The 67,600-nt window shown below is 45.8% G+C and overlaps 3 protein-coding genes across 7 annotated transcripts; 1 reads left to right on the top strand and 2 right to left on the bottom strand.

Annotated features, from left to right (window-relative positions):
• Nucleotides 1-8,733: 8,733 nt before the first annotated feature.
• GNL3L (G protein nucleolar 3 like) lies at nt 8,734-17,304 on the top strand. Its single transcript, XM_072124331.1, has 15 exons — nt 8,734-8,872; nt 8,955-8,992; nt 11,137-11,247; nt 11,776-11,892; nt 12,812-12,895; nt 13,098-13,233; nt 13,863-13,966; nt 14,510-14,654; nt 14,947-15,034; nt 15,139-15,316; nt 15,496-15,638; nt 15,866-16,002; nt 16,081-16,229; nt 16,454-16,625; nt 16,988-17,304. Exons 1-15 carry the CDS (start codon nt 8,860-8,862, stop codon nt 17,053-17,055), a joined length of 1,683 nt encoding a protein of 560 aa, XP_071980432.1. The 5' UTR covers nt 8,734-8,859; the 3' UTR covers nt 17,056-17,304.
• Nucleotides 17,305-18,671: 1,367 nt separating this feature from the next.
• On the bottom strand, nt 18,672-24,727 carry LOC140076666 (uncharacterized). Of its 4 annotated transcripts, none has more exons than XM_072123294.1 (10): nt 24,620-24,727; nt 23,719-23,977; nt 23,385-23,558; nt 22,007-22,164; nt 21,567-21,765; nt 21,391-21,487; nt 20,864-21,035; nt 20,458-20,607; nt 20,082-20,200; nt 18,672-18,844 (listed from the first exon to the last, which is right to left on the bottom strand). In XM_072123294.1, the coding sequence occupies exons 1-10, from the start codon at nt 24,669-24,671 to the stop codon at nt 18,785-18,787; spliced, it is 1,440 nt and encodes a 479-aa protein (XP_071979395.1). In that variant the 5' UTR covers nt 24,672-24,727; the 3' UTR covers nt 18,672-18,784. The 4 variants fall into 4 exon arrangements, with proteins under 4 accessions (XP_071979395.1, XP_071979396.1, XP_071979397.1 ...); XM_072123295.1 differs by having other exon boundaries at nt 23,719-23,974; nt 24,620-24,705; XM_072123296.1 differs by having other exon boundaries at nt 24,522-24,638.
• A 2,559-nt stretch (nt 24,728-27,286) lies between these two features.
• ITIH6 (inter-alpha-trypsin inhibitor heavy chain family member 6) lies at nt 27,287-54,077 on the bottom strand. 2 transcript variants are annotated; one of them, XM_072124333.1, is made up of 14 exons: nt 53,775-54,077; nt 46,716-46,751; nt 42,224-42,378; nt 36,730-36,840; nt 35,483-35,730; nt 35,235-35,404; nt 35,047-35,163; nt 34,512-34,683; nt 32,430-33,977; nt 31,131-31,220; nt 30,573-30,614; nt 30,281-30,394; nt 29,119-29,499; nt 27,287-28,352 (listed from the first exon to the last, which is right to left on the bottom strand). In XM_072124333.1, the coding sequence occupies exons 1-14, from the start codon at nt 53,874-53,876 to the stop codon at nt 28,111-28,113; spliced, it is 3,528 nt and encodes a 1,175-aa protein (XP_071980434.1). In that variant the 5' UTR covers nt 53,877-54,077; the 3' UTR covers nt 27,287-28,110. The 2 variants fall into 2 exon arrangements, with proteins under 2 accessions (XP_071980434.1, XP_071980433.1); XM_072124332.1 differs by having other exon boundaries at nt 30,573-30,617; nt 53,775-54,065.
• Between the last annotated feature and the right edge of the window lie 13,523 nt (nt 54,078-67,600).

The following is a 67,600-nucleotide window of genomic DNA, read 5'->3' on the forward strand; positions in this document are numbered from 1 at the left end:
TTGTTGTTATGGGGGCACTTCCCATTGTAATGAGGACACCTTGTTGTTATCTGACACTTTCCATTGTAATGAGGGCACCTTGTTGCTATGTGGACACTTTCCATTGTAATGAGGGCACCTTGTTGTTATGGGGCACTTTCCATTGTAATGAGGGCACCTTGTTGTTATCTGGCACTTTCCATTGTAATGAGGGCACCTTGTTGTTATGGTCCACCTTCCATTGTAATGAGGGCACCTTGTTGTTATGGGGGCACTTCCCATTGTAATGAGGGCACCTTGTTGTTATGGGGCACCTTCCATTGTAATGAGGGCACCTTGTTGTTATCTGGCACTTTCCATTGTAAAGAGGGCACCTTGTTGTTATGGTCCACCTTCCATTGTAATTAGGGCACCTTGTTGTTATGTGGACACTTCCCATTGTAATGAGGGCACCTTGTTGTTATGGGGCACTTTGCATTGTAATGAGGGCACCTTGTTGTTATGGGGCACTTTCCATTGTAATGAGGGCACCTTGTTGTTATGGGGCACTTTCCATTGTAATGAGGGCACCTTGTTGTTATAGGGCACTTTCCATTGTAATGAGGGCACCTTGTTGTTATGGGGGCACTTTCCATTGTAATGAGGGCACCTTGTTGTTATGGGGCACTTTCCATTGTAATGAGGGCACCTTGTTGTTATAGGGCACTTTCCATTGTAATGAGGGCACCTTGTTGTTATGGGGGCACTTTCCATTGTAATGAGGGCACCTTGTTGTTATGGGGGCACTTTCCATTGTAATGAGGGCACCTTGTTGTTATAGGGGCACTTCCCAATGTATGAGGGCACCTTGTTGTTATGGGGGCACTTTCCATTGTAATGAGGGCACCTTGTTGTTATAGGGGCACTTCCCAATGTATGAGGGCACCTTGGGCACCTTGTTGTTATGGGGGCACTTCCCAATGTATGAGGGCACCTTGTTGTTATGGGGGCACTTCCCAATGTATGAGGGCACCTTGTTGTTATGGGGGCACTTTCCATTGTAATGAGGGCACCTTGTTGTTATGGGGCACTTTCCATTGTAATTAGGGCACCTTGTTGTTATGGGGCACTTTCCATTGTAATGAGGGCACCTTGTAGTTATGTGGACACTTTCCATTGTAATGAGGGCACCTTGTTGTTATGGGGCACTTTCCATTGTAATGAGGGCACCTTGTTGTTATGGGGGCACTTTCCATTGTAATGAGGGCACCTTGTAGTTATGGGGGCACTTCCCATTGTAATGAGGGCACCTTGTTGTTATAGGGGCACTTTCCATTGTAATGAGGGCACCTTGTTGTTATGGGGCACTTCCCATTGTAATTAGGGCACCTTGTTGTTATGGGGCACTTTCCATTGTAATGAGGGCACCTTGTAGTTATGTGGACACTTTCCATTGTAATGAGGGCACCTTGTTGTTATGGGGCACTTTCCATTGTAATGAGGGCACCTTGTTGTTATGGGGGCACTTTCCATTGTAATGAGGGCACCTTGTAGTTATGGGGGCACTTCCCATTGTAATGAGGGCACCTTGTTGTTATAGGGGCACTTTCCATTGTAATGAGGGCACCTTGTTGTTATGGGGCACTTCCCATTGTAATGAGGGCACCTTGTTGTTATCTGGCACTTTCCATTGTAATGAGGGCACCTTGTTGTTATGGGGGCACTTTCCATTGTAATGAGGGCACCTTGTAGTTATGTGGACACTTCCCATTGTAATGAGGGCACCTTGTAGTTATGTGGACACTTTCCATTGTAATTAGGGCACCTTGTTGTTATGGGGGCACTTCCCATTGTAATGAGGGCACCTTGTTGTTATAGAGCACTTTTCATTGTAATGAGGGCACCTTGTTGTTATAGGGCACTTTCCATTGTAATGAGGGCACTTTGTTGTTATAGGGCACTTTCCATTGTAATGAGGGCACCTTGTTGTTATGGGGCACTTCCCATTGTAATGAGGGCACCTTGTTGTTATGGGGGCATTTTCCATTGTAATGAGGGCACCTTGTTGTTATGGGGGCACTTCCCATTGTAATGAGGACACCTTGTTGTTATGGGGGCACTTCCCATTGTAATGAGGGCACCTTGTTGTTATCTGACACTTTCCATTGTAATGAGGGCACCTTGTTGCTATGTGGACACTTTCCATTGTAATGAGGGCACCTTGTTGTTATGGGGCACTTTCCATTGTAATGAGGGCACCTTGTTGTTATGGGGCACCTTCCATTGTAATGAGGGCACCTTGTAGTTATGGGGGCACTTCCCATTGTAATGAGGGCACCTTGTTGTTATGGGGCACCTTCCATTGTAATGAGGGCACCTTGTTGTTATCTGGCACTTTCCATTGTAATGAGGGCACCTTGTTGTTATGGGGCACTTCCCATTGTAATGAGGGCACCTTGTTGTTATGTGGACACTTCCCATTGTAATGAGGGCACCTTGTTGTTATGGGGGCACTTTCCATTGTAATGAGGGCACCTTGTTGTTATGGGGCACTTCCCATTGTAATGAGGGCACCTTGTTGTTATGGGGGCACCTTCCATTGTAATGAGGGCACCTTGTTGTTATCTGGCACTTTCAATTGTAATGAGGGCACCTTGTTGTTATGGGGGCACTTTCCATTGTTATGGGGGCACCTTGTTGTTATGGGGCACTTCCCATTGTAATGAGGGCACCTTGTTGTTATGGGGGCATTTTCCATTGTAATGAGGGCACCTTGTTGTTATGGGGGCACTTCCCATTGTAATGAGGACACCTTGTTGTTATGGGGGCACTTCCCATTGTAATGAGGGCACCTTGTTGTTATCTGACACTTTCCATTGTAATGAGGGCACCTTGTTGCTATGTGGACACTTTCCATTGTAATGAGGGCACCTTGTTGTTATGGGGCACTTTCCATTGTAATGAGGGCACCTTGTTGTTATGGGGCACCTTCCATTGTAATGAGGGCACCTTGTAGTTATGGGGGCACTTCCCATTGTAATGAGGGCACCTTGTTGTTATGGGGCACCTTCCATTGTAATGAGGGCACCTTGTTGTTATCTGGCACTTTCCATTGTAATGAGGGCACCTTGTTGTTATGGGGCACTTCCCATTGTAATGAGGGCACCTTGTTGTTATGTGGACACTTCCCATTGTAATGAGGGCACCTTGTTGTTATGGGGGCACTTTCCATTGTAATGAGGGCACCTTGTTGTTATGGGGCACTTCCCATTGTAATGAGGGCACCTTGTTGTTATGGGGGCACCTTCCATTGTAATGAGGGCACCTTGTTGTTATCTGGCACTTTCAATTGTAATGAGGGCACCTTGTTGTTATGGGGGCACTTTCCATTGTTATGGGGGCACCTTGTTGTTATGGGGCACCTTCCATTGTAATGAGGGCACCTTGTTGTTATGTGGACACTTTCCATTGTAATGAGGGCACCTTGTTGTTATGGGGCACTTCCCATTGTAATGAGGGCACCTTGTTGTTATCTGGCACTTGCCATTGTAATGAGGGCACCTTGTTGTTATGGGGGCACTTTCCATTGTAATGAGGGCACCTTGTAGTTATGTGGACACTTCCCATTGTAATGATGGCACCTTGTAGTTATGTGGACACTTTCCATTGTAATTAGGGCACCTTGTTGTTATGGGGGCACTTCCCATTGTAATGAGGGCACCTTGTTGTTATGGGGGCACTTTCCATTGTAATGAGGGCACCTTGTTGTTATGGGGGCACTTTCCATTGTAATGAGGGCACCTTGTTGTTATAGAGCACTTTCCATTGTAATGAGGGCACCTTGTTGTTATAGGGCACTTTCCATTGTAATGAGGGCACTTTGTTGTTATGGGGCACTTTCCATTGTAATGAGGGCACCTTGTTGTTATGGGGCACTTCCCATTGTAATGAGGGCACCTTGTTGTTATGGGGGCACTTTCCATTGTAATGAGGGCACCTTGTTGTTATGGGGGCACTTCCCATTGTAATGAGGACACCTTGTTGTTATGGGGGCACTTCCCATTGTAATGAGGGCACCTTGTTGTTATGGGGGCACTTCCCATTGTAATGAGGGCACCTTGTTGTTATCTGACACTTTCCATTGTAATGAGGGCACCTTGTTGCTATGTGGACACTTTCCATTGTAATGAGGGAACCTTGTTGTTATGGGGCACTTTCCATTGTAATGAGGGCACCTTGTTGTTATGGGGCACCTTCCATTGTAATGAGGGCACCTTGTAGTTATGGGGGCACTTCCCATTGTAATGAGGGCACCTTGTTGTTATGGGGGCACTTTCCATTGTAATGAGGACACCTTGTTGTTATAGAGCACTTTCCATTGTAATGAGGGCACCTTGTTGTTATAGGGCACTTTCCATTGTAATGAGGGCACCTTGTTGTTATGGGGCACTTCCCATTGTAATGAGGGCACCTTGTTGTTATGGGGGCATTTTCCATTGTAATGAGGGCACCTTGTTGTTATGGGGGCACTTCCCATTGTAATGAGGACACCTTGTTGTTATGGGGGCACTTCCCATTGTAATGAGGGCACCTTGTTGTTATCTGACACTTTCCATTGTAATGAGGGCACCTTGTTGCTATGTGGACACTTTCCATTGTAATGAGGGCACCTTGTTGTTATGGGGCACTTTCCATTGTAATGAGGGCACCTTGTTGTTATGGGGCACCTTCCATTGTAATGAGGGCACCTTGTAGTTATGGGGGCACTTCCCATTGTAATGAGGGCACCTTGTTGTTATGGGGCACCTTCCATTGTAATGAGGGTACCTTGTTGTTATCTGGCACTTTCCATTGTAATGAGGGCACCTTGTTGTTATGTGGACACTTCCCATTGTAATGAGGGCACCTTGTTGTTATGCGGGCACTTTCCATTGTAATGAGGGCACCTTGTTGTTATGGGGCACTTCCCATTGTAATGAGGGCACCTTGTTGTTATGGGGGCACCTTCCATTGTAATGAGGGCACCTTGTTGTTATCTGGCACTTTCCATTGTAAGGAGGGCACCTTGTTGTTATGGGGGCACTTTCCATTGTTATGAGGGCACCTTGTTGTTATGGGGCACCTTCCATTGTAATGAGGGCACCTTGTTGTTATGTGGACACTTTCCATTGTAATGAGGGCACCTTGTTGTTATGGGGCACTTCCCATTGTAATGAGGGCACCTTGTTGTTATCTGGCACTTTCCATTGTAATGAGGGCACCTTGTTGTTATGGGGGCACTTTCCATTGTAATGAGGGCACCTTGTAGTTATGTGGACACTTTCCATTGTAATTAGGGCACCTTGTTGTTATGGGGGCACTTCCCATTGTAATGAGGGCACCTTGTTGTTATGGGGGCACTTTCCATTGTAATGAGGGCACCTTGTTGTTATGGGGGCACTTTCCATTGTAATGAGGGCACCTTGTTGTTATAGAGCACTTCCCATTGTAATGAGGGCACCTTGTTGTTATGGGGCACTTCCCATTGTAATGAGGGCACCTTGTTGTTATGGGGCACTTTCCATTGTAATGAGGGCACCTTGTTGTTATGGGGCACTTTCCATTGTAATGAGGGCACCTTGTTGTTATGGGGCACTTCCCATTGTAATGAGGGCACCTTGTTGTTATGGGGGCACTTCCCATTGTAATGAGGACACCTTGTTGTTATGGGGGCACTTCCCATTGTAATGAGGGCACCTTGTTGTTATGGGGGCACTTCCCATTGTAATGAGGGCACCTTGTTGTTATGGGGGCACTTCCCATTGTAATGAGGGCACCTTGTTGTTATCTGACACTTTCCATTGTAATGCGGACACCTTGTTGTTATCTGACACTTTCCATTGTAATGAGGGCACCTTGTTGTTATGTGGACACTTTCCATTGTAATGAGGGCACCTTGTTGTTATGGGGCACTTTCCATTGTAATGAGGGCACCTTGTTGTTATCTGACACTTTCCATTGTAATGCGGACACCTTGTTGTTATCTGACACTTTCCATTGTAATGAGGGCACCTTGTTGTTATGTGGACACTTTCCATTGTAATGAGGGCACCTTGTTGTTATGGGGCACTTTCCATTGTAATGAGGGCACCTTGTTGTTATGGGGCACTTCCCATTGTAATGAGGGCACCTTGTTGTTATGTGGACACTTTCCATTGTAATGAGGGCACCTTGTTGTTATGGGGCACTTTCCATTGTAATGAGGGCACCTTGTTGTTATGGGGCACCTTCCATTGTAATGAGGGCACCTTGTAGTTATGGGGGCACTTCCCATTGTAATGAGGGCACCTTGTTGTTATGGGGCACTTTCCATTGTAATGAGGGCACCTTGTTGTTATGGGGGCACTTTCCATTGTAATGAGGGCACCTTGTCGTTATGGGGGCACTTCCCATTGTAATGAGGACACCTTGTTGTTATGGGGGCACTTCCCATTGTAATGAGGGCACCTTGTTGTTATGGGGGCACTTCCCATTGTAATGAGGGCACCTTGTTGTTATCTGACACTTTCCATTGTAATGAGGGCACCTTGTTGCTATGTGGACACTTTCCATTGTAATGAGGGCACCTTGTTGTTATGGGGCACTTTCCATTGTAATGAGGGCACCTTGTTGTTATGGGGCACCTTCCATTGTAATGAGGGCACCTTGTAGTTATGGGGGCACTTCCCATTGTAATGAGGGCACCTTGTTGTTATGGGGGCACTTTCCATTGTAATGAGGGCACCTTGTTGTTATAGAGCACTTTCCATTGTAATGAGGGCACCTTGTTGTTATAGGGCACTTTCCATTGTAATGAGGGCACCTTGTTGTTATGGGGCACTTCCCATTGTAATGAGGGCACCTTGTTGTTATGGGGGCATTTTCCATTGTAATGAGGGCACCTTGTTGTTATGGGGGCACTTCCCATTGTAATGAGGACACCTTGTTGTTATGGGGGCACTTCCCATTGTAATGAGGGCACCTTGTTGTTATCTGACACTTTCCATTGTAATGAGGGCACCTTGTTGCTATGTGGACACTTTCCATTGTAATGAGGGCACCTTGTTGTTATGGGGCACTTTCCATTGTAATGAGGGCACCTTGTTGTTATGGGGGCACTTCCCATTGTAATGAGGGCACCTTGTTGTTATCTGACACTTTCCATTGTAATGAGGGCACCTTGTTGCTATGGGGCACTTTCCATTGTAATGAGGGCACCTTGTTGTTATGGGGCACCTTCCATTGTAATGAGGGCACCTTGTAGTTATGGGGGCACTTCCCATTGTAATGAGGGCACCTTGTTGTTATGGGGCACCTTCCATTGTAATGAGGGCACCTTGTTGTTATCTGGCACTTTCCATTGTAATGAGGGCACCTTGTTGTTATGGGGGCACTTCCCATTGTAATGAGGGCACCTTGTTGTTATGCGGGCACTTTCCATTGTAATGAGGGCACCTTGTTGTTATGGGGCACTTCCCATTGTAATGAGGGCACCTTGTTGTTATGGGGGCACCTTCCATTGTAATGAGGGCACCTTGTTGTTATCTGGCACTTTCCATTGTAAGGAGGGCACCTTGTTGTTATGGGGGCACTTTCCATTGTTATGAGGGCACCTTGTTGTTATGGGGCACCTTCCATTGTAATGAGGGCACCTTGTTGTTATGTGGACACTTTCCATTGTAATGAGGGCACCTTGTTGTTATGGGGCACTTCCCATTGTAATGAGGGCACCTTGTTGTTATCTGGCACTTTCCATTGTAATGAGGGCACCTTGTTGTTATGGGGGCACTTTCCATTGTAATGAGGGCACCTTGTAGTTATGTGGACACTTTCCATTGTAATTAGGGCACCTTGTTGTTATGGGGGCACTTCCCATTGTAATGAGGGCACCTTGTTGTTATGGGGGCACTTTCCATTGTAATGAGGGCACCTTGTTGTTATGGGGGCACTTTCCATTGTAATGAGGGCACCTTGTTGTTATGGGGGCACTTTCCATTGTAATGAGGGCACCTTGTTGTTATAGAGCACTTTCCATTGTAATGAGGGCACCTTGTTGTTATGGGGCACTTTCCATTGTAATGAGGGCACCTTGTTGTTATGGGGCACTTTCCATTGTAATGAGGGCACCTTGTTGTTATGGGGCACTTCCCATTGTAATGAGGGCACCTTGTTGTTATGGGGGCACTTCCCATTGTAATGAGGGCACCTTGTTGTTATGGGGGCACTTCCCATTGTAATGAGGGCACCTTGTTGTTATGGGGGCACTTCGCATTGTAATGAGGGCACCTTGTTGTTATGGGGGCACTTCCCATTGTAATGAGGGCACCTTGTTGTTATCTGACACTTTCCATTGTAATGAGGACACCTTGTTGTTATCTGACACTTTCCATTGTAATGAGGGCACCTTGTTGTTATGTGGACACTTTCCATCGTAATGAGGGCACCTTGTTGTTATGGGGCACTTTCCATTGTAATGAGGGCACCTTGTTGTTATGGGGCACCTTCCATTGTAATGAGGGCACCTTGTAGTTATGGGGGCACTTCCCATTGTAATGAGGGCACCTTGTTGTTATGGGGCACTTCCCATTGTAATGAGGGCACCTTGTAGTTATGGGGCACATATTTGGGGTTGAGGCAGCCATAACTCGGGGTACAGAGCTGCTTCTCCATGTGCTGCTCCTGCTGTCACTTATTGCTTGTACATAGAGATTTCCCTCCCATTACCAGATGCGGCCGCTCCTCCGCCTGTGCTCTCCTCATGTGACTGTACATCCTCTCAGCCAGCACTGAGCACATCCCTGGTGTCTGTCACTAGCCCCGCCTCCTCTCCCCTTCACGACACCTTCCTTTACGGCAGCGGCGGCCCGAGTCTTCCCTCACAGCATGTCCCGGCGCAGTAAGTCACTGTGGGCGGCAGGTTTGGACCTTGTCCCGGCCAGGACCGCCGCTCATTCTCATTACTGTGTTTCTCTCTGCAGAAAATCGAAAACCAGGGAAAGGAGGCGGCAAACAGCAGGTAAAACACAGCCCGGACATGTTAGGAGCTGGGGCGGAGTGAGGCATGCCGGGAGATGTAGTTCCTTCCGGCGCTTACTCCAGTGTTTAGACCTAAGCAGGAACTACAAATCCCAGCATGGTGATGGAAACACGTGCGAGCAGCTGAGTGGAAAAAACGTGGATGTGTGTGGTCGCTGTGGCTCATGTACTGCAGGAGTGGCAGGCAGTGGTGGCACTACATCTCCCAGCATGCCCTAACTTACTGCTGTCTTAAAGGGGAAGTCCTTTAGGTTTCAAGTTTTGGACGTTCATGTGTTAAAAGTGCATTACACAAATGCATTACAGAAAAAAAGTGTCTGCTGTGCAATTTTTTTCGCTAGTAGCTGTGACTCATTATTCATATGGCCTCGTTCACCCCGTTTATATTATGTTTGTATGAGTAGCAGGCAAAACACATGGTGCTTGTTACTTTAACAACAAGTGACACAACTCTACATCATAGTGCTGTCAGGGCATGTTCACACATGTGTTAACAAATGTAAACAGTAATTTAATTAGGCAAATCACCTCTCATCAGCCTTTGTAATGCGTTTCAAACGCAGGCCAAAACGCAACGTGTGAACGCGGCCTCAGGCCGGCGCCACACAGGGCGCTTTGTCTGCGCTTGCAAACGCAGACAAAGTCGCGCCCACCGGGGCGGGCCTCGGCCCGATCGCATCGGCGTTTCTATGGAAACGCCTGCGATCGTGAACGAGCCGCCGGTGTTTCGCGTTAAATTCACGCAAAACACCGGTGGCTCGTTCCCGATCGCAGGCGTTTCCATAGAAACGCCGATGCGATCGAGCCGAGGCCCGCACCGGTGGGCGCGACTTTGTTTGCGTTTGCAAGCACAGACAAAGCGCCCTGTGTGGCGCCGGCCTCAGGCCTTGTTCACGTGCAATGTGTGTGTTTCGTTTTGAAACACAAATGCAGCGAGGTTGGGGCTTGCCTGATGAGTCACGATCACAACCGTTTAGCGTGTAACCAATGCAAAACTTGTGGTGTTTTGGTTTCAAAACACAACGCAAATGCTGCATGTGAATGTGCTCTACAAGATGTGTGAAGAGGACTCGCAAGCCGATCCCTCTTCCTACATACCATCAAAGACTTTCGATCATTTCTGGCACTGATCACAGGTTGATATCTGTATAAATTCTGCTGGGATAGACACCCATGGCATTTATATACTGGCAGCTCGTGCACGTCGCCATATTGGCTCTGATCAACATCCCCTGTGGCGTCAGGCGCATGCGTTTTTAACCAGTTTTAATTAAGATAATTGGTAAAACCTGTCAAAAATGCATGCGTTTTCAAAAAATGCTGCTTAAGGGTGATGCCACACATGGCGTTTTGAACCCGTTTTTGGTCCGTTCTTAAGCAGTTCGTTAAAAACCGCATTCATTTTTTAAAACGCATCGATTTTTGACAGGTTTTACCAATTATCTTAATTAATGCATGCGATTTTTAACGGACTGCCTAAAAACTGACCAACAACGGGTTCAAAACGCCATGTGTGGCATCACCCTTAGTGAAAAAAAAAAAAAAGAAAAAGTTAAAAAGAAAAAACAATGTTTCGAATCACCCCTTTTGCCTGATCAAACAAAATATTAAGAAAATGATTGTTGCCAGAAGACACTAGGAAGTACAAAGTGTTTGCCCTCTGCACATGGTTTACTCCTTTGTAAAAGACAAGTTTTGTGGTCACTCTGGATCCCAGTAGTAGGACCATTGATGGTAAGCTCAGTCACTATTCTGTGTAGCTGCGGGTAGAACTGGGTCAGGCTTAATAAGAAGTTATAGTGAAGGTTTGATGAGAGGTGGAGTCACAGACCTGGGACATGGATTGGATTGTCACTTCTTCCTACACCTTAACTGTGGGGTTCCCCAGTGTTGGACCCCTCATATGCTATGTCGATAACTTATTCTACAATTCAAAATTTAGAAGTTCTACTACTGTGCACTGGATAAGGGATCTGTTCATTGAATATCAGGCCATGCTTGCAGTTCTCTCCTGCACTGTGGTTGGTCTGTAAAATTTGATCTTCGGATATGTAAACTCATATTCACTTGTCTCTTTAACGTTGTGTTATTTTCTCAGTTTTTCACAAATCTCTGGTTTGACAGGGGAACAATCTACTAAATACTGGGAAAAATGTCAAGAAAGATCCAGGAGTCCCCAACCTGTCACACTTCAAGGAGCAGGCCAAGCGTGAGGCTGAGCAGAAGAGAAAGAGGGTGAGTCTGAGGGGTCATTGTGGCTGATAACCTGATTTTTTTGGGCCTTTTCTAGCTAAAGTGGGTGATTCAGGGTGGATATGATTTTAAAGGATTTTATGAAAATTTGGCTCCTTTATTACATGTAATAATATTATGTGTAATATAGACACAAATCACGACCAACTGAGGGTAAGATGATCCACACTATGGCACTGCCAGTCCATTGCATATTAGCCTTATGTGCATCTACCATTAAAGGGGTTGTCCAGGATCAGGGGTTTTTATAATATAGATATACCGGGAGAAGTATAAAAATACTTCCCACGATATATACAGTGAATATTTCCATTCACTGACATTCAGTTCCTCTAAATGGTGAGCAATTAATAAGACTGCACATCTGTATGTACAAGTGTGTTCCATTCACTGACTGTCATAGGAGGTCTTGTCAGTGAGAAAAGATTGAAACACAAATTATGATGTTATATTTCACCCCGTTTCGGAGACCATACAATGTACATGATGGATTATCTTTCTTATCTGCAGGTGGAAGAGATGAGGGCGAAGCAGAAAGACGCCAGGGAGAAAGAGATGGCGAAGCGGAGAAACCTGGACACGTTCCAGAAGGATGTGCTGAGGCGGCAGCGCGAGTTTGAGCAGAAGGTCATTGACTTCAGGCCTTGTGGAGATATTACTTAGCAGCTGCTCCCATATTCATATCCCAAAATACAAATCCAACATACCCGATCCATTTTTGTAATAGTCTTGTAAGAATTAACTGGGTTTTGAGACGTAGGCAATCGCTGCTGATGGCCATATATAAAATGGATCTGCGGTATAGGGTATGAGTTGTAGAATAGTGGGGGATTGACTCCTGGGGTCTTGCTGCTAACAAGACAGGGTGCGTCCCACCTACCCGCTTAACACCGGTCTGCTACTAGGACTGCTGGATATAGTCTTATGCTTTCTATAGTAGCCCCATAGCGCTTAATAGAGCATCAGTGTGACCTGTGCTCCATACAGAACTAGGTACAAAGGACCGCTATTTCTGTGATCGCTTGGGGTCCTTGCAGTGGGATCCCAGCAACCATATACTTTTGCCTTGGTTAATTAAGTTGCTTTACTGATGACAGTGGTTGGTCCATTAAAAATGAATAGAGGGGTGGGGGGACTTCAAAGACTGGCTACAGTGCAGAGGATGTGATAATAATGGCATCATAGTGATATAGTTAATTATACACCGAACTGTAATCATGATCTACAGGGAAGCAGGGACTCCTTGCATCATATTTCACTATGATCCATTGAGTCCTGTGCTCTGCACTGTGGTTCTTTAAATTTTTTTTACGGTCCAACCATGGCTGTGCACATCCAGGTCGAAGGCAAAGTTTTTCTATGGACAAGGTTCATATGTCAGAGCCACCTGTCTCCAATAATATGAATTATTGGTCTCTGGGTTTTCAGATGATACGGTTTATTTTGAAGAGCTAAAAGCCGCGTGACTGATCCACTCTCGTCTTTATAACTTTTGTTGTTGTGAATATGACATGATGATGAATTGCAAACCTTTCCATGTGTGCAGGAGGCAGATCTGCGGAGCCTGGAGAAGCACGAGCAGCTGGAGAACGAGAACTCTAGGAAAGCCTATTACCGAGAATTTAAGAAGGTCAGTGTCTATCTGCTGAGCTGTATACAGGTATTACCCTGCAAATGCTGAGCCTGTTGTACCAGAGAGCTCCATTCACTGCAGTTCTGTTCAGCATTGCTAATACTGTAATGTAACATAGGAGTAAAATAAACTTTCTAAAGAAGCAATGCCGCCCTGTATCAGGTAACCACCTTACATCCTCTTCTATTGTGTCCTGCAGGTGGTGGAAGCGGCTGATGTTATCCTTGAAGTTCTCGATGCCAGGGATCCTCTGGGATGTCGCTGCCCACAGGTGGAGCAGGCAGTGGTACAGAGCGGCACCAGTAAAAAGCTAGTCTTGGTGCTCAACAAAATAGGTAGAGACACATCGTAACATATTCCACTATGTATGTGTTAGCTTGTCTACTGACCTGTTTCCTGTCAGTGAATGGAAACATTCTCATCTATATTCAGAGGCTTAGATACTCATGCTCGTTCAGGTGCAGTTGTATTTGGAATAAATGCTATTAGGAAGATTCACATTTACAAGTAGTATTCACATTTTATATATGATTTTTATGCATTCTATGACTGCAAAACGAAGTGTAGATTCTTAAGAGAAGTGTAACCTAGCTTTTATATTTCCACACCTGATTTTACCTTTTAAAATTGCTTATAAAAACCTGATCCTAACCTGCATGTGTGAATATAGCCATACTTGCACCAGGTTTCCTTATTACCTTAGTACAAAGAGCTCCACCGTGTGACCTTGTCTAGGTCAGGTTAGAACATTGCACTGTTAAGTGATAGAAGTTGCAGTGCAATGAGGTGTAACATTGCAGTCTCAAAAAATCTCCAGAGACTGAAGTTGCAGGCTGCAAAAAAAACACATTTATTCTGTACAATTTTTGGTATTATGTGTACCCATAGCAAGCCGGACATTATTTAAAATGCGCTACAAGATAAAATGCAGGGAAGTAAAATATCTTTTTATATTTCTTGTCAGATCTGGTGTCTAAACCCATAGTGGAGAAGTGGCTGAAGTACCTGCGCAATGAGTTCCCTACAGTGGCGTTCAAGGCTTCTACACAGCAGCAAAACAAGAACTTGGTACTGGCCTTTCTGTAAGGGGGGTTTCTTATTGATTCCCCCAAATATATTGGGGTTGTGCCAAGTATTATCACAAGATGAGGGATATCTTCATTGATGGGGGTCTGATAGATGGGATACCCACCAATCATAAGAACAGCTCTCTTATTAAGAGTTAATGTGAGTGCCAAAATACCCCAGCACTGTGCTCTACTACTGCATGGAGCGGCAGGACACATCAAAACTTGGTGCTTTGTTTGTTTGGTGACCACTGATATCAAGGGTCATTTCTTGTGATTGATGAGGGTCCCAAGCGTTGGTTATCCTTTATCCTGTGGATAGAGGATACTAGAGGACACCTTTAAAGGGTTACTTTGCCTGCCTTGTCTCCTCTGTGGTAAAATGATGGCAGACAATGCAGCGGCTCTGGTCAGTTGCTTTAATAATCGGACCCTCTTACGTGGCCGGTAAAATTGTTGAATAAACACTTTTTAAGATAAAATAATTACATAAATTGTAGTAAGTCGCATTTATAACATGTCATTTCTTTTCTGTACATTACAGCAACAGAGCAGAGTACCGGTGACACAGGCGTCGGAGGACCTGCTTAACTCCGGAGCTTGTATAGGAGCTGATTGTTTAATGAAACTTTTAGGAAACTACTGCAGAAACCAGGACATCAAGACGGCCATAACGGTTGGGGTTGTAGGTGCGTTGTGAGAAATGACATGTTGGACGAGCTAAAATACCGGGCCTTGCCTGCTACGGATCATCGTTGGATCCTGGGTTTTTTAGGATTATCACATACTTGATTTCATAGGTCGCGCTGGATGGGAGATATCATAGGAAGGTCTCAGGATGGGCACATACCTTTCTATGTGGATCAGCACTTACCCGCTTTCATAGGGGGTTCTTTGGATCAGCACTTATCGGCAATTAGGAGTTGTCAATAATTATGTATTATTGGTGTCTTTACGTTGATCTTCTTTGCTTGCCTTGAGGTTTTCCCAATGTGGGGAAGAGCAGTCTCATCAACAGCCTGAAGAGGGCGCGTGCATGCAATGTTGGCGCCACACCCGGAGTCACTAAGTAAGCCTAAAAAAAAATTACCATATGCCACAGAGTTTATAACAATTTGTAATTTTCAGTATTTTGTATTCCTTTTCTAAACCCAAACATGTTTTATAAACCAGATGTCTGCAGGAGGTTCACCTCGATAAACACATCAAACTTCTAGACTGTCCAGGTATCGTTATGGCGACATCTACTTCTGACGCCGCCATGATTTTACGTAACTGCGTGAAGATTGAGCAGTTGGTTGACCCGGTAGGACCGGTGGAGGCCATCCTGAGACGCTGCAATAAAGATCAGGTAAGTGATGTAGGATGTGTCAGATGTGGCCTTCAGGGCTGGAGTTTTTTGTAAAATCTTAACAGAGCAAATTGGCCTTCATTAAACAAGATTTTGGTTTTAACATCTTGACCAAGAACAATGATAGAAAATTTGGTTTGGGAAGTGAATGATAGAGAAATTTTTATATCACCCCTCAGATCTTGCAGCACTACAAGGTGACTGACTACAGAAATACTCTGGAGTTCCTGGCCATGTTGGCCAAGAGGCAGGGGAAGCTGAAGAAGGGAGGCTTGCCCGACCACGAGAAAGCCGCCAAGTCTGTTCTGACAGACTGGGTCAGGTATGCAAGTCTGTTGACTGATCTGTAATTTGACGTTTAATGTTCACTTGGTGATAAGTCTTCTGCAACTTGCCCAATGTGCAGCTCCAGACTGTACCAGTCCAGACTTTAAGTTTAGCAGCAGCTGCAGAGACGCATATTATACGAAGCATTGCCCAATTGGTGTGGACCAGGATCTCTAGTGGTGACTCTGCCATCATGTGTGTCATTGCTTCTCTCCTGTGCAGCGGTAGAATAAGTTACTTCACTCATCCTCCTGAGACGCACACGTTACCGACCCACATCAGCGCAGAGATTGTCACAGAGATGGGGAAGGCCTTTGATTTTGAAGCCTTGGAGATGGACAACAGTGAATCTTTGTCAAGTAAGTTACAAGTATTAGCTGTGTTATCTGTCATAGTACTACTATACGCTTCATCTATGTCCTTGCGTCTGTCTGCAGAAGTCCAGTCTGCTCCACAAGGGATTGCTATGGAGAGCTCAGATTTGACCAGTGGGACAGCACAAGAGGTAGAAGATACAGAATGGTTGCTTTCCAATGAGATTATAGAGGCACCACCTGGCGCAATGGATGTGGATGAAGACGATGAGGTATACAAAGGTTGTTTATATTATTTTTGTATTGCCGATCAGTTACAAGAACATGAATGAAGCCGAACTGTTATAGCAGACGCAGAAGGAGGGCAAGTTTGGTACAAATCTCTTTTTCTATCTTGATGGTAGAGAGTCCTTCAGCTCTGCTTGTCTAAAGATGCATGCACGCATTAGTATCGCATAGTGTATTGATGGCCATGTGGTTCTGATGTATTTTATAGTTTGGGCCTATGACTGTCGAAATCAAAACGGCTAAAAGCAAAGGCCAGGAAGAACCAGAGCGAGTCCCCAAAGCTCCCAGCTTGAAGGAAATTCTATCAGTGGATCCACTGCAACAAGGACATGCGCTCCAGGCGGCCAGAAAGAGGAGGAAAAAGCTGCAGAAGAGAGCGGGTGAGTGTCTAGTCCGTATGGCCCTTCTTATGATAAATGGGTACAGTACTGTTCCAGACCCAGTGCAGCTGAACTGAACACAGCATGTCAGATCAGCTCAGCTGTACCAAGTGTGGGTTGATAAACCTGCCCAACACTTGGACCATACGTGCTTAGAGCCAGCAGCAAATGATGTCCTTGACGCTGTGAGCCCACCATATAATTCACTTAGGATCATGTACTAACTATGCTCATGCCCCCTCTTTATGTGAATACACTTGAACGTTGAAACCCGAATCTAGCAGAATTATAGCCAGCAATAGATATTGGTCAACATGGTAATAAATATGAAGCCAGACACTGAACCTTCACTTCTCTTTCAGATAAAATCGCCACCAAGCTGTCGGACACATTAACACAAGCCATGAATTTTGGATTTGGTGATGACTGAATGTCTCCAGGGACTAATCCAGTGACATGGACACATTAAAGGGATATTCCAATCGTAACATCCTTTGCCTCATGTGGGTGAATTGCAAAAACAGGGAAAATTTTTGCCATTTATCTGGAGAAGTGTTGCACATCCGGACCATTTGGCCGTTATGGGAATTCCCTTTAAAAGATTGAACTTTGACTTCTGACTCTTGGATTATCTGCTGTCAACTATTTATGATGTCATTAAAACCATCTAACTTTGTCATTATGTGTACAATCAATGTATGGAGGGGGGGGGGGGGGGGGGAGGAGACTCCTGACTGGCACCTGGAAAGATGATCAGGTATGTGGCGTTACTTGGGAAATAAGGGCCAACACACAGAATCACCGTTGCAGCAATCATCACTGTATAATGAATGAATTATTCATCCCCCATCTAGTCCGTGTTGCAGCACATGACCCTGTTCACACTTGGATGCTGCTGCCAATGGCATAACTAGATTCCTCAGGGCAAAATTTATTAGAGGACTCCTCTCCCATTATACCCAAAATAACTCAAGTCTCCCTTTTAGCAGCAGATTACTGGGCTTTCCAAGTTTGCTATATCTAATATATATATTCCAGTTGCTCCTGTTTTTGGCAGGAACAACTGGAATATGCCCCTGCAAATGGAGGAAGACATCCTCCGCCAGCAAGGCTATGAAAGTATTGCTCTGCTGCAGGCTAGGATTTACATAACCTCATCTGTATATGACTATTACAGATAAGTCATATGTACAGTATAAAAGACATATGTATTATACACACATGCTTAATGTAGACATTTACACACATATGTATAATATACATCCTTACTGCATTCATTTTTTGCATTACAGCCAACCTCTAGTTTTAGACTTGTGTATATATTGTGCTTGTAGTCAGACACCCTGAAATGGAGGGTAACAGGAAGCTCTGGCACACCGCTCAGGTTGTGTGCAGTGTGACTGAGCAGATGGTTTTACTCCCTATCCTGCTGAGGCTTTTCCTCTGACACGGCACACAGGCTAGGTACAGGACAGGAGTAGTGACTGCCATTGCCTGCACCTGGTTGTGTGCTGCATCTACTGCGCCGTGACACTGTCTACTCTCTGCAGATAGAACAGGTTCTGCCCTGAGGGGTGCACTGATACTATTATACTGTAAGGGCCGCTGGCCCTCTCCCTGTGGGCCTGGACCTGTGACAGTGATAGTGCATAGTTCCATGTGCCATAGTGCAAGTACTTTAACACGCACAAAGGAATTTCTTCTCTAAACAGGTGAACCTGATCATGAGAGCTGCCAAACTGTCCTGGGACACACAAGTACAAGGAAGAATTTATCATGTGCCCCTTCCTTAGGTAGGTTAAGACCACCTGATGTATCCCACTGGCAGCCAGGATCAGTTTTGAGTAAAAACCTGTGAAAGTTAACAGCAAGTGCATCTCCCCCTTCACAGCCACTTGGCGTGGAGATGGCGTGGAGGGGGCATTTGCGATAATATCAGGACTTGTACACCAAAGTAAGTGGTCTAGAAGTACTGATAAATGTCCCCCATGTGTAGAACGTCTTCCTCTGTCGTTTTCTCTTACAATCACTTCAATGAAGGCAAAATACAAGCTAGAAAAATACATTTATTCAATATAAAAATTAAAATGTGCAATTGTCTTATACACTGGATGCAACACACACTTTAAGCAAAGAATGGGAATCGGATGGATCTCCGGTTACAACCCAGACCTCGAATTGTTAATGGACGCCCCACTGCGTAGGTTATAACGTGGAGTCTGAAGGAAAGAAATTAGAGGAAATATAGTAAGTACTCGGTCATCTGATACAGAGCTCCAAATCTCGGCTGCAGACCCAATCTGCCTGTCTAGTTAAGCTCCATTTTGTGATTAATTACATTGAGTTTTGTTGTATTTACTTATTTATAGCATTATGGGTTCGTGTAGCAGGTGTTCATATTCCCAGAATACCCCTTTAAATGATCCCTCTGTGCTTAGAAATGCTGTGTGCTGACAATGTGCTTAGAGTATCAGGGTCCAGGTTGATCTACACTTTTTTTTAGCTTCTGAACATTTTACTAGTATCAGAGAGAAATAGACATGAAACAGATCAGAGATTATGAGATCCAGGGGAAGGATATAAAACACAATGACAATCTCAGCTCTGCAACACAAAGAGTCAGCTCTACTATATTTTTTGTTAACAGTGAATTAGAGTGTGTTATTTTGTTATCCTGAGTATATTTAAACGGGTATTCCCATAAAGACAAGATTCTTAAGTCGGAAACTATATGCCTCCCTCCCAGCTATAGATCTTATCTGTCTGTAGCTGGTCTTGTAATGCAGAGGGGAGGGACAGGAGGCAGAGAGCACTGCAGTGTGCAGATAAGAGAAGCTATTTATGAGAAGAATTCGACCATAGTCAGAAGATTTATATTCAGGGCAACCAAAATTGTAAAACACCAGGACTAATAGAGACAGGTAGGTATTATACCTGTGAAATGCTGCATTTTTGTTAACAGTGAATTAGAGTGTGTTATTTTGTTATCCTGAGTATATTTAAAGGGTTATTCCCATGAAGACAAGATTCTTAAGTCGGAAACTAGACCAACTAATAGCTTAAGTACAACTCTACAGGCACAAACCTCTTCAGATTAATCATTCTGCACTGGTCTATGCAGCAACACTTTCATAAATCTCCTGCAATGAGTGAAGTGATACAATTCTGGCTACCTGCAGCCACCACTTGGGGGGAGCTAAATGTATGTATGTGCATTTATACATTAAACATAGCCTTTACTTAGCTCCCTCTAGTGGCAATTAATTAATAATGGGAAGCAGATTATTTGGTGCTCGGGAAATGAACACATTCTGTCCACTATGAAGAGATATTACAGTATTCTGGCTGGTTGAAGGTACCTCAGCGCTTCCGGATGCAAGTAGCCACATTTTATAGTGCAAATAATGCTGAAAATACAATGATGCTCAATGATAAGATGACACTAGATACACTCACCACTGGCTCGGTGACTGGGATATTATATACCGCTGGCTCCGAGGGTCTGGAGCTCCTTCTGCGGCTTGCACTGCGTGACCGAGAGCGGGCTCTTCTCCTAGGAGTACTTGTAACTTGTGCTTTTGAAGATAGAAGAGACATAATTGGGGGATTTGAGAATTCAATTTTACAGCACAGGACCTTCATAACTCTGCACCAGAGTCTTGTACACAAAACAGTGCAATATTTTATAAAACTATTCCATTTATGACCATTTTATTGCTCCTCCATTAGGCAACTCTGTCAAGTCAACAAGTTCTCATTTGTTCACACTGGACTCATAGGTTGTATCCACCTAAATCTATCAGCTATGACAATATGAACAGTTCAGCCTCACCAAGTTGCACACTGTACACAGAGTCCCTCAGGCTCTCGCTATCCATAACGTCCTGCATGAATGATGGATCAGGAATCCCCGAATCTCCAAATATCAAGTCTTCCTTCAGAAATTTCTCTTGGAAGTTCTCTGGTTTGTTGAGCAGTTTTTCTACAGAGAAGATCAGAGATGAGAAAGTGAACGTTCTTGTAATAAAGTCCTCTATTAGGTCACTATAAAGAGAATAAAATGGGCTCCATTAGCATTTTGGGAGAGCTGTGTACATTGCCTAGTATCCAGTATCAGGGGCGTAACTACAGTGGTATTGGCTTCTATGGGGCCTGCAGTGTCAGGGGGTCCCGGCCTCCAGCCTGATGTGCACCATAATATACAGATGACGACATTTATCAGATAATATGGATTCAACCTGCTTCCCGTATAATGCTCTGCAGCTCGGCTTTAGTCTCCTGAAGGCCATGGAGCACCTCCAAGCTTTGCCTCTGGACATCTCGATGTGTTAGAGAGACATAAAGAAGAACCAGCAATCCTAGGGAAATAGAGATCTTTCTTGCCATCCCGATCCAAAAGGTCACACTCTCCTAAGGAGACAAATCAGATACATTCAGTAAAACTTAGATTTTTTTGGTTTAACAAGACGACCTTCCACCAATATCCTCGAACCTTTGATGATTCCGGCACAGATGGAATTTTCTCTCTAGCCCCAACCGTTCCAGAGTAATCAGGGCTTGGTTGTGGTGTCCGTTTCAGCAAAGGACCACCCACCTGACAGAGTAGACTAATTTGCATATTAGTTGGTAAAAATAATATCCATGATAACTCAGCAATGGAAGGCGCTAGAAAAAAAAATTCCAACTACACGTGGATCATTAGAGCAGAGCCCAATTACAGACATAAGTAACTGGTGTTAAAACTAACAAAAAAACGTTCCATTACCGTCTGATCATAGGTCGGCTGAGAGCCTCCCAGGATATATGCGCAGATCATTCTCTCTGTGTAGATATTTGCAGCCACCAGACCAAACAGAACCAACCTGTGGATAGAGGTCAAATCCAGATTTACCACTCTGCCAGCCCATAGATGGTGGCAGTGCCTCAGGGGCTCCCCATTACCTGGCACCCGCTGTACGTTGAGTGGAGGTCACCAGGAATACAGCACCACAGCCCATCAGGTTGTACAGGAAGGAGTAGAGGGTGTTGGATTCTCCCACCACAAACTGGTGCAGATAGGTGATCCTGTTGAAGATTTCGGAGAAGAGCAGGCGCTGCTCACTGGCCGACTGCTGCATTTCTTCAAAGGCTTGTCTGACACCTAGAATCCAGAAGATTGGTCAGCACTGGAGACATCCTAAACTGCAGTGACCAAATCATTAAACTAGAATCCATAGGACTGATTTTTACACCCAAAGGTGCGACCATAAAAGAACAGCCAGGACCACAAGGTGGCGCTGTCTACAATAGGGCTTACTAAATCTATGATTGCCCCCTCTAGTGGTGACAAAAACAAGTGTCAATTTCACCATTTCCCTAAGTGATGAAGGTAAAGTACAGACCCATTGTGGACTCCTGGAGGGTCTTCTTCAGCAGGTGGCCATTGCGCAGGATCTCCTCCTGTGACTGGAGGGTGGCATTCTGGGCTTGCATCATCTCTTCCGCCATCAGGTTGGTGGCTTCCAGTTGCTTGGCCACGCTGTCAGAATTCACAGTCAGCCTTCAGGGAATGAGAATATCAAAGTGAGGGGATGGATTTAAAGGGGATGACTGGAGGTTGAAAAACATGTCTGCTTTCTTCCAGATCCACTCTTGACCATGACCTGTGCTGGTACTGCAGCTCAGCCATATAGAAATAAATGGGGCTTATTTGCAATACCACATGATTACTCATGGTCAGGAGAGAAGCTGTTTTTTGGAAGGAGGCAGCCATGTTTTTTAATATCTGGACAACCCCCTTAAAAAGCCAAAGACAACCAGATTAGATCATATGGTTTTCCTCCTCCAAGAAAGAGCGCCACTGTTGACCATAGGCCAAGTTGGTATTGTAGGTCTGAAACACAAGCCACAGTCTTTTGGCAAACCCAGTGACACTCCATCAATGTAAAACGAAACATTTTGTAACTTTCCCATATTCCTTGAATTTATCGCCACACATTTATCTCTGCTTGCTGTCGGTGAATATAAGCATTGCTGTTGGGTCTAGACCAGTGGTGGCGAACATTTGGCACAGGTGCCAGAGGTGGCACTCAGAGCCCTCTCTATGGGCACCTGTGCCATCACCCCACCGCAGATTCCGCCAGACAGGACTCAAGGCCTTTTTTTCCTTCTTTCTACTGTATTGGTGTCCTCAGGTGCCTATACAATTTAAACCTGTGACAGAGCAGGGAGTAATAAGTTACTGTTTAAATTGTCTTTGCAAAAAATATGTGGTTTTTGGATGTAGTTTGGGCACTCGGCATCTAAAAAGGTTTGCCATCACTGGTCTAGAATAAGACAGCCCTTCCCAATCATATCCAATTGATAAGCTCATTCCAGGAGATACAGGGATTGTTTCTTTTTCTTGTCAGCTAGCAGATATATATTATAATATCATAGTTTTAGATGCTAGCCATGTTATATTGTGAGCTCTACGGCAAATAGGAGTCGATTTTCTAAACTTTATGATGCAGACCACGCACTTTATTGACAATTTTGGAAAAGGAAAACTTTGAAAAAGTCACAAAACTTGGAGAAGCCCACAAGATGGCGCTGCATATCTGGCCAATATACCGGATGCCCTCCTGAGATAACACACTGTAATGCACCATAGTCGTTGCCAGATGTGTGCAGTGAAATGCCAGGGGCCTTGTATATAACTGAAGATGCGGTACAATCTATACACTGCCATACAGAACCCACAATAGTAGGTCAAACACCACGTCAGCCACCTGGACCCACCTGAGGATGATGTCCTGGGTCTTCTCCTGCCACAGCTCATTCTGCAGGTAATAGCAGATGCTATGTGCATGTGTGAAGAATTCTGTGTATGCATTAAACGCCACCGTGTCCATGCCATGTGTGCACTGCCGCACCGTGCTCCGCTCCGTACACACTGGGAAGTCTCGGCCTGATCTGTACAGGATAGCCCATATAAAAGTTCACATATACTAAAAATATTCTCAAAACAGCGCCACCATTGACATCTGGCTGCGTCTGGTATTGCAGATCAGTCCCATTCTGGTTACCACCAGTCAATACCAGTCTCGTAAATCATTTGGATATGAAAACTGACCTCTCCAGGTGGCAGTGGGTGAAGGCCAGGGCTATCCTGCTCTGCTCCTCCTCATTGAGCTGCTTGCACCCCACATCCACCCTCAGCAGAGCTTTCCTCCAGCAGTCTCCATAGCGAGGATGTTGAGCGAAGTTCTGCAGCAGCTGTAACTGGTTCCTCCCCTTTTCTATCTCACTGGGGTCAGATCTAGCGCGCCACAGACAGACGGCGGATAGTAGCAGGAAGGGGTAATGGATGGCCATGGATTCCCAGGGGGCTACTAAAAAGATGGGAGCAATGGTTACAGACTCTATGCCTATAGTGATGGTAGCCATGGATAACCAGGGTGGAGCTCACTGAACCCCTACCTACTGCCATCAATAGGCAATCCGTTTTTGACAGGTTTTCCCAATTATCTTAATTAAAACCAGTCAAAAACGGATGAGGTTTTCAAAAAACGCATTCTGTTTTTTTTAACGCATGTGTTTAATGGACTGCTTAAAAACAGCCTAAGACGGTGTTCACACATTGCGTTGAGAATGCAATAACAAACACAATGAATGGATGTAGCCTGAGGCTCTGTTCACATGTTGCACTTGAATTGCATTTCGAGACGCACTTCAAACGCAATAGGGAGGGGCTTGACCCGATTACACATACGTTTCCACTGAAATGCACCTGAACAAGCACTTTGGGGGTCATCGGTTGCCTGATTTATCTTAAAAAATCCAAAATATGGATATCCAGATGTGCGCAATCACAGTAAAAAGTCTAAATTCCTGACCATAGGAATGTGCGGTCATGAAGATGTAGCCAGGACCTACCTTAATAGCAGAAACCGGCTTATCAGACGCCCTGTGCCGCTGCCCACAACATAAACCAACAATGGCGATAAATGCCCCCAATAGCAGTATATTATTACCTCCTCTGTACTGATCCACTTGTACCAGAACAAGCACCTGCTCCCAGCACATCAATTAATACATGTGTAGCTCCACCTAGCAAGGAGATGAACCTGATTGGCTCATCCGCGCACATGGAAGCATCACAATGGAAGGCGGATAGTTAAAGAATGAGACAAAGATTAGAAAATGGGTTGTCATTTTTTTTTCTCCTAAGGCTGCGTTCACACGTTCAGTTTTTTCGATGCAGTTTTTAGAAGCTAAAAAACAAGTGTCATCTCATTGAGAGCTGCTGCTGCTCCTCTTTTTTTAACTCCACTCCTGGTTTGATCAACAAAAACTGCACCCGAAAAACGGAACGTTTGCAGAACGTTTGAACGCACCCTAGAAAGCTACTTTACTGCAGTTCTGGATTCCATTCATGAACCAGGGGGATCAGGATGAACAGTGCTATATTGCGGCTATTGGGAAGGTTTTGTAGCCTCTCTTAGCAGTCCTGCCCTTTGTGGCTCTTCTTCCAAGAATGAAACGGTAAAATGTGTCCCCCCCCCCCCCCCCTCCCCCTCATCCATAATGGCCGCCTACCCCAGAGAATACCGCGCTGTGCGGTGCTGCATTTTTCCCATTTTTCGGCATACTGACCCCATTGTAGGGTGTTTATGTATTTTTGGGCCCCAGTGGCCGACACTCACACAGCCATCAATGATTTCTCTGTTCTCTGAAGAGGTTTAAGAGACGCAGAATGGAGCTTAGTGTTTATACGGAGAACGTCTGCTCAGCTCCGGGGATCCTCAGGTTACAATGCAGGAAGCCGACACGTTCCCAGTACTTGGGGGGGTGGGGGTGGGGGGTGTACGGATCACAAGGGGTTACAGTCGGGGTAATAGGGAGCTGCATCACATTCATACATAGCAAAGGTCTAGGGGACGTATTCACACAGCGAGGTCAAAATTACAACCTAGAGCGTCTCTCACGCTGGAGGACTCATTGTGACCATTGTTTTCTGACTATTTAATTGGAAAGGTGTAATTCTTCATTTCACCTGTGGAGGCGCTGCACAGAATGTGAGCATTTTCATCTATGTTTCCTCATAACAACTGATCACTGGATGGGAACTTACTAAGAAGTTTGGTGGAAAAGTAAAATGTCAAAAAGTATGTCTGCAGGGGGGGGGGTCTTGTTCACAGAGAAGACCAAATTAAGCCATTAGTGGACTTCATTATCAGATGCTAGACTCCATAACTACTCATACTGGTACCCATGCTCTGTACACCAAGCAATCAAGTCAACACTCATTATATACCCCTCTATTTACACAGGGATTTGTGAATTGTATTCTTGTGGCTGCCTCCAGTCACCACTAGGGGGAGCTCACTGCAGGAGAACGTATACAACTCCATACATGTATACAACTGTACATGTCTATGTGATCTCCCCCTAGTGGTGTCAAGGACGTAGTTGCCCCTAATATATACAATCATTTTCTATCTTTTACCCATAAACAAATAATTCCATATAATTTGTCAATCAGATTTCTGTTTTAATAACCCTTTGTGAATGGCAGATTCCTTTCTGATAAGGCACATATGTAATGTTTAGAGTGTTATGGATTTTTTGTTTAAATATTTAAAATTATGTAGCATTTTTTGGAAATGATCATTGTAGTACAGACAAGGTGTAATTCCTCTTGGGACCAGCAGGTGTCACTGTTGCTACTCCAGATCCTGTATAATAAGTTGCACAGCACTGACTCGATCATCATACATCACTGTAGTCAGTTTATTGACCTGTATTGGGGGGTCAGGGGGGTGAAGGGGGTCAGGAAATTTTATTGTACAACAAAAACATTCTCAACAAGACAAGAAGAACTCTTATTAACCTGTTCATGACATTTGCTGCTACTGTACAAGGCGTTGGACTAGCGCCCCTTAGTAAATAGCGACTAATCTGCTACAACTCGACCAATGTGGACCTAATGGAACAGTGTATACGATGATCACATATAAGTGTTAAACGAGGAGTATCTAAAACCTTTGTAACAGCGCCACTCGTGTACGCAGGCTGTGTCTAGTACTGCATTGAACTTAAAGGGGACCTACCACCACGATTCTACCTCTAAAGGTAGAACGGGTGGTAGGTGGATGAATGGGACGTAAGGATAGACCTTTTTGGGCTAATCCTTACGTCCCGGCTATCCTTTTGTAAACTTTAATCAGTTGATATGTTAATTTAATTAAGCGGCTACTGGGGCGTGGAGTAGCCGGACATGAGGCTACTAGTCGCGGCTACTCCACGCCCCAGTAGCCTTGTTCCTCCGCCTACCATGTAATCTTCGGCGCGCAGAACCTCGTAGCTGCGCGTCCTCGTCCGAGCACCCGGCGTCTGCGCATGCGCAGTAGCGCCGGCCTCGGAGCTACAGCAGGATATTCGCACGAGGGCGCGCAGCTACGAGGAGCTGCGCGCCGAAGATTACCCGGTAGGCGGAGAAACAAGGCTACTGGGGCGTGGAGTAGCCGCGACTAGTAGCCTCATGTCCGGCTACTGCACGCCCCAGTAGCCGCTTAATTAAATTAACATATCAACTGATTAAAGTTTACAAAAGGATAGCCGGGACGTAAGGATTAGCCCAAAAAGGGCTATCCTTACGTCCCATTCATCCACCTACCACCCGTTCTACCTTTATAGGTAGAATCGTGGTGGTAGGTCCCCTTTAATGAAACTGAGCTGCAATACCAGACACACCCTATGGACAGGGGTGGCGCTATTTCTAGATACAGATTCTTCTTTACTATATACAGGGAAGAAAATTGGACAAAATAGAAACATTTTGCACATATAATATGGCCAGAGTTCCCCTTTAAAGTGTTCCCAATTTCATCCCATGTTACAGGAATACAGCAATGTCAGGGCCTGCTGGGAGTTGTAGTTTCTGCCCCTGTTAAGTGACTGCTAGTGTGTTATACAGACCCTCAATTATTCTCATTTCTTCTTTACATTTTATACATATAAGTGTCGTACAGGTTTGCAAATGCACGGCCGGATGCTTAAGAAACAGCGCCACACTAGTCAACAGGTCGTATCTGGTACTGCACGGAAACTTTATAAAAGGGAATTTAGCTGAGCTGCAATACCACACTCTGCCTATGGACAAGTGTGGCGCTGTTGTGTGTTTCAATACCTGTACAACCACTTTAATAAACATTTCTGTCATATAAATATACAAAGACATAATCTTGTTATTATACAAATCTAATCCCGATGGGTCGACGCCAGTCCTGTCCTGTATGACCATTCCATGGCACTTCTGTTCTTGAGATAAGTGCCGTGTCACCGGAGTTTCTGGATTATCGGACGCTAGATTAGAGCAATGTGACTGTATGTAAAGATGTAGCAGAGCTGAGTTTGTCAGTGCGGCACAGATTAATAGTTTTATAACTAGGTGAGTAGTCTACAGCGCACTGAATGCAGCAATCTCAGCTCTGCTACATCTATACGTCCCCCGCTGGAGGTATCACATCTCCTGGAGGTCTGACACCACATAGGAGAGGTAGTTTCCATCTAGGATCTTCTCCACGTCTGTGTGTTTCACCAGCCAACACTTGGACATGTGCGTCTGCGCCGTCGAGTCCTTCAAGGACTTTACCACTAGAGTTGCTGGCGCTGTGTGGTTTCCTCTTCGCAGGGATCCGGAGAGGGTCACATCATTGCCCTGTTTTTGGTCGGTGACCTCTATGACAGCGTTTTGAAATTGTCCTGAAATAGTAAAAATATATATATATATAGCCATGTAAACTCTGATATAATATAGGGAATGATGTCTTACTGCTGGGATCCCCATTGATCATGGAAATGGGGGTCCCTTGTACCCATGGGGCCTGATGCTGCCCTAATACACTTCACATTTGTAGTTCAGCCCCACACAAATAGATGGAACTGGGCTGCAATACTGAGCACAACCACTATTAAACGTGTGGTGCTGTGCTTGGTAATAAGTGAAGATGTCACAGCACTCGACCAAATGCTGAAGTCTCCAGAGTCGATCAATGGAGGGAGAAGATGGTGATCTTAAAGGGCATCTACCACCAGGATGAAGGATTGTATGCAAATGATCCTGGGGGGCTCCAAGCTCCATAGGTGTTAATGGAGCCCGGAGCCTGTCAGGGTAATTTGCATACCGTCTTTCATCCTCGTGGTAGATGTCCTTTAAGGGCTCATTCACACAGCAAAATTCTGGCCAATCACGACCACAATAGAAGTCTATGGCTACCGGTCACATCGGGCGGCCGTGCCACAAAATATAGGGCATGTCCTATATTTTGGCAGATCTGCCTATGGAGGGAGGAGGGGTTAAGAGCGCTCACCCCTCCTCTCCCTGCCCTGTGCTCACCCGGGATCGGGCGAGTACACAGCCGTCTGAGGCATCACTATGCAGTTTGGGGTTAGCGTTAAACCATCTGCTTCTGTAAGAAACCAGTCCAGGGGGTTCACTTACTTTTTTAGTGAATATGTGTGCTCTTACCTAGCAGACCTCCGGAGCTGGTGGACAAGCCATCACCTCTGACTATGTAAAATCCCAGGTGGTTCATCTGCAGGTAGGTCGGATGCTGGTAGCGATGAAACAGGAGCAGCAGCTCCACGTTGCGGCCGATCCACACGGTGATGTTGGCAGAGGGTGAGATCTTGATGGTCAGCCTGGGCTTCCTCAGGAGGGCCGGCCGGGTCACAGGGAGAACCATCACTTTTTCTCCCTTCAGCGTCACAGTCTCCAGAGAGACGTTCACTACGTAATTGAATCGCGGTTGGTTAATGGTGATGGTAATGACATCTAGGTAAGTCCGCAGACGGTTCTCATGGCCGATTCTCGGTGGGGCCTTCATCAAATGTCCATTTACAGTGATACCTGGAGGAAAGATACTGTAATATATCACTGAGGGTATTTTTTCAATAATAGTCTGGGGCTGCAATTCTGGTGATATGTATGCTGAGAACTACTGTATGTCCCCGGGTTATGTGCAAGATAAGTTCTGTAGTTTTGCTCTTAAAGGAAACCTACCTTTTGATTTGATGCATTATGAAGCAAACAAACCTTGAGAATGCTGCAGCTACACTGATGCAGGATCATATCTTGGTTAATAACATTATGATAATGAAGCTCTGTCACTTCTATGACTGGTTCAAGGCTTGTCCTAGCACCTGAGTTATTCTCTGCAGGAGAGGATGATGTAATCTCCGGGTTGTGCCTGAAGGCAGAATAATCAATTGCTGCACCGTCCCCGAGCTGCTGTGTCTGAGTGATCCAGCTCAAGTTGATTAGTCATGTCTTGACTAACCTCCATGTCTAATGAAAAGCTCTGTGTTTATGTAGGCAGCCAGCCTGACCCAGCTTTCCAAAGGTCCTAAATGTTATATAAATGTTATATTCGATTTTTGATCTCTCTAGTCATGGTTCTCCAATGCTGTATCTTGGTTTATTATCTGATCTGTCTCTTGTACAGTCTGATGAATTTGTGAGGACATCTATGATGGTCATCTCTCACCAGGAGAACGTCTAATCTGTTATTGGTGGCCACTCACAATGTTCTTCACCGTGAATGAGGTCATTACACTGCAGGAACTTGGTCAAACCATAAAGGACACAGTGGACCTGATCCCGATGATGGTGTACCATGTATGTCACATACCTGTCGCCCGATCTGAAAGGAGCTTCAGGATGTCTCCTGGTCGTCCATCCAAAGTGAAGCACAACTTCTCCCGGATCTGAGGCAAGTTGACCACAAAGTGAGGGTCACCATCCACTGCGACAACACAAGGAATTTGTCAGTCAACTGTCAATTTTTGTAGATTATGTCCTATGGACACTGTCACAACTTCATGGATGGGAAGAGGCCACGCATAAAATCTGTGATCTGATATTAGTGACAAAATGCTGGGAATTTGTAATAAAATATATAAGAATTTATTAGAAGTTCTCACCGGAAGACATGAAAGTCTGAAGTCCTGGCACTCCACGGGAGGTAACTCAGACATAGAAGGAAAAAATACAACATAAAGAACTGAGAAAGATAATTTTACACCTTATTATACGGTTGGAACCAAACTGCAATACCAGACATGGCCTATACACAATAGTGGCGCTGTTACTACATTGCAACTTATTTTTCTAGACTAGTACCCTGACTCTAATCTAGGGCTGACCATGGACTATATATGAACTACACATATACCATAGTGCCTCCTATTGTACGGTTTAGGAACTGTACAAAATTATTAAATAGAAATTTTGCATGCTACTTAATGTAGGCATCATATAGCCACCGTATGGCGGCATTACTATGTGTACATACATATATTATATATAGTATGATACCCTATGAAAGCAGCCCCCACTTGTTTGCCTAAGGGTCTTCATAGATTTAGGAGCCTGTAACACCATAGAGCAGTCAACTTGCTATTTTATCCTCATTATTAAGCCTCAAGACCCAACTCCTGAAGAAGTGACGATATTGAAACCCCATGGACTCCAGTACTCACCAACATAGTCCATATCTGGTCCATCTATTAAGTCTTCCAGGTCAAAGTCCAACTCTATTTCCTCTATGTTTGAGCCTTCATACAGACCCCCTGCAAAATTAAGACGCCATATTTAAGTCTCACTCGTGGCGGCTTCTCTGCTGCGAATAAGTTACAACACTATTATGTACATGTATGATATTCATTAGATTCCTTGTGGTCTTGGTGCATGATCTAGATACCTTATCCGAAAAAAGCTTTGAAATCTCAGAAACCCTAGATAAACTGTGCTGCAATACCAGGCACTGCCTGAAGACAAAGGTGGCACTATTCATAGGAGAAAAAAAAACTGGACCCTTTCCTTAGTCTCTGACTGAAGATACGTGTTTACGGGCTCTTGAAGGTGGCAAAACTTTTGGAGGATTTTTGTGCTACAGAATGTATTTAGCTAGGAATAGGCACCACGTGCAAATACGCAGAACCATCTTGTGGTTTGCAAATTAGCGCTTAGGATGTTCATATAATATGCGCTACCTCCATGCTCTGACAGTTGTTTGTTTCTTTTGCAGGTGGGCATGCTCCAATAATCTGCTCCTCTGTGCCAATGATGCCCTGAGATCCTCCTGCGGGCGCCAGTGTTTACCTCTTCTTTCATGACCACTAGGATGGGTTTGGGCAGAGTCCACTCTAAAGGGACATTCATCAGATGTGATCTCCATCAACATCTGCACATAATTTTAAATATTCTTTATTAATCCTCACACTGCTGTGCTCTTAGCTCTGCATAGAAATACTCCACATCCCTTTACTTTTGCTATTGCTGACTGCTGTAGTATTCAACCAGAAGCCTACAACTGCTGTTACTCACACCAGTGGGGAGGACTATGATGAGGCTCAATGCAGAGAGCTAAGAACACAGCAGTGTGAGGACAAGAACATGGTGGAGAAGTTATAATCATGTAATATACAGCCCAGAAGTATGACCAAGCAGCTCATCTTCCATGCATGAGCTGCTTACAGTTCTATGCAAATCAAAGACTCCCCCAAAAGGAAGGCATCCGAAGACAGCTTTGAGGTTCTTGCCCCTCATCAGTGCAGGGCAGGGTCCAGATTGGGGAGATAAGAAGTCTTATATGCAGCTCCGTGTATGTTCCGCTCTCAGTTTTAGGGAAGTCTATGGTTAGTTTGACACAAGATAATTTACATACCTTTTCCCATGATTCCTTGCCCGAAAATAATTCTCTGGATCTGTTGAGTGAGACCCCGTACCCTACAGCAATATATATGTAAGACGAGTCATTACTTTATAGACATAATTACCTAATGTCTCCTCAAAATAGCTGTAAACTGGAGGAGGATTCAGGGATTCCACAAAAGTTGAATAGGAGAAGGTCCCGGGTAGCAGTTCAGTATCTTCAGGAAGTATCAGAAGCCTCAGGGAAGTCGGGTTGATGGGAAAAGATGTCGAAAATGCTGTGTTTAGGGGCTCTTGTCCTCCATCCCCATCCTGTTCTTCAAGAGTGGTCAGACTAGTAGAAGAAGTAGTAACATTACTAGTTGTCTCTGGTGTGGGCTCAGTAGTTGAGATGATGGATCCTCTACTTTGGACTATTGAGATGTTTGGAATTTCAGAATCCAAGGAAGTAGAGGATGGTTTCTCTGTTTTGGAGACAGCAGCTACTGTTGGTATAAAAGTACTGGGGTGTAGTGTGCCGGTTGGGGAATTTAGGGTAGTATGGTGGAAATTTGAGTGAGTAGTTGGAAATAATCCAGTAGAGGAGGCCATAGTTGTTATCTTTCCGAAGACACTAGTCGTGGTAGTTCCAAGAGTTGGACCTTTGGTTCCTGTAACCTGAGAAATTGTCGATGGTCTTGAAGTGGTTGGTCTACTTGTGCTTAACTTGGCTGTTACTGGAACTCTGGAAGTTTTATTGGTTGGTCTTGTAAGTCTAGAAATTGTAGTGGTCTTGACTTTTACTGGAGGAATACTAGTTGTGCTAGATGCTGTGATATGGGAAGTCATGGCATTAGCTTGAGCTGTAGAACTTGGCACTGAAGTAGTAGATGTAGTGGTCACTGGAGTTGTTCTAGGCTCATCTGGATCATCAGGCTTTACCACGATCAGGGAAGTGACTGGGGTCACAAAATTATACTTGAGGGACAAATTGGTGGCTTTTTCAGTGAGTATCTTTCGCGCTACGGTATCATTTGCCTTGAACCTCGCCTGTAGCAAGTCCTGAATGGTGAAATAGGCCCAAAGCCTTTGGACAAACCACTGAATTTCATCCACATTGCCTGAACATCCAAAACTGGTTTGTGTGGCATTGTCCTCCACCGTGATGTCATTTTCTAAGCTGATCTTCTCTTTCTGGTCATGGGCGGTCATCCGTACTTGAAGGTTCTTAGAGCCAGATTTTAGTTTTCCGGTGACGACCAACTCTGAGCCTTCGAAATAATTTGGGAAAAGGGTCTGTGTTACATTTTGAGCTGTTTCTCCAAGATAAGCCAACTCGATATCAAAAAGAAGAGGACTTGCTATCTCGTCGTAAAAGCCCTTGAGCTGCAGCGTGGCATCAGAATACTCGTAGATGCGTCGTGCTATGCCGCGGTTCTCCAGAGATAGTCTACGCATCAGGTTGTAGTCGGCATCCTCGCCAAATGCCAAGCAGAAGAGTGAGGTGGTTCCTTTGAGGGCCTTTTGAGCATTCTGAAGTATTCGGGTGGCCACTGTAACGCCCGACGTGGCCTCTCCATCAGTCAGGAATATGATGAGAGGAATCTTCCGCTTTGTCCCACCCCTCTCTTGTTTAGATGATGTCTGATTGAAGATAGAAGCAGCAGCCAGGATAGCGGCGTTAATATCAGTCCCTGAAGAGACATACAACATTAGTTTTTGTCAGCCCATCTATGATATCAAACAGCACCATGTAATACCTTATTTCCCCTGTGGGGGCGCTGCAGGTGAATAACACTAGCTGAAGCATTTCCTGTTCACTAGAGTCCAAATTTCTTTTAGGAGGACAAATCCTTTAAGAATTAACCTAAAACTTGAAATGCAAGCAGGAACTCTTGGCATGTAGGCCGGGAGTCTGTAACGAGTTGCTATGTACATCTCTATGTGGTAACTCCCTGCACCTGGCTGAAGTTTTCCAGGTAGACATAAGTAAATTTTACAGCTCTTTCCTCCTCCATAGTCATACAAACTTTGAAGATTCCCTTCAAACCCATAAATCCGAGAGAAGCTGCTTGGCCCTCTCTTCCTAGACATGGAACACATGGAGTTTGCTCTCCTCCTTTCCAGAATAAACACCCCAATATCCTTCTACATTTTCCAAAGATTCATGACTTTTTTGAGGTCTTAACCTTAACATCTCAGCACTTTGGTGAAGTCATTGCACTTACATCCGTCAGCTTCAATCTTGCTCACATATTCCTTAGCGCTCTTGATGTTCTGATATGTTGCCTGGATGGAGGTGCCGGGTTTCCAAACTTTCACCACATCTGAGAAGGTGATAATATTGAAGGAGTCATCTCGGTGGAGGTCGTTTAGGATGACGTGCATTGCGCTTTTTGTCTGAAAGAGCAGAAATAAAAAATGTGATGAGTATGGTGGTAACCATTTGGGCAGACATGTCCTGCTTTACAAGCAGAAACCAGTGCCGGGGTTAATCAACTTTTGAGCTGAATAGTCATTTGGTTTTTAGGATAGCTTTGTAGCCCCCACAGATGGACTTACTTCACTATATACTGATGTTGTACTTGGCTAAAAGATAGTGATTTTGTAACTGTCAAGGTTGACCTATCATAAATCCCAGTGCATAGAGCAGGAGACAGGATTTATGATACTTAGACTGCCAAACATCAAAGGAAATCTGCAACACAAAGTTGAAATTTCTTGAAAACTTTGGAGAAACAAATCATCACCCCAAAAATTTACCTGTTTAATTTTGGTGCCAAACATTGACCCACTGACGTCTATAACGAAGATCACATTCTTCTGGATAGAGGGAAGTCCGCGTGGAGCGAAGTAGTGAACAAAATATCCGTTGTAGATCTGATTGAAAAACAAGAAATATGGTGAATGACTTCACTGAAAGTCTAGGAGACAACATTTCCGTAACTCACCTGCACATCACCTGCAAGGTCTTTCAAGGTCACGTCATACTGGATGACAAAATCAGCAGCAATCCCAGAGTTGGATTGGGCAGCCTGTTCCTCGGGGGTGGGCTGGAATGTGATTCGTGCACAGTGTTGGGTCTTCTCTATCTCAGTAGAAGGAGGTGCTCCTGCTTCACCTGTAGGAACCACAGATACTTTGCAACCAACATCTATCGATTTGGTGTGATTGTAGCTATTTAGATATTTACACCCACCTCGTACGTTATTGGTAAGCAGTCGACTGGAGCGCAGAGGTAGCACTCGAACATACTCTATCCCTGTTCTTTCAGAGATTGTCACCTGCACAGTGAGGTTCTGGACGACCTGACCCGGCCTCACACTCACTGAGTGCTCATATTTCCCAAGATGTCTTTTCAGCAGTTCTTCATAGGTCAACGTGAAGGTGATTTCTCCACCAGCTTCTACGTTCATAGAAACACGGAACTTCTCTGTTTCTCTATCTCTGTAACATATACAGAAAGTTATCCATGAGTCGTAATCCTTAAAGGAACTACTCTATCATTATAGGCTTTTCTTAGAGTAAAGTCTTCTCAATGGTCAACTAGTCCACAATTTGCTACCCTTGGAGATCAACTAATTTCCTCACGGGAGGTGCTTTTTTACCGTTCCTTGAAATAAATGGGTGCCCATGGAGATTGAGGGTCTTTAAGACCTATAGTTGCATTACCAATGGGTGTTCATGGAGATTGAGGGTCTTTAAAGAGAACCCGTCATGCAAAATAACCCCCCTAAACTAAATATATTTTCATAAACTGCCATTAGAGAGCATTGCATCTATCCCTTCATTGTCCCTCTACATGCCTGTAAACCTAAGCAATGAGGTCCTAAAGCTGTATGCAAATGACCTGTGAAATGTCCAATGAAGCATTAGCATATTCAAGCTGTCCACTCTATTCATGAGTGGGAGGCACAGCCACACCCCCAGTGCATGACTGACAGCCTGTGTAATGATGTGAGGCTGTATAATGATGTGCTTCCTGGTGCTGGTGGCCACGCCCCCTGCAGCCTGTGTGTGCATGTGTGTGTGTGTTTAGGAGAGATACAGCAGCTCCAGGCAGCCATGTTACAGCAGAACATGTCAGGTACACGTGTAGCTGATGTCTGTGTCTCTCACCTGTATATTAGGAGGATGCAGCATGTCAGCAGATGCAGCACACACACCAGCAATGCTTTACTATACATTACACACAGACATGAGCAGGGGGAGGAGAGGGGAGGGGTAACAGGGGTGACATCACTGCCTCTGACCATGTGACCAGCCTCATTTACATAATAAAGAATAGATGATTTTACAATGATTAATGTATGAAATAACTAGATAAAGGCTGGGATGGGATCCTTGTGAGCTGCTCCAACAGCTAGTAGTGACAGGACAAGTGACACAGACCTGATGACAGGTGTTCTTTAAGACCTATAGTTGCATTACCACATGTGTTCTTACCTCGTCCCAACATGAGCGGTGGTCTTTCCCTGACGTCTTGCTTCGTCATACATCTTTTTGGCCTGGTGCTTTTCCTTGACCTCCGCTACATGGGTCTTACCATTTACTGTGCTGGAAATACAGAACTATGTGTTATCAGATTTAAAGTGATTTACAAAACTCCCTAAAGCATTTTAAATTAGTGGAGGGTCTAATAACCAAATCAAGACCTTCATCTGCCTTAGAGCTGTCTCCACCTCTGGAGGACTCCACATTTCTATTGAGTACGAATAGGTGGAATATAATACTTAGTTTCCCCTGTAGTGGTGCTGTGGAGCAATATAAAACTTTCTGCTTTTTACCATAGAGTGTAGCTTATCACTGGAGGTTTCAGCAGCAAGTACATTAATGATAATCTTGAGACTTAAGAATACGTTTCAAGAGGAATCCACTTATTTCAAGATATCTCAACTGTACATTGGGGTAGTCCAACTAACTGAGTATCCCTTTAAAGAAGATCTTTTTCCACTTTAGATTTGTCTATTTTGTTTATTAATATATTCCTTTACTTTAACAATTCTGAATGAACTATTTTGGAAAATTATAATGTTGGAACAAAATCAGTCCTTGTCAGGCTCAGAGGTTGTGGATCCTCTGAACCACTGCGGACGATGGCACAAGCCACTACCTGGGACCGGAGTCTAAGTGGTACCCGCTTTTCACCAGAGCCCGCCGCAAAGCGGGTTAGACAAGCTGCGGCCTGGTACCACCAGGTCGTTCCACAGGCGGGACTTGTCCGCAGTGGCAGCCATGGTCGAGGTACAGAAACGGCATGCAATCTCGTAGTCGGGGACAGGCAGGAGGTCAGGACGGGCAGCACAGGTTCGGAGTCAGAGACGTAGCAACAGGTCAGGGCAGGCAGCAAAGGAGCGATGTCAGAAACGGAACCAGGGTCACAACGGGAATTCACAAGAAGAGCACAAGGCATCAGAAAAGCTTTCTCTAGGGCGCTAGGCACGAAGATCCGGCAGGGGCTTGCAGGTAGAGGCAGGCTTAAATAGATTCTGCAAAATGGCCAGTGCCAATTAATGGCGCGCTGGCCCTTTAAATTTCGAGAAGTGACCGCGCACGTGCCCTAGCATTCAGGGCCCCACGCGCACGGCGGAAGGGAGCAAGCCGGGGAAGGTAGGCAGCGATGGTGGCGCGCTGGCGGGGGCAGAGAAGCACGGGTGAGCCCGCGACCAGCGATATGGGTCGCGGGACCACCCGTGACAGTCCTAGTACAGTCTTATATTATCCAATCAGTCATGAGACACACCCCTTTGACAAAAGGGGATCATAACACCCACTTGTGAATTTATTCGTAAATTAAAACTTCATAAACCAGGAATAAGCAACATAATAAAAGATGATGGGTTCGATTCCCACCCAGGTCAACATCTGCAAAGAGTTTGTATGTTGCATGTGTGTGTGGGTTTCCTCTGGGTCCTCCAGTTTCCTTCCACACTCCAAATCACACTGGTAGGATAGTGGGAGAAGAGAAAAAACAAAAGCAGGCAACTACGTCTTCTGCACAGAATGCACTTATTAAAACACAACAGTCCAAATTCAGACCCTTATCAAGTTGCTTCTGGTGGTGCGCTCCTCAAGAACAACCAGGTATACAAAATCCAATCCAGGAAAAGAAACAGACGGGTCACTCACCAAAAATGCAGTCTTTATTCATGCCAGCAGGGTTACAACGAGAGGTGCCGGGCACCTCTCGTTGTAACCCTGCTGGCATGAATAAAGACTGCATTTTTGGTGAGTGACCCGTCTGTTTCTTTTCCTGGATTGGATTTTGCACACTGGTAGGATGATTACATTGTGAGCCACCATGGGGACAGGGACTGATTTGTCATACTTTGTGCAACGCTGCGTAATCTGTGTGCGCTATATTAATAAAGAATTATTATTATTATGCTCCGGAATTGTTATTCTACGGGGAATACAAGTGTTTACTAGAACAGACATGTCAGGAGAGGTAAAGGGTCCACTTTAAGTGAACAGACCACCCATCCTTCAAGTAAAATTAGGACAGTCGGCATTCAGGATGTTCATTATAGCTCGGAGAGTATTTTTGTTGTTGTCCAGGCCGCATCTGATTAAAAGGAACAATCCTATTCCCGGTGGTAATTTACGATCCAGCACACTGTGTCCTGAACTCTGCTGATCCCAGGAGTCGGTGGGATTCATTCATGATGGACGCGAGGACACAAACATCTCAAATTGGTCATCTTTGCCCCTGACATTGCAGCCCATGTCTTGTATAGAGGAGAATACAGCGGCCCCTCTGTCTCCGGGTCTCCAGGCAAGCTGAAGTCTCCGGGAGACACGCATAGACGGGCCGCCAGCGTAAACTGAAGGAGGACAGGAGCCCGCCAAGATTAACTTGGCTGCCGTGACAAAACCTTCCCTTGTGACAGGGAGCTGTGTGCGGGGAGGACTTGCACCATTTCTTTCCTCTTTTCTGTTTATTCTTGGGAAGTTTCCAAGCTTCACATCAAAACCCGAAGATATTTCCGAAATATTATTTCACGGCCAACATCAGCAAAGTCGGAAGAAGATGGCAGCAACTTTCTCCTTCTTAGTAATACATAGGGATAAGCCTACTTACATCTCACCAACACATCTAGAGGGTCTAATATGACTCCCCAGGGGACACAGATGTAATAATGTACTAGGCTCATAAATGCACAGAATTTCACCTGTGAGAGCAGCAGTTTGTGCTCCGGAGCTGCGCTTCCTACTGTAACTAGAAAAGGAAGTTGACTATGGGAAGCATAACAATCAGCTTTAAATGTTTTCATACAGTTTCCGGGGGCATTGTAAAGGAACAACACCAAGTGCTATAGTTTATGGTCACGTGTCAGGAGAGCCGTCACATCGCTTAAAGGGCATCTACCACCAGGATGAAGGACTGTATGCAAATGAGCCTAAGGGGCTCCAGGCTCCATAGGTGTTGCATGGAACATTTGCATACAGTCTTTCATCCTGGTCCTTGAGGGAGCGTTCAGTTTTTTGATGCCCAAACCAGGAATGGAGTGAGTAGCACTTCTTAATCATTAGTCCTCACCCATTATGATCTATACCTACTTTTGGCTTCAAAATACTGCATCTGAAAAACTGAACGGCTGGCTGCACCCTTAAGGCTTTCATACAACTTTCCATTCTTGAGCCCCCACCTGACTGTATATTGTACTCTGCACCTCTTCTATACATACTGAACTTACTTTTTGTAGTGAAGTCTCTCTTTTTCAATTTTTGCTACAATTATTCCTCTTGATATTTACATTCCTCCTGGTATTTCCTTCTCTTTACTTTGCTATCAATTCTATGATGCCTCAACACAGTATTGTATGAGCAGACAGAGACAGAATCATCTCTGTCAACTGTAATTGTTCTCTAGTCTCCATCATGTGAGTATACAGTCAGGGAAGCTCAGATGTCAGCCGCATTTGTACCTATATGCCTCTCAACGATCCCAGATTTAGCGGGACAGCCCTGGAATTCAGGTTTCACCCTGAAGTGGTTGTCCGAGAGATTTAAATAACTGAGTCATGTGGCCAGGGGGGAACACTTATAAAATAAACATGTACTTACCTCCATGACCCTCTCTCTGTGTCGTGCCCCTGTTTGTTTACAGGGGCATAGGAAATGGCCTCAAAGCAGCTTCTGGCCAGCCACGACCACCCGTCACCATATCCCAGCGCCTGATACTGTGCAGGGACTGGGGATACATGGGCATGCCGAGCCAGTCAGAAGCTGGTCATGTAAACAAACATGGGTACGGCATGGAGAGACCATGGTGCAAGACACCGGGAGGGAGGAGTTAAGCAGCCCCTGGCCACATCGCTCGATTTTCTATATCTCTCGGACAACCCCTTCAATGGTAAGCTGGGAGGCGCAATGTGATAACATCATTCATACACAAATCACACTGAAGGGAAGGAGGACTACCATGAGGGAACCAGGAAAGGTAAGTATAAGTTTATATTATTATTGTACAACAAAAGGGTGAGGGCACATTGGGGCAGATTTACTTACCCGGTCCATTCGCGATCCAGCGGCGCGTTCTCTGCGGTGGATTCGGGTCCGGCGGGATTCACTAAGGCAGTTCCTCCGACGTCCACTAGGTGTCGCTGCTGCGCTGAAGAGCATCGGAATGCACTGAAGTTCACCGAGCCGGGCTGAGTGAAGGTAAGCGCTTGTCGAGCGACACTTTTTTTAAAAGAATGCAACAGTTTCTCCGAATCCGTCGGGTTTTTTTATGGCCACGCCCCCCATCGCCCATTGCCGATGCGCCACAATCCGATCGAATCCGATCCGTTTTGCTCCGAAATCCCGGGCAATACAGGGAAAATCACGGCAAAACGGAAAAATTCGGTTAACCCATCGCAAAAACGCGAATCGGGGCCCTTAGTAAATGACCCCCAATGACTTTTCTAAATATATGTGGACTGAATATATTAGGCCTGCAGACAGTGGCGTAACTAGGAGAGACAGGGTCCCCTAGCAGGCCACTGCATGGGGCCCCCCTTCCAACTTAAAAAATATGCATATTAGTATACTCACACATATAAATACACTCATGTGCACACACAGCATATACACACACATACAGTGCCATATGCAACATACTCACATACAGTGTATACACATCACAGATACTGCATATATACTTCACAGTATATGTTATATGCATATAATGCTGGACATGTGCAGTACAGTATGGATATAATGGTGCACATCCTCCATTCTTTATTGTGTCAGGTCAGGTGACGGGGGCCCCCTGACATTGCAGCCAGAGCGCCTGCTATGGCTGCTACCGCTGTAGTTACGCCCCTGCCTGCAGATCTGCCTCTATACAGAGCTTGCCCAGAGCTTGCCCCAGCAGCCAACCTTCTTCTCCAGCCATAGGACCTGGGCTGTAAGCTACGCCAGACTACATCTAAGCACTAGCTATCTCGGACCTGGGAGATCCACTACCACAGCCTGTTACCGTTGCTGTGTTGGAGTTTTGGAAGAAAGAGACTGTGAGTTTGATGTTCATATCCCCTTTCTCCATGTATGATCCCTGGCTGCCACTAACATCATGGGCCTCCTCTTTACCATTTGCCAGGGGATCATTTCACCACAAGAGTGCCCCAGGGGGAACTCTCCATCGTATTGCATCCTCTTCTTGCATCTCTTCGCTGGCCTTGCCCTGGCATGGAAGAGGCCTGTTCCACCTGGACCAAGCTAACCATGCCCTAGGCCGCTCTAAACCAGCCACTCAGGTACCAGGGGAATTCAGTTGCCCCAACACCAAAAGGTCAGTCTCCAGTGGCAGGATGTGGCATAGTCCATCATACAGGGGGTTCTGGTGCAGTAACAGGGGACGCATGGATCCTCATAGACTTATAAGATGCAGAATCATCCTGCTGCTAGGAAACCATCACAACCATAGAGATAGAAATAGCAGTAATGCACTTACAGTGTAAAGTTAGATATGAATGCGGAGCTGGGTAATTCCAAATCAAAGATGGCTTCCTTTGACTCCTCATGAGGGTTGACCATTACAGTCTGCACCTTGGTGAAGGCATAGCGGGAGACTATGGTGGACTGGATGCAGAGGCTGCTGATCGTCAGCTAGGAGACATTGGAGACATGGAAATCAATACATGGTTTATTGTTCAGGGTAGCAGTTTGTTCTTCAGAGCTGTACTTCATATTTTAATAGCAAAAAATATGTTAACTTTATTGTTAACTTTGTTGAAGGAAGCTCAGTTGACACAATTTTTTTGGGGCACTCATCATGGTGGTCTTGTCTCCAAAAGACACATAAAGTGGCCATATCACATGTAAAATATCTAGGAGCCCAGTAGATGTGGGAGCACTCCAATGGACTTCAGGAGGTTGTCCCATTATTCAGGACTGTATACGCCCATAGAAAGGCAGCTGCACACATAGGGGCACATTTACTTACCCGTCCCGTTGACGCCGCCGATCCAGGATGTCCAACGAGGATTCGGAGCTGCCGCGATTCACTAAGATCGTGCGTCCAATTTCCTGTATGTGCAGCTTTCCCGCTCAGGTCCGCCGGAGTTCACCTTCTTCTTCCCAGTGCATGTAAGTGCTGATCTTGCAACACAATTTCATGTTTAAATTCCGAGGTTTGTCCGAATCCGTCGGATCATCCGACGACCACGCCCCTCGATTTTTGTGTCGCATGAAAGCCGGCGCTGATGCGCCACAACCGAATCGCGTGCGCCAAAAACCCGGGACAATTCCCGAAATATTAAGGAAACCCAACGGAAATGCGCCCGACGGACCCTTAGTAAATGTGCCCCACAGTGTATTACTTTTTTCTCTGAGAATTGTGACGTGTGTACCTGTTTCTGGCGCAAAACCTCTGCGCTGTCCCTTCCAGACTGAGCCCTTTCTTCCATTTCCATATGTTTAAGCTCTCAGACATTTGTCTATGAAGAACATGAGCGTCCTCCAGCCTCCACTCCCCAGAGTCAGAGGAAGCATTAAAACACCCGCATCCTTCACTGTGACTTCATTACACACAGCCCTGGAAAATCATATGCCGGTCCAAGCTCTTAAAGACTAAGGATTATGACCTGCAGTTCCCTTAGGCTCTCCAGGGATTAGGGGAATATTTTATATTGCTACGTATTTTCTGCCTGAGGAAATGCCTGTTTTCACTGACACCCTGCAATTATATTCATGCACCAGGTAAGGCAGGATGAGCACTTCTATAGGTCCTGGCTAGGTATACTGTGACAGCAGAGGTGCTTCTGGTACATACTGGCAATCAGGGCTATCTTCAGAGGTAGGAAATTAGTTGATGGACATAAGGGGGTCATTTACTAAGGGCCCGATTTGCGTTTTCCCGACGTGTTACCCGAATATTTCCGTTTTGCGCCGATTTTCCCTGTATTGCCCCGGGTTTTTGGCGCACGTGATCGGATTGTGGCGCATCGGCGCTGGCATGCACGCGACGGAAATTGGGGGGCGTGGCCAAACGAAAACTCGACGGATTCAGAAAAAACGCTGCATTTAAAAAAAAAAAGTGCTGCTCGGCACGCGCTTACCTTCACTCAGCCCAGCTCGGTGTACTCCAGTGTGTTCTGATGCTCTTCAGCGCAGCGACATCTGGTGGACGTCGGAGGAACTGCCTTAGTGAATCGCCGGAAGACCCGAATCCACCGCAGAGAACGCGCCGCTGGATCGCGAATGGGTCGGGTAAGTAAAGGTGCCCCAATGGGGCAGATTTATCAAGCTGTCTAAAAGTTAGAATATTTTTAGTTGCCCATGGAAACCAATTACAGTTCCCCTTTAAAGTATTCATGAGCACTGGTAAAATGAAAGCCGAGCTGTGATAGGTTGCCATGGGCAACTTAGAACATTCTTACTTTTAGACAGCTTGGTAAATCTGCCCCATTAGGTTTCATTGGGTGTCATGTACAGTCTTCAACTTTATTGTTCTGCTCCTCAGAATTAGGATTGATGTACATAATGTATACATAGCCCAATGGCGCCTCTTTAGGTGTGTCCTCCGCAGTCGCTCCTCTACAGCACCCTATGGGCGGTAAGTGTAAAATGTCACCCCCGTTACTGATCGGACATCATAAGTGTTATACAGTTCTCCACCTTCACTAGGAAATTCCTGATACATCACTTGAAGATATTACTAGGATATCCAAAAAGAAAGGGCCTTTCATGAGTGAGAACTCCTGACAGGAAACCTTCTATACAAGGTAATGGAGCCACGGAAAATAGTGCCCCGGCTATTGCTTTATTAGTTACTAGTAAACTCAGCTCAGATGGGAATAGTAGTAGTAAGATGAAGTAGTAAGACTCATATCCTTCTAGTAGTGACATCATCATAGTATGATACTATACGGCTACCATCAACCCACTGTGGACTATGGACATTGGGCAATGCAGGGGTAACAGGAAATGAATCGATGGCCTATTCTGGTATCATAAGGTCTCTGACACTCACCATCTTCTTCCCGGTGCATGTAAGTGCTGATCTTGCAACACAATTCTCTTTTTAAATTCCGCGGTTTGTCCGAACCCGCGTGCGCCAAAACCCGAGGCAATTCTGTGCAAAACGGCGCAAATTGGATATATTCGGAATTGCGGCCGCAGGACCCTTAGTAAATGTGCCCCAGTGTCTGGTATGCAAGGTCCACGGGCCCTATAAAGGGCAGTCTGGGTAACTCTGTGCCTTTTATACTTCCTTCTTTTGCTAGGACTTGGCGACTGCCAGGCAAAATCAGGTTGAAGTAGGTAAGTGCCAGCAGCTGCCACCATTACGTTTCCAACATTGAGTTCTTATTCTAAAAGATTTGGAACTGAACCCGTTCCTCATGTCTATTTATAGGGTACAGCGGGACAGTGGGGAACCTTAATGATTAGGACTTTACCTCCCGGCCCGGACCACAGGGTTACTGTATAAACATCCTGCCCACCTCACATTCCTGCCATGTTTCTCTTAGATGAAGGGTGCACGGATCTATGCGAGAGGCAGTATATAAGCCAGTACTGTATATACAGAATAACCATCAAGATACATGAGGAGATGCTTAGAAAAAATATTTCTCTGCTGATGTCACCCCTTTAATTCTAATTGATGATAATTTCTCTGCTGGTTTCATCAGGAACATACATGTAGAGAAAAGCAAAGTTAACCATTGAACTGCACCAGCATCTCCACCCACCTCCCTTTAATGAGTGCCAAAGGGGCCCTAGAGCACCGTCCTACTGGTCAGTCCAAATCCATCCCCAGAGGAAAAATAGCCTAAAAAAGGAATATATGGGTCATAAACATAAAGTTTAGGTTGTCAAGAGGTTTTCTACCTTACATTTCCCTTTGATCGGTCATCAGTATCCATGGTGGTCCAAAACTCAGGACCATACTGATCAGCAAACATGAGCTGATTCCGGACCAGCACAGTGAACAAAGCTGGAATAAAAAAACACTCCAGTATCTGTGCAGTGGTCATTTTGTGTTACTGCAGCTTCACTTGAGTGGGAGCTGGAGTTGCAGTTACCTGGCCTGACCACTGCACATAGAATGGGGCTGTTCTTTCAGGACTGGATGCAGCCAGGTCACCTGGTCAATAGCAGTAACAACTGATTCCCATGTTAGGGGGGGGAAATACACTAGGCAGGGCCGGATTAAAGGAGGGGCTCATGGGGCTCGAGCCCCTGGGCCCCCACCACTTTCAGTTTTTAAGGGCCCCCACCACTTTCCAACAGTCAGTGACTTAGCTCTGCTCTGTGTCTCTGTGTGCAATGCGCAGCGGCCCGTGGCCGCCCGCAAAGCACATAGGGGTCTAGGATGACAGCTGTGTCAGTGAGACACAGCTGACTTCACTGGGGGAGATCGCCGAAATCGCCATTTTCTACAGGGGACTGGCAGCTAAAGTCTACAGGGGGCTGGTGGCTGTATGCTACAGGGGGCTGGTGGCTTTATACTACAGGGGGCTGGTGGCTTTATACTACAGGGGTCTGGCAGGCTATATACTACAGGGTTCTGGCATGCTATATACTACAGGGGGCTGGCAGGCTACATACTACAGTGGGCAGGCAGGCTATATACTACAGGGGGCTGGCTGGCTAAATACTACAGGGGGGCTGGAAGGCTATATACTACAGGGGGGCTGGCAGGTTGTATACTACAGGTGGGCTGAAAGGCTTTATAATACATGGGGCTGGCTGGCTATATAGTACAGGGGGCTGGCAGGCTATATACCTCCAAAAACATTGTTGGAAGGGCCCCCACCAGTTTGCGCCCAGGGGCCCCCACCACCCTTAATCCGGCCCTGACACTAGATATATACCATATTTTACGGCACATGGAAGGTGGAGCCTGATTGGATCGCAGAACCGTTAAGTTCCGCCCCCGAGGATTCTGTTGGAACAACACATCATGTTTAAACCATATCAGTAGCAATTTTATTTCCTACCTCAGTTTTGGTCACTCGGGTCTGACGCTTGAATCTCTACAGGAAAAAAAATAAATAATTTTTTTTAATTTTCTTTGATTTATCCCTTCATAACTATCAATATAGGACCTGGCCTATTTTCCTGGTAATTATGGTACATTCCTGCGCATGTATTATGTAGATACTGTTTTAGCTTATGTGTTCTCATTGGGCCATAACAAGTAACAATTACAAGCTAAAAACTCCTCCATTTCCATCATTTATAACAAATCCCCTCCGGTCCCGGCTCCGGAGCTGTTACTGGTAAACACAAGCAAAGCCTGGGAACGTGCCAGGAAATCATTTACTATACCCGGGAGATGGAGAAGTAAGAAGATCTGGTAACACTCCTCAGTTACAGGACCATCTAGGAAAATAATACAAATTTTTATTTTTTTTTGTAAAAAAACTTTAAAGTTGTAATTCGGTATGGATATATATGCAGCTTGTTAGCAGTTACTTGAGGGTTTGGAGAACTCCTTTAATATATAGTTGCCCTCTGTGTGTAACCTCTAGCTCCGGGTCAGGGATGAATTTGTTGATTCTGCACAAATAAATAATCCAGTCTATGTACATGATGTGACCTGTTATCTGAGTATCTAGCAGCACTAGTGTCTCCAGTCTCTGTCCATGAATTTGCAATCTGCTCAGTGCTGATTGGTGGAAACCTAGCTGCTGTGACTCATTCCCCATACCTTCTCCATAGACTGCTGTGTAATCTGACACCACAGGGATCTTATCTATTGCTAGAATGGATTTCAGATTAAAAAGCAGGGAGAACAATGATAAGCGTTAAAGTAAGTGGAGCAAGGGTACCCGGGCCGCGAGCACTGTGGCCACTACCAGAGAGCAGTAGCGGGGCCCCCTACCATCCTGCCTGCCCCATCTCCTTCTGGGGCGTTGTGACATTGATATGACTCCAAGTATTATCCCTGTACCATCACTGTGTGTATTATCCCTGTACCATCACTGTGTGTATTATACCTGTACTGTGACATCACTGTGTGTATTATCCCTGTACTGTGACATCCCTGTGTGTATTATCCCTGTACTGTGACATCACTGTGTGTATTATCCCTGTACTGTGACATCACTGTGTGTATTATCCCTGTACTGTGACATCACTGTGTGTATTATCCCTGTACTTTGACATCACTGTGTGTATTATCCCTGTACTGTGACATCACTGTGTGCATTATCCCTGTACTGTGACATCCCTGTGTGTATTATCCCTGTACTGTGACATCACTGTGTGTATTATCTCTGTACTGTGACATCACTGTGTGTATTATCCCCTGTACTGTGACATCACTGGATAGTATCCGTGTACTGTGACATCACTGTGTGTATTATCCCTGTACTTTGACATCACTGTGTGTATTATCCCTGTACTTTGACATCACTGTGTGTATTATCCATGTACTGTGACATCCCTGTGTGTATTATCCCTGTACTGTGACATCACTGTGTGTATTATCTCTGTACTGTGACATCACTGTGTGTATTATCCCCTGTACTGTGACATCACTGGATAGTATCCGTGTACTGTGACATCACTGTGTGTATTATCCCTGTACTGTGACATCACTGTGTGTATTATCCCTGTACTGTGACATCCCTGTGTGTATTATCCCTGTACTGTGACATCACTGTGTATTATCCCTGTACTGTGACATCACTGTGTATTATCCCTGTACTGTGACATCACTGTGTGTATTATCCCTGTACTGTGACATCCCTGTGTGTATTATCCCTGTACTGTGACATCACTGTGTATATTATCCCTGTACTGTGACATCACTGTGTGTATTATCCCTGTGCTGTGACATCACTGTGTGTATTATCCCTGTGCTGTGACATCACTGTGTGTATTATATCTGTACTGTGACATCACTGTGTGTATTATCCCTGTACTGTGACATCGCTGTGTGTATTATCTCTGTACTGTGACATCACTGTGTGTATTATATCTGTACTGTGACATCACTGTGTGTATTATCTCTGTACTGTCACATCACTGTGTGTATTATCCCTGTACTGTGACATCACTGTGTGTATTATCTCTGTACTGTGACATCACTGTGTGTATTATCCCTGTACTGTGACATTGCTGTGTGTATTATCCTTGTATTGTGACATCACTGTGTGTATTATCCCTCTACTGTGACATCACTGTGTGTAATATCCCTGTACTGTGACATTGCTGTGTGTATTATCCCTGTACTGTGACATCACTATGTATATTATCCCTGTACTGTGACATCACTGTGTGTATTATCCCTGTACTGTGACATCGCTGTGTGTATTATCTCTGTACTGTGACATCACTGTGTGTATTATCCCTGTACTGTGACATCACTGTGTGTATTATCTCTGTACTGTGACATCACTGTGTGTATTATCCCTGTACTGTGACATCACTGTGTGTATTATCCCTGTACTGTGACATCACTGTGTGTAATATCCCTGTACTGTGACATTGCTGTGTGTATTATCCCTGTACTGTGACATCACTATGTATATTATCCCTGTACTGTGACATCACTGTGTGTATTATCCCTGTACTGTGACATCACTGTGTGTATTATCTCTGTACTGTGACATCACTGTGTGTATTATCCCTGTACTGTGACATCACTGTGTGTATTATCTCTGTACTGTGACATCACTGTGTGTATTATCCCTGTACTGTGACATCACTGTGTGTATTATGCCTGTACTGTGACATCACTGTGTGTATTATCCCTGTACTGCGACATCACTGTGTGTATTATCCCTGTACTGTGACATCACTGTGTGTATTATCCCCGTCCTGTGACATCACTGTGTGTATTATCTCTGTACTGTGACATCACTGTGTGTATTATCTCTGTACTGTGACATCACTATGTGTATTATCCCTGTACTGTGACATCACTGTGTGTTTTATCTCTGTACTGTGACATCACTGTGTGTATTATCCCCGTCCTGTGACATCACTGTGTGTATAATGCCTGTACTGTGACATCACTGTGTGTTTTATCTCTGTACTGTGACATCACTGTTTGTATTATCTCTGTACTGTGACATCACTGTGTGTATTATCTCTGTACTGTGACATCACTGCAGCAGCTGAGATGTGTATTTGGTGGTTCTGCAGCAGCTGAGGTGTGTATTTGGTGGTTCTGCAGCAGCTGAGGTAAGTATTTGGTGGTTCTGCAGCAGCTGAGGTGTGTATTTGGTGGTTCTTCAGCAGCTGAGGTGTGTATTTGGTGGTTTTGTAGCAGCTGAGGTGTGTATTTGGTGGTTCTGCAGCAGCTGAGGTGTGTATTTGGTGGTTCTTCAGCAGCTGAGGTGTGTATTTGGTGGCTTTGCAGCAGCTGAGGTGTGTATTTGGTGGTTCTGCAGCAGCTGAGGTGTGTATTTGGTGGTTCTGTAGCAGCTGAGGTGTGTATTTGGTGGTTCTGCAGCAGCTGAGGTGTGTATTTGGTGGTTCTGTAGCAGCTGAGGTGTGTATTTGGTGGTTCTGTAGCAGCTGAGGTGTGTATTTGTGGTTCTGCAGCAGCTGAGGTGTGTATTTGCTGGTTCTGCAGCAGCTGAGGTGTGTATTTGGTGGTTCTGTAGCAGCTGAGGTGTGTATTTGGTGTTTCTGTAGCAGCTGAGGTGTGTATTTGGTGTTTCTGTAGCAGCTGAGGTGTGTATTTGGTGTTTCTGTAGCAGCTGAGGTGTGTATTTGGTGGTTCTGTAGCAGCTGAGGTGTGTATTTGGTGGTTCTGTAGCAGCTGAGGTGTGTATTTGGTGGTAATGCAGCAGCTGAGGTGTGTATTTGGTGGTTCTGTAGCAGCTGAGGTGTGTATTTGGTGGTTCTGCAGCAGCTGAGGTGTGTATTTGGTGGTTCTGCAGCAGCTGAGGTGTGTATTTGGTGGTTCTGTAGCAGCTGAGGTGTGTATTTGGTGGTTTTGTAGCAGCTGAGGTGTGTATTTGGTGGTAATGCAGCAGCTGAGGTATTTGGTGGTTTTGTAGCAGCTAAGGTGTGTATTTGGTGGTTTTGTAGCAGCTGAGGTGTGTATTTGGTGGTTCTGCAGCAGCTGAGGTGTGTATTTGGTGGTTCTGCAGCAGCTGAGGTGTGTATTTGGTGGTTCTGTAGCAGCTGAGGTGTGTATTTGGTGGTTCTGCAGCAGCTGAGGTGTGTATTTGGTGGTTCTGTAGCAGCTGAGGTGTGTATTTGGTGGTTCTGCAGCAGCTGAGGTGTGTATTTGGTGGTTCTGTAGCAGCTGAGGTGTGTATTTGGTGGTTCTGTAGCAGCTGAGGTGTGTATTTGGTGGTTCTGCAGCAGCTGAGGTGTGTATTTGCTGGTTCTGCAGCAGCTGAGGTGTGTATTTGGTGGTTCTGTAGCAGCTGAGGTGTGTATTTGGTGTTTCTGTAGCAGCTGAGGTGTGTATTTGGTGTTTCTGTAGCAGCTGAGGTGTGTATTTGGTGGTTCTGTAGCAGCTGAGGTGTGTATTTGGTGGTTCTGTAGCAGCTGAGGTGTGTATTTGGTGGTTCTGTAGCAGCCGAGGTGTGTATTTGGTGTTTCTGTAGCAGCTGAGGTGTGTATTTGGTGTTTCTGTAGCAGCTGAGATGTGTATTTGGTGTTTCTGTAGCAGCTGAGGTGTGTATTTGGTGGTTCTGTAGCAGCTGATGTGTGTATTTGGTGGTTCTGTAGCAGCTGAGGTGTGTATTTGGTGGTAATGCAGCAGCTGAGGTGTGTATTTGGTGGTTCTGTAGCAGCTGAGGTGTGTATTTGGTGGTTCTGCAGCAGCTGAGGTGTGTATTTGGTGGTTCTGTAGCAGCTGAGGTGTGTATTTGGTGGTTTTGTAGCAGCTGAGGTGTGTATTTGGTGGTAATGCAGCAGCTGAGGTATTTGGTGGTTTTGTAGCAGCTGAGGTGTGTATTTGGTGGTTTTGTAGCAGCTGAGGTGTGTATTTGGTGGTTCTGCAGCAGCTGAGGTGTGTATTTGGTGGTTCTGCAGCAGCTGAGGTGTGTATTTGGTGGTTCTGCAGCAGCTGAGGTGTGTATTTGGTGGTTCTGCAGCAGCTGAGGTGTGTAGTTGGTGGTTCTGTAGCAGCTGAGGTGTGTATCTGGTGGTTCTGCAGCAGCTGAGGTGTGTAGTTGGTGGTTCTGTAGCAGCTGAAGTGTGTATTTGGTGGTTCTGTAGCAGCTGAGGTGAGAGAGAGGCAGTTATGGAGCAAATTCTCCCTACTGTCTATGTGCAGTGTATGGGAGACATCATATTAGCTGGTCTCCAGCCACCAGCTCTGAGACAACTGAGAATTAAAGACTGCAAAGGGGAAAACTGCTAAACAGTGCAGGATACATGTCATATAATGTCCTCGTCTGTACCAAGTTATTAAAAAGGATGGGCAGGATTTAGTGGTAATTGCAGTATATCTATAATTTTAGTGTAAAGATGATACAGATAAAGAATAAACTCTGTTCATTTCACTATTGGTCTATACATGCTCCTGCAATATTATATTAGAAAATGGGGCAGATTTACTTACCCGGCCCATTCGCGATCCAGCGGCGCGTTCTCTGCGGTGGATTCGGGTTTTCCGGCAATTCACTAAGGCAGTTCCTCCGACGTCCACTAGGTGGCGCTGCTGCGCTGAAGTTCCCCGAGGCCCGCCGGAATGCCCTGAAATTCACCGGCCTATTCCTGGTGAAGGAAAGCGCAAGTCCCGCGACACTTTTTTTTTTTAAATGCGCCGTTTTTTCCGAATCTGTCGGGTTTTCGCTCGGCCGTGTCCCCCGATTTCCGTCGCGTGCATGCCAGCGCCGATGTGCCAAAATCCGATCACGTGCGCCAAATTCCCAGGGCAAATTCCCACGGAAATATTCGGGTAACACGTCGGGAAAACGCGAATCGGGCCCTTAGTAAATGACCCCCATTGAGTTTGCTTTGGAATCAAAGTTTTCTTTAGCACCTCCGCAGGATAAAGGAAGCATTACACACTTATAATATAAAATCAATATTCAGGCAGTGTATAATACAGGTGTACAATGTCCTCCAGAGCAAGGGGTGAAGGTTTATTATTCTTGTCATATTCCCTTTGTAAAATGTAGGAAAACTGGGAATTGGTTTCCTAGGGGAATGTTCACATGATGGAATCGTCATTCAAATTTTATCATGAATTTTGTGCCAGGCTCTTTGTCAAGTCTCCTTCCTATTTGCAATGGTAATACATTGCTGTTAACCGTATGGAACTACAATCCTTATGGAATAGTGACTTGGATTGAGACGAGTCCTTGTGTGGATCCGCAGCAGATTTACAGCAGAAATCAGAGGATCAGTTACCTATTTCTGCAGCAGAGACATTTAGCCATGTGAACAAATTAAGTTAACCCTTTAAAGATGCCTGGCCAAAAGTAATCTAATACCTTATAATAATACACATACAAGCAGTCCGCAGGTTAAATACAAGATAGGCTCCATAGGTTTGTTCTTAAGTTGAATTTGTATGTAAGTCGAAACTGTATATTTTATAATTGTAGATCCAGACAAAAAATGTTTGGCCCCAGTGATAATTGGAGTTTCAAAATATTTTGCTGTAATTGGATCAAGGATTATCAATAAATCTTCATTACAGACACCTTACAGCTGATCATTGCAGTCTGGGACAATAGTAAAGCATCCAGAAAGCTTCACCAGAGGTCACACTGGGCAGAAGGGGTCCGTCTTTAACTAGGAGTCGTCTGTAAGTCAGGTGTCTTTAAGTAGGGGACCGCCTCTATATATATTATAATAATAAATAATAATAATACAATAATAATTTAATAATAAATAATAATAAAAATAATAATAAAATCCTCCCAAACTAATAAGTATAATGAATTCTGATAAGTCCTGCAAAGTCAGGATCCAATCATGAAGCAATTTGGAGGAAGACATGTTTTAAAGGTAAGGTCAAAAATCTCATAAAAATTCCATAACCTTCCCAAAATTGGGGAAAAAATCCCCCAAATAGTTGTATTATATATACTATAATGTCTTCTAACCAGCAGAGTGGCAGGATGACTTACCTCCAGGTAAGGACTTGTCCGGCTCTTCTGATCAGTGAAGGTCACATCCATAAGGGACAGGAGCACCATAAGTAGAAAGTAAGTTCTTGATAAGTTCCCCATAGCTGACACTTAAAAGCTGTAGGTGATAGATCCGAGGAGCATCACTAGGAAGCCTCTGCTCTTTGAGTTGACTCCGTGCGGATGGACTTTCCTTTGCACTTTTAAACCTAGAGTATTTTTTCTTTCGGGTGTTAAGGTCTATAAAAGATGCATTCATTCCTTTACAAGCCATGATTGTCCAGATGAGTTAGGCTCGGGACGCTTAATTGGAGACAGGCCAACTTCTTCCAAACCTTCCCCCCCGCACTAAATGAAACCAAAATATTTGGAAGTTCAGCCCAGTTTCTGAAGTGTGTCAATAGCTCTTTAAATGAAGTCAAATACATCAAAGGGTCGGAGGGAAGGTCGGCAGCTACGAGGGGTATTTACCTATTTACTGCTGGGTCACATCTGACAACTGCCCTCTCTACCATTCAGGAGATTAGTGGTCGCAGCCTCTTCACAAGGTGCCCAATCCAAACCGCCATGATCCGAATATATACTCCTCTGAACCGGATTTTTTTTTTGGTATTTTTAGATTTGTTCCTGTGGAAAAATAAATTTTGAGGCTAGTTGAGGCGTAGTAAAAACTTTTGAAGAAGACTTTATTGGGTTGCATCGCACACTATAAATATGGATGTGCTTTGCAGGAGTAATCTAGAGGGGCAACATTCAAACAGTAGAATATGTGGCATTTCTGGGGACACCCTAAATAAAAGACTCCCCTCAACCAGATCTTGTGTGCATTAAAGTGAACCAGTCACCAGGAATGTAATTTTTAGCTGGTAACAGGTCGCAATAGCCTAAGCTAGTCCCTTTTAGGGACCGAGTGCCCAATCTGCAACCCCAAACCCTCATTTTTCGCGAGGTGCCAACCAAAAATAAAGCAGTAACTTATTGCTCCCTGTTCTTCAACAACGTTCAATCATACTGGCCTCCTGAGGACAGCAACATAGTAGAAAAAAAGATGGAAAATTTGTATCATTGTAGCTTGATTCCAGTGTCCCTCTGTACACAGAGAATCATGGGGCCAGCAGGAGGTCCTCCAAAGATAATTTGGCCTTGTCTACACATTCCCTTTTTCCTACAGTCCCAAGTATGTATCACTTTAAAATATCACTGAAAGCAGCATCTTTAGAGTTGTATGGAACTTCAGGAAAATTCTTTGACTCCTGTCTGGTGTGCTTGAGCCAAGGCCCTAGTGCCCACAGAAAGAGCTCGGAGTGCCGCCTCTGGCACCCGTGCCATAGGTTCGCCACCACTGGCCTAAGCTATGCTGATTTTGTCAGCACTCTAAATTATTTCAGTACTTTGTATAAGTTTAATTCACATTACCTGGCTCCCTGCAAGCAGCGTGGGGTGAGTCCAGGGGGGGGGGGGGGCAGCCGCAGCCTATATGTGCCTGCGTCTCTTCATTCTTCCTTTCCACCACACTATCCCCCTCCCTCCCCTGTCTGCTCAATGCAAATGATAGGAAGTGGGGAGGAAGCTGGATAAGTGTGGAGGAGAGGAGACTGACACTAACTGCAGCAGCTCCCTGGGACTCGCCACATGCTTCTGGTAGGGATCCAGGTAATGTGAAAACATTATATAAACTAAAATATATTATATATATACACACATTGGGGGTCATTTACTAAGGGCCCGAATTGCACAATTCCGTCGGGTATCCCGACGATTTCCGATTTCCAATCACGCACTTACCTGCACCAAGTAATAGAAGGTGAACTCCGGTGAACTTCAGGGGACTTCACCGCAGCAGCGACACCTGGTGGATATTGCCGCATGGACCTTAGTGTATCCCAGCAGACCCGAATCAGCGTCGGAGAACCCACCGCTGGATCGTGAATGGACCGGGTAAGTAAATCTGCCCCAATATATGCTTAAATACTAAAATTGGAACTTGGCACTAGCTAAAATGACATTCAGGGTGACAGGTTTAAGTGCACTCTGGGTGGAGACTTAAATTTAGAATGGAGTGCCAGGACTTTAGTGAATATCTCAGTGGTGGAACTTGGAAGGGAGGGTAGTAAATCCTATCTTAGGCAGAAACTGGCTTCTTGTTCTTCTACTTTCTTCTAGGACCAGTGGCACTCTTGTCCATGGTAGCATTTGGCATTGCATAGTTGTCCACTGAAATGGGGATGTGTTGAAAATTCACACACAAGCCGAATATCCCTAACTTTTTTGTCAGTTGTCAACTTTTTGTCAGTTTTGTCAACTGTAGGATTTTTTTTTTTTTACCTTGCAAAGCTGCTAATTTTTTTTCTTGTATTAGGCACATTGGAGCACTAAAAAGTAATAGGTTGCAGAAGTGCATAGTGTAGCAGCATGGGGCGTACAGTAGATGCTCACAGGCTATCATCTTGGTGGCTAAAAAAAATAGAACTAACACATGTGCATTGTTTTTTTTTTTCTTTTTTTAGAATCGATTATAATTTTGTAGTATTTGTTGGATAATTCTTAAAGAATCCATTGGATTCTCAACTCAGAAGAGTCTGAGCCACGTCTGAGCTACTGGAGGAGGAGGGGGTGACTTAGGACCCTTATTTGTAAGGAATTATTCATTTGAGTGCATACTATGTTCCCCAAAATTACTTTTTGCCAGATTCCCTCATATCACAGATAAGAGCTGATGACTGGTGGTCCCATCAGTAGGACCCCCATGATAATGTAGGTTCCCTGGGTGATAAGTTTAATACAGTCATGTTCTGAAACCTGATGGGCTCCCCCCTTCTGTGTTACATGGCCCCAACACGCACCTTTTACTGTCATCTGGCTCTAATTGGAAGTGAATTATAGACATTTCCCTGTTGGCTCATCCTCCGCCATAGTCCTGTCACATTGAGGCCCTGCTCGGAAAATAATGATGTCATCTGCCAATGAACTGTGAATGGAAGTCTTCTCAAAATATAGGAATAGCCTGGAAATTAGGAAATAATAATCAAAGTGACAACGTCAATACTGCGTGACGCCAAAAACGTGCCCCTTGCCCTCACTTCTAGTGTGAAGAGACGTGTTAGAGAAACATATGTGTTCAGGAGATATTCGGGGGATGTACAGTTATGAAAACCCATTTTTATGTGCCTCATTAGGAATTCTGAGTGAGAGGGATTTCTTTGTGGGACCCTCAATCTTTGGCCAGATAGAATAGTATTAAGGAAGAGGGTCTCCTGCTCTGGAGGACTTGTCCTGTCCTGCAATACACAGAAAATCTATTTATATGAATTGACATGGTGTAATACTTATTCTTTCCAGTGGTGGCGCTGTAAAAAAAACTTCACAGCTACTGACATTAACCTCTAATAAATGAGGCTGATCACATTGGGGCACATTTACTAAAGGTCCGCGGATCACATAGTCGTTTCCCGACTATTTGTGCTGCATTTAACAGGGGTTTTTGGCGCACATGATCGAATTTTGGTGCAACTGTGCTGACTTTCATGCGACATAAAACGGGGGGCGGGCTGTCGGACGATCCGACTGATTTGGACTGAGCACGGGATTTAAAATTCAAATTGTTTCACAAGACAATGCACTTACATACACCGGGAAGAAGAAGGGAAGCAACACATGCAGGATATCGGGGGCATGAATTGCGCCGGACTTCATCCTTGTCGGACAGTCCGGATCGGGCATCGCGACAGGACCAGGTAAGTAAATGTGCCCCATTGTCTATTGTCTGTACCAGTGGCGTAACTAGGAGAAGCAGGACCCCATAGCAAGCTTTTGCATGGGGCCCCCCTTCTCACTTAATAAAAATATACATATTTGTATACTCACATATACAAGTTACACTCACACATTCATACATATAGAGCATATATATCACATATATGTTATATATATGTTATGCTGTACAATGTGCAGCATAATTTGTATATAATGGTGCACATCCTTCACTCTTTAGTATGTCAGGTAGGATGATGGGGCCCCCTGACACTGCGGGCCCCATAGCGGCTGCTAAGGCTGCTACCACTGTAGTTACGCCCCTGGTCTGTACAAGTACAGAGCAGATAGTTGCTAAAAATTCTCTGTTGAACATGTGCTAAATTTTTAAAAACAAACCCTGTAGATTGGGAGTGATATAGTAAATTACACCCACATTAGGGGTTTCCAAAAAAGTGGGAAGAATCTGTTTTCTGTGTAATGGTCGTACCAGTTTATTGCAGATCAACACCTATTCATTTGAACGGGAGCTAAGCTGTAGTTACTCAGTTCAGCCACTACACAGAGAATGGTGCTGTTCTTTTTCCGGCTGCCTTCTATTTTACTAACTGCTGATCTGTTCAGCAGGACCCATTCTGTGAAGATATATTTTCATAAGCATATTTTAGCCTGAAAGATGCCTTTAATATGAACTGTATAGCAGTATTATTTACACATTGGGGAAGATTTATCAGAAGAGGTAAAACTGTTCCAGTTGCCCATGGAAACCAATCAGAGCTCTGCTCTCATTTTATAAACTGCTGTGGGGAAATGAAAAGTGAGCTCTGATTGGTTGCCACTAGAACAGTTATACTCTCAGACACTCCCTCACAGTGTTACTGGATCACATTTGGTGTAAATTTATTATATAGTCACTGTATGTTCATATTGTTTGAGTGCTCTATGATAATTTACTTATGTACAATATAGTATTTTTGCGTTTTATGATGGTAACAGCACTATATAGTATTATTAGTATTATTTAGTCGGTGTATTGCAGCTTTATTTGATCACTTTATATGTAAAGTTATTTGGTCACTGTATGTTCACACTGGGGCTCATTCACTAAGGGTCCGCGGAGCGCATTTTCGTCAGATTTCCCAACGATTTCCGATTAGTGCCGCATTTGACAGGGGTTTTTGGCGCACGCTATAGGATTTAGGCGCATCGGCGCCGGCTTTCATGCGACAAAAATCAGGGGGCGGGCCGTCGGACAATCCGACGGATTTGGACAACGTGCCGGATTTAACATTGTAAATTGTGTCGTCAGGACAAGCACCGGGAAGAAGAAGGTGAACTCCGGCGGACCTCAGCGGGGGAAGCGAATGATGCAGGAACTCGGGCGCACGATGTTGGTGAATCGCAACAGACTTCATCTTTGTCGGACCGTCCGGATCAGGGATTGGGACAGGACCGGGTAAGTAAATGTGCCCCATTGTTTGAATACTATAATTTTTTACTTATGTACAGTATAGTATGTTTTTCAGGTAATGATGGTAGCAGCACTTTATAGCAGTATCATTTAGACCACTCTATGGCGGTGCTGTTATTATGTGAGTAATTTGTACTCTGTGTGGTTGTACAACGTCCCCTATGGCAATCTTTACACTCCCAATGTTGTTGTGTTTTCCAGTACCCCCTGCCTTGATTTTCATGGAAAAATACATAAAAAAAAGTAGAAAATGTAATTCCATATAATTGGTGTGAGATCACCCTCCCAGGAATGGTAAATTCTTTTAAATGAAGTCATTCATAGTGATAATCTGAATTTGCAACTTCCACGCTCCACACCCATTACTGACATTCCTATAATTATACTTCTCACAGAAAATGTTGCTTTGCATGACACCGAGGAGCAGAAACTGAGGACCGCACTTGGCATTGTTGTGGTGGTTATTGTATAACACATTATTGCCTCATATATATAGAAGGCAAGAATTATGTAATTATACACTAGAGGGATTATAGGTATTGTATTCCAAAAACAGCACCACAACTGTCTACAGGACGGGTGTGGTGTTGCAGCACAGCGACATTGAATAGAATGGATATGGGCTGCAATACCATACATAACCTATAGGCAGCGCTCTGTTTTTAAAATAAAGCAGCCATGTTTTTTTTTTTTTTTATTTTACAGTGGATTATGTCTACAGAAGGACAGTGTATTATAGCTACCAGCAGGCAAGAGCAATGTGCTGCTTCTATACTTGCAGTAGAGAATGAATACATTGGTCTCATAGTTTGGGACCATCTGTGTTCATAAGCTAACTTCACCTCCATTCTTCAGGTGAGTGTTTGATTTGCAACCGAGTATAAGCAATTATTAACTATGGTTTCTATAACTTATATCAAATACAGTTTTTTTTTTGTGGTATAGCCATGTGTACCATACCAAGAGCCCAAACGGTTACTTTTTGGACCCTTAGAATGGATAAATGTGGTCCTGTAGACTTTCTGGGTACATGTAGAAGATTAAACCCTTTGAAAAGAACTAGGTCAACCAATGTGTGAGCAACTGTCCCAATTCATGTAGGAAGAATATGGTGGGGGAAACAGAGGGCAAATCACTGACACTGTGGGGGTCATTTACTAAGGGCCCAAATTGCGTTTTTCCGGTGGGTTACCCGAATTTTTCCCGTTTTGCACCGATTTTCCCTGAATTGCCCCAGGTTTTTGGCGCACGCGATCGGATTGTGGTGCATCGGCGCCGGCGTGCACGCGACGGAAATCGGGGGGCGTGGCCGAACGAACACCCGACGAATTCGGAAAAACCGCCGCATTTAGAAAAAAAAGTGTCGCGGGGCTCGCACTTACCTTCACTAGGAATAGGCCGGTGAACTTCAGTGCATTCCGGGGAACTTCAGCACAGCAGCGCCACCTGGAGGAACTGCCTTAATGAATCCCGGCCGGACCCGAATCCACCGCAGAGAACGCGCCGCTGGATCGCGAATGGACCGGGTAAGTCAATCTGCCACTATGTTTGGAGGTGGGAAGGAAGGGTCCATGTAGTATTTGTGTGGAGCCCCCTCTGTAGGACAAGGTTTGTTCTGTAACACCCCTGCCAATGTATAAGCAAAGGGGTAGTTGTGAATAAGGCCCTGTACCAGTCAGGATCCATCTGGTGAGCCTGCGCAACTCACCCAAGGGATAATGCAAGGAGATCTCAGGTAATCTGTAGCTGTAGCCTCCGCCTGGAAAGGCAATAGTTAATTTGGTTGAAGATGTTATTTAATTATGTGGCTGTATTGTAAACTGGAGTGTGATTGGACAAGTGCTACCACCTGACCAGGGAGAGTATAAACCCCCTGTGCAGGGGGAGCACATGGTCTTGTTTTACCACAGAGTGACCAGAGAGATAGAGTGTGGAGCACACCTTCAGTGCTGCTACAGAACCCAATCCCAGGAACTGAGTCAGGAGACTCTGAAAGCTGCAGCTCTGGATTACAGTTTGGACACAGCTCCATCTCCATTATCCCAGCCTGCATCTACTACTAGGCTGGTGCTCTGTTCCTGCAGACCCCTCTCCACGACCACTCCAGTACCAGAATCCAAATACACTGTTTGACTGTTTAGGCCCATTGCCTGCTACCTGTTATTCAATAAAGAACCGTGAGTTAATTTGCTCAACGTTGCCTCCGTCTGATCCCTAGATACGGCTGTTACCACCACAGGCTTCCGCATCCATTATCCAGGGACCTATCTTACAGACATTAAGAGGTTGCTCCAGGGAGAATCAGTACATCAGCCTCTGGAGACCTGCCAGGCTGTAGGACAGCCCTCCGGTCCCCATACCAAGCACCGTGACATCTGCGTGCCCTAGGCCACAATCGCCAGCCACTCTGTTATTCTGGGCCCCGGCTGCCTCCAGGCCTAAAGAAAAGGCTAGGCCCCAGTGGGGGATGTTGCAAGTGGCGTCACGAACAGGATTTCTACTTCTGTGCCTTATTCTGGCACTACTGCCTAAACCTGTTGCCATCCGGGTTTAGGCCCAAGTGACTTTGTGCTATTTTCCACATTGACTGTGTTATACTGCTGCCACGTGCTGTCAAGCTAAAAGCCTTTTCTTGGGGCCAGGAGGCAGCTAATTCTGTGCCTTATACTGGCACTATAGATCGTCCTTTTACTAAAAGACTGTGCTGCCTAACCCTGCTGCCATCCGGGTTAAGGCCCAAGTGATTGTGATCTACAAGATAAACTGTGTTATTTCATCGCTACGTGCTGTGGAGCACAGCTACAGCACACACAAGGTTAATCCCTGCAAAAGAACTGTGTCAGCTCCGGCACTCCATACATCCGGCATGCAGCGCCTAAAGCATCAACCTCTGGAAGACTGTGTCGCGCAGCAAGTAGCTCCCACCAAAATCCTCACTGGCAGGGAAACCAGGCTGTCCAGTAAACTCCTCCCACGCGCAAATGGTGCGAACCCCGCCTGGTAGTTCTGTGGCGCAGGAGGAAATAAAGCACTCCTGGCAGGAAGGACTTTATCTCCGCTCCCTGGTGTGAAAAAGACTTCCTGCCCCACCTTAAGCCAGAGCCAGAACTTCAAAGTATCTGGTGGAGTAGAGAACTTGTTGACATCATGTCAGGTCCTGGGCCTCTACCTCCCACTGAGGAACCGGAGTTCCTTGAAGGCCTTGAGGTGGTGATCGTCGTCTCTGCTCAACCGGTTCACCGTCCCTTCGCGTGGCATCGGTTGCATCGAGGCATGATCTGGGCCTCCGTCATGCAGACATATCTCCGGTCTGTGACGAAGCGACCTGTTACCTCTTGCCGCTACCATGCTGGTACCAAGAGCCCGGCCGAAGGCACCACAAGAGGAGGCCCCGACCTCTGCTCCTGAGCAAGTTCCAGGGCCTACTGAAGAGGTAACCATCACCCACGTGGTTTCTACCACCACTCCGGATGCTCCTGCTTCCGGCACCTGTTTGCCCTCCTGTGGAGCCGGAGCCAGCACCGGAGAAGGGGTGAAGCGCTCCACCGGCATCTCAGAGACGCTGTCTCTGACCAGAGCAGGCCAAGTCCGCTTCTTCAATAGACAGCAGGGTTTCGCCACGGAGGACTTTACCGGACGGGAGGTCTTTATACCTGCCGGTCCGTGAAGCGGCCGGATCTTCCGGAGTGATTCCAAAACCTGGGGAGTGGATTGAATTCAGTCTCCAAGAAGGACCCCTGGGCTGCTGCGGATTCCCGACCCTGAGAGAGACGCTTACGAGTATCTCTACGAGGAGGACTCCTGGCTGCATCTCCCAGCTGCTCCCCAGTATGCAGTGCCCCAAGCTGTGACCCATGTGAGTGCCCAGTCTAATGTCATCGTGAGCACAGGACCCATTGCTATCCATGGACAAGGCCTGGTCCAGGGAAATACTCTGGTGGCCTCTCCAGTGACAAGTATGACTGGCTCTCAAGGGTCTTCCGTGGCCAAAGAAATGGCTGAGGATGGAGCAGATCCCGATGTTCCAGCAAGGGGCAGCCCTCCAGTGACTCCTTTTACAGTGGGGTGATGACCCAGCCCCGGAAGAGATGAAGGCTGCGGAAGGTGCAATGACGCTGGCTCAAGCGCCCATTTACCTGTTTCCAGATCCGTCCATGGTGATGGGATCTGATGATCCACCAGCTAGTGGGGCTCATGCCCCGGAGGTCAGCATTCCTACTCCTGAGCCTCAGCAGAGCAGCGACATCATTGATGAGCATGCAGTTCAAGAAGTCACCAACGGATGCCCCTAGCTAGCTGCTGCCTTGCCAGTGGACCTGGTTTCATCGGATGTGGACTCCGACTGCGAGTAATCCCCTGATGGGCTGAGCCCATTTACCCTCACAGAGCCAGAGACTCTCCATTTATTTATTAAAGTCAGAAAGCACCCATATCTGCTGACACAGAACTACTCATCAAAAGAGGAGACCCTTTGTTTTTATTACGATACTTTTTCCTGCATCAAGGACTGTGCCCAGAGAATGGACTCTACCTACAAGAGCTCTCTGAGAGACTTATGGTCAGTTACTCCAAGGAAAAAGTAATTAAATTTGCACTTAATGCCTTTTCCTTCTAGGAAATGGACATTCTGTCTGCATTTCGTGTCTTTTCTTTTACAGGAAAATGGACATTGCTATTTTTGCTGCTGCCATCCGGGTTAAGGCCCAAGTGATTGTGATCTACAAGATAAACTGTGTTATTTCATCGCTACGTGCTGTGGAGCACAGCTACAGCACACACAAGGTTAATCCCTGCAAAAGAACTGTGTCAGCTCCGGCACTCCATACATCCGGCATGCAGCGCCTAAAGCATCAACCTCTGGAAGACTGTGTCGCGCAGCAAGTAGCTCCCACCAAAATCCTCACTGGCAGGGAAACCAGGCTGTCCAGTAAACTCCTCCCACGCGCAAATGGTGCGAACCCCGCCTGGTAGTTCTGTGGCGCAGGAGGAAATAAAGCACTCCTGGCAGGAAGGACTTTATCTCCGCTCCCTGGTGTGAAAAAGACTTCCTGCCCCACCTTAAGCCAGAGCCAGAACTTCAAAGTATCTGGTGGAGTAGAGAACTTGTTGACATCATGTCAGGTCCTGGGCCTCTACCTCCCACTGAGGAACCGGAGTTCCTTGAAGGCCTTGAGGTGGTGATCGTCGTCTCTGCTCAACCGGTTCACCGTCCCTTCGCGTGGCATCGGTTGCATCGAGGCATGATCTGGGCCTCCGTCATGCAGACATATCTCCGGTCTGTGACGAAGCGACCTGTTACCTCTTGCCGCTACCATGCTGGTACCAAGAGCCCGGCCGAAGGCACCACAAGAGGAGGCCCCGACCTCTGCTCCTGAGCAAGTTCCAGGGCCTACTGAAGAGGTAACCATCACCCACGTGGTTTCTACCACCACTCCGGATGCTCCTGCTTCCGGCACCTGTTTGCCCTCCTGTGGAGCCGGAGCCAGCACCGGAGAAGGGGTGAAGCGCTCCACCGGCATCTCAGAGACGCTGTCTCTGACCAGAGCAGGCCAAGTCCGCTTCTTCAATAGACAGCAGGGTTTCGCCACGGAGGACTTTACCGGACGGGAGGTCTTTATACCTGCCGGTCCGTGAAGCGGCCGGATCTTCCGGAGTGATTCCAAAACCTGGGGAGTGGATTGAATTCAGTCTCCAAGAAGGACCCCTGGGCTGCTGCGGATTCCCGACCCTGAGAGAGACGCTTACGAGTATCTCTACGAGGAGGACTCCTGGCTGCATCTCCCAGCTGCTCCCCAGTATGCAGTGCCCCAAGCTGTGACCCATGTGAGTGCCCAGTCTAATGTCATCGTGAGCACAGGACCCATTGCTATCCATGGACAAGGCCTGGTCCAGGGAAATACTCTGGTGGCCTCTCCAGTGACAAGTATGACTGGCTCTCAAGGGTCTTCCGTGGCCAAAGAAATGGCTGAGGATGGAGCAGATCCCGATGTTCCAGCAAGGGGCAGCCCTCCAGTGACTCCTTTTACAGTGGGGTGATGACCCAGCCCCGGAAGAGATGAAGGCTGCGGAAGGTGCAATGACGCTGGCTCAAGCGCCCATTTACCTGTTTCCAGATCCGTCCATGGTGATGGGATCTGATGATCCACCAGCTAGTGGGGCTCATGCCCCGGAGGTCAGCATTCCTACTCCTGAGCCTCAGCAGAGCAGCGACATCATTGATGAGCATGCAGTTCAAGAAGTCACCAACGGATGCCCCTAGCTAGCTGCTGCCTTGCCAGTGGACCTGGTTTCATCGGATGTGGACTCCGACTGCGAGTAATCCCCTGATGGGCTGAGCCCATTTACCCTCACAGAGCCAGAGACTCTCCATTTATTTATTAAAGTCAGAAAGCACCCATATCTGCTGACACAGAACTACTCATCAAAAGAGGAGACCCTTTGTTTTTATTACGATACTTTTTCCTGCATCAAGGACTGTGCCCAGAGAATGGACTCTACCTACAAGAGCTCTCTGAGAGACTTATGGTCAGTTACTCCAAGGAAAAAGTAATTAAATTTGCACTTAATGCCTTTTCCTTCTAGGAAATGGACATTCTGTCTGCATTTCGTGTCTTTTCTTTTACAGGAAAATGGACATTGCTATTTTTGCTGCTGCCATCCGGGTTAAGGCCCAAGTGATTGTGATCTACAAGATAAACTGTGTTATTTCATCGCTACGTGCTGTGGAGCACAGCTACAGCACACACAAGGTTAATCCCTGCAAAAGAACTGTGTCAGCTCCGGCACTCCATACATCCGGCATGCAGCGCCTAAAGCATCAACCTCTGGAAGACTGTGTCGCGCAGCAAGTAGCTCCCACCAAAATCCTCACTGGCAGGGAAACCAGGCTGTCCAGTAAACTCCTCCCACGCGCAAATGGTGCGAACCCCGCCTGGTAGTTCTGTGGCGCAGGAGGAAATAAAGCACTCCTGGCAGGAAGGACTTTATCTCCGCTCCCTGGTGTGAAAAAGACTTCCTGCCCCACCTTAAGCCAGAGCCAGAACTTCAAAGTATCTGGTGGAGTAGAGAACTTGTTGACATCATGTCAGGTCCTGGGCCTCTACCTCCCACTGAGGAACCGGAGTTCCTTGAAGGCCTTGAGGTGGTGATCGTCGTCTCTGCTCAACCGGTTCACCGTCCCTTCGCGTGGCATCGGTTGCATCGAGGCATGATCTGGGCCTCCGTCATGCAGACATATCTCCGGTCTGTGACGAAGCGACCTGTTACCTCTTGCCGCTACCATGCTGGTACCAAGAGCCCGGCCGAAGGCACCACAAGAGGAGGCCCCGACCTCTGCTCCTGAGCAAGTTCCAGGGCCTACTGAAGAGGTAACCATCACCCACGTGGTTTCTACCACCACTCCGGATGCTCCTGCTTCCGGCACCTGTTTGCCCTCCTGTGGAGCCGGAGCCAGCACCGGAGAAGGGGTGAAGCGCTCCACCGGCATCTCAGAGACGCTGTCTCTGACCAGAGCAGGCCAAGTCCGCTTCTTCAATAGACAGCAGGGTTTCGCCACGGAGGACTTTACCGGACGGGAGGTCTTTATACCTGCCGGTCCGTGAAGCGGCCGGATCTTCCGGAGTGATTCCAAAACCTGGGGAGTGGATTGAATTCAGTCTCCAAGAAGGACCCCTGGGCTGCTGCGGATTCCCGACCCTGAGAGAGACGCTTACGAGTATCTCTACGAGGAGGACTCCTGGCTGCATCTCCCAGCTGCTCCCCAGTATGCAGTGCCCCAAGCTGTGACCCATGTGAGTGCCCAGTCTAATGTCATCGTGAGCACAGGACCCATTGCTATCCATGGACAAGGCCTGGTCCAGGGAAATACTCTGGTGGCCTCTCCAGTGACAAGTATGACTGGCTCTCAAGGGTCTTCCGTGGCCAAAGAAATGGCTGAGGATGGAGCAGATCCCGATGTTCCAGCAAGGGGCAGCCCTCCAGTGACTCCTTTTACAGTGGGGTGATGACCCAGCCCCGGAAGAGATGAAGGCTGCGGAAGGTGCAATGACGCTGGCTCAAGCGCCCATTTACCTGTTTCCAGATCCGTCCATGGTGATGGGATCTGATGATCCACCAGCTAGTGGGGCTCATGCCCCGGAGGTCAGCATTCCTACTCCTGAGCCTCAGCAGAGCAGCGACATCATTGATGAGCATGCAGTTCAAGAAGTCACCAACGGATGCCCCTAGCTAGCTGCTGCCTTGCCAGTGGACCTGGTTTCATCGGATGTGGACTCCGACTGCGAGTAATCCCCTGATGGGCTGAGCCCATTTACCCTCACAGAGCCAGAGACTCTCCATTTATTTATTAAAGTCAGAAAGCACCCATATCTGCTGACACAGAACTACTCATCAAAAGAGGAGACCCTTTGTTTTTATTACGATACTTTTTCCTGCATCAAGGACTGTGCCCAGAGAATGGACTCTACCTACAAGAGCTCTCTGAGAGACTTATGGTCAGTTACTCCAAGGAAAAAGTAATTAAATTTGCACTTAATGCCTTTTCCTTCTAGGAAATGGACATTCTGTCTGCATTTCGTGTCTTTTCTTTTACAGGAAAATGGACATT

The sequence above is a fragment of the Engystomops pustulosus genome, chromosome 9, assembly GCF_040894005.1.
Source record: "Engystomops pustulosus chromosome 9, aEngPut4.maternal, whole genome shotgun sequence".
NCBI classification, from domain to species: Eukaryota; Metazoa; Chordata; class Amphibia; order Anura; family Leptodactylidae; genus Engystomops; species Engystomops pustulosus.

Coding starts and splice junctions, on each gene's coding strand:
- LOC140076666 (XM_072123294.1), bottom strand. CDS start 24,671: ATGTGCTGGGAGCAGGTGCTTGTTCTGGTACAAGTGGATCAGTACAGA. Junction 23,978..24,619: donor AGTGGATCAGTACAGAGGAG/GTAATAATATAC, acceptor CCATCTTTTTAG/TAGCCCCCTGGGAATCCATG. Junction 18,845..20,081: donor TCCCAGTCACCGAGCCAGTG/GTGAGTGTATCT, acceptor TCTTTCCTTCAG/ACTCCACGTTATAACCTACG.
- ITIH6 (XM_072124332.1), bottom strand. CDS start 53,876: ATGGGGAACTTATCAAGAACTTACTTTCTACTTATGGTGCTCCTGTCC. Junction 35,164..35,234: donor ACCTTGCAGGTGATGTGCAG/GTGAGTTACGGA, acceptor TTTTTCAATCAG/ATCTACAACGGATATTTTGT. Junction 31,221..32,429: donor CTATTTTGAGGAGACATTAG/GTAATTATGTCT, acceptor TTAATTTTGCAG/GGGGTCTGTATGAAGGCTCA.
- GNL3L (XM_072124331.1), top strand. Junction 15,639..15,865: donor GTTCTGACAGACTGGGTCAG/GTATGCAAGTCT, acceptor TCTCCTGTGCAG/CGGTAGAATAAGTTACTTCA. Junction 16,230..16,453: donor ATGTGGATGAAGACGATGAG/GTATACAAAGGT, acceptor TGTATTTTATAG/TTTGGGCCTATGACTGTCGA.